General features: G+C 51.8%; 1 protein-coding gene across 1 annotated transcript; it reads left to right on the top strand.

Moving 5' to 3' along the window:
- The first annotated feature begins 30,053 nt into the window (after positions 1 to 30,053).
- Positions 30,054 to 65,108, top strand: TMPRSS13 (transmembrane serine protease 13). Its single transcript, XM_075547830.1, has 13 exons — positions 30,054 to 30,080; positions 38,643 to 38,952; positions 40,127 to 40,231; positions 46,454 to 46,576; positions 47,514 to 47,643; positions 49,586 to 49,678; positions 50,625 to 50,668; positions 52,052 to 52,214; positions 53,581 to 53,753; positions 62,001 to 62,099; positions 63,762 to 63,904; positions 64,034 to 64,186; positions 65,082 to 65,108. The coding sequence occupies exons 1-13, from the start codon at positions 30,054 to 30,056 to the stop codon at positions 65,106 to 65,108; spliced, it is 1,590 nt and encodes a 529-aa protein (XP_075403945.1).
- Positions 65,109 to 70,668: the final 5,560 nt, after the last annotated feature.

Below are 70,668 nucleotides of genomic sequence, written 5' to 3'. Positions count from 1 at the left end.
TGTGTTTTTAATAAGTGTCTGGAGTGACTCTTGTGAATGCAGCCTCAATGAGTCCACCCTGAGGAGGAAGGACGTCTGGTCAGAGAGGCTGGCCCCGTGGAAGGGGTTGCAATCCAGGGTAGACATTGCTCTGCCCATTGTTTAGGTCACTGAAGCCACAGGGACTGTCCAGGGAGATGGATAAAGGATGCAGGCCTGTCACATGGGGCGGGCTCACATCTCTGACAGAGCGAGCTGCTCTGTGCCGTGATGTGAGCAAATCAATGCTCATTGTAATTCCATTTGGCAAGATTCCATGTGTAATTACCAATGGCCTTGCCATGAAGTGACAGCTCAGGAAATTAAGGCTGGATTTGAAAAGTAAGTCTATTCCCTTGCTTTGCCTCTGTGTGTCTAAGCAAGTTCTGAGACTTCCTCCTGCCCTCTGCGTCATGCTCTGGGGCCAGGGGCCACAAAGGCAGGACAGTGGAGTGGGGTGGGAGGAAGGGGGAATTGGAAAAAGCACTTTAAAACGTACCCACACGAGACCTCCTGTTTTACCAAAACACCTCTGAATAAAAATCTTACCTGTGGTTGTGTGGGGTGGAAAAGACTCGTATGTTATTTGAGCGATCTGCTCACCCTCACTCAATATTTCTGTATTTTTCGATTTAAAAAATACAATTAATAAGACAGATACCTAACATTTACTGAAGCAGCAGCTGAGAGATCAAATGATGCATTGTATTGGGTCCATAGACTGCACAGGACCTCTTTGATGTCTTGAAAAGCCAGGCTGTTCCTTTGAGGACAAAAGTGAGCCTGGCCCACATCATGCATGATATTGTCATTTGCCCCAAGCACCTGGGAAAGTTGGACACCGAGTAAGGAAGACCAAGGAAGAATGGATGCCTTTGAACAATGGTGCTATGGAAAAATATTGACCATCAAAAGAACTACACTAACAACCACCAAACCAACAACTTCAAAGAGGTATGGCCAGAAAGCTCCTTAGAGGCAAGGATGGACATGCTGTCAGGAAAGACTGGTCCCTGGAGAAGCTCATCATGCTTGCTCAAGTAGAAGGGAAGCTAAACCAAGGAAGGTCCTTGGTGGGCCAGACTGGCACAGCAGCTGAGTTGTGAGGTGGGCGCAGGACCGGGCAGTGCATGGGGTCACTGTGAGTCAGAAAAGACTCGAGGACATGGTACTATCTGTGACCTAACATGTCAAACATGATTCTAAGCACTGTACATGTATTCACTCAAAACCTCCTTGTAGAGATTAATGAACTGTGCACAGCAATGTGAAATAATTAGCCCAAGATGAATAAGACTCAGGCTGGGCAGTTGACCTGAGAGACCAGGCAACTAGTCTCCATACCGTTGCCTCCATAGAGCAGGTTCCAACTGGTAGCCCCTGTACGTACAACAGAATGAAACGGCTCAGTCCTTGAGCATCCTCACGATTGTTGCTAGGTTTGCGTCTTGTGTCTCGGCCACTGTGTCCCCGTGTCTTCCTCCCTTTTTGCTGACCCTCTAGCCAATGTGATGTCTGAGGAGGTAGGCATGGCTGCCATCTGCCCAGATGAAGACATCGAGGGACTAAGTAATTTGCCAGAGTCATACAGGTAAGTCATGAGGGAAGGACTGACGTCCAGACCTGCTGACTCCACCTCACCACACTGCTTCCCTCTCTGTCAGAGCAAGCCTATAGGACACGGTTGAACTGCCCCTGTGGGTTTCCACGACTGTACCTGGTTACAGGAGTAGAGAGTTCTGTCTGTCTCCCACGGAGCGGATGGTGGTCTCAAACTGCAGACCTTGTAGGTCGCAGCCCTATGTGCAGCCACCTCCTAGAGCCTCCGATACTCAAGCTCAAAACGCCATCGGGATTCCCTGTCTCATAAACGTGTGATTAGGTTTTGCTACAGTTGTTCATGGTCATCGCATTTGTCTCCAATGCGTGGTGGTTGGGGAAAGCATTCCCTTTGAAACTTATTCATGTGTGTCATATATAGAGCATGGTTTAGGGCAAGGGATTGGAATCAAACCTGAGTTCAAATCCAATTTCTGCCATTTATCAGTCACATGGTCGTCATCAGGCTATTGAACCTCCTTTAGCTTCAGTTTAAGGGCTGAGATAGTTATGGTTTATTGTGCCAACCTGGCCAATAAATACATATGAGATTAACGGAAGGGTGGAGAGATAAATGGCTGGGTGAGCCTCACCTTTCTAGTTCTCGGGTCTCTTGCTTTCTGATGGTTCGACCAGGGTGCAACTGCCTTAGCCAGTCCCCTACTTCAGCTGGCAAGGCTCACTTCCTGCGAGACATCCCTGAGGAGAATAGCATGGACCTGCCCCGATGAAGCCTTGGGTGCTGGAGCAGCCATGTGGAGACTCCTGTCTGTGCTGAGATGCTTACACGCTTACTGATTTGGCTTTCCTCCTGCGGTCAGCGTCATGGCGTGTTTTGTGAGATGGTGGAGGACTTTGTGGATTGGTGTCGGACATATGGGCTAATGTTGGACTTATGGGCTTGGGCAGCACTGGGTTGGGATGCTTTCTTAATGCACACTTACCCTTTACATAAAACTCTCTCTTATACATATGAGTTTCTGTGGATTTACTTCCCTAGTTTACTCAGATGAACACATGGGTCTTTGGTGGCATAGTAAATTGCACACTGAGCTGCTACCACAAGGTCGGCAGTTTGAGCCCACCAGTTGCCCCACAAAAGAAAGATGAGGCCGCCCCTTCCCAGAATGATGTCAAGTCTCAGAAATGCAAAGGGGCAGTTCTGCCCTGCCCTGTAGGGCCACTCTGCGTTGGCATTGACTCGGTGGCAGTGATAGACCTGGTTTCCTCATCTATAAAGAGGGAATTGGAGCAATGATGACACAGGATACTGAAAGTTCTGTCAGGTGCTTCTGGGGGCTCAATGAAATTCGGGGACTATAAGCTACACATTGACCAAGACCTACCTATCCCTGGAGGTGTGGTCAAGATGGGCTTGAGGTCTGAGTCCCAGAGCTGCAATGGCCTGAAGCCCTCCTAGGGGGAATTTCAAGGGGAGGGAGCACGTGAGCTTGCAGGCGCCTTTGTCCGTAGACTTCTGTTTTCAAACATGTGACCATCTTAATTTTTCCTGTAATTTCTATCAGAAGCAAGGTTTAAAAATACCTGCCCCTTCCCCTAAAACGGTCAAGTGTATGGCAAAGGTCACTGACAATGTAGGTCTGAGAGGAAGGGTCTTACCCGGCTGCTGTCACACAGCTCAGCATTTAGAGTGAGAATCTCTTGTCCATGCTTCTCCCTGGGGCAAAGAGTCATCTCCTGAGCTCCTTTCTCTTCTGCTTTCCTCTTCCTCTGCCCCTCTGACTCCTCCTCTGCCCCTCTGAATCCTCCTCTGCCCCTCTGAATCCTCCTCTGCCCCTCTGATTCCTCCTCTGCCCCTCTGAATCCTCCTCTGCCCCTCTGAATCCTCCTCTGCCCCTCTGACTCCTCCTCTGCCCCTCTGAATCCTCCTCTGCCCCTCTGATTCCTCCTCTGCCCCTCTGAATCCTCCTCTGCCCCTCTGATTCCTCCTCTGCCCCTCTGACTCCTCCTCTGCCCCTCTGACTCCTCCTCTGCCCCTCTGAATCCTCCTCTGCCCCTCTGACTCCTCCTCTGCCCCTCTGACTCCTCCTCTGCCCCTCTGAATCCTCCTCTGCCCTCAGACTCGTCTGCTGCCCCCTCTGACTCCTCCTCTGCCCCTCTGACTCCTCCTCTGCCCCCTCTGACTCCTCCTCTGCCCTCTCTGACTCCTCCTCTGCCCCTCTGACTCCTCCTCTGCCCCCTCTGATTCCTCCTCTACCCCCTCTGACTCCTCCTCTGCCCCTCTGACTCCTCCTCTACCCCCTCTGACTCCTCCTCTACCCCCTCTGACTCCTCCTCTGCCCCTCTGACTCCTCCTTTGCCCCCTCTGACTCCTCCTCTGCCCCTCTGACTCCTCCTCTGCCCCTCTGACTCCTCCTCTGCCCTCTCTGACTCCTCCTCTGCCCCTCTGAATCCTCCTCTGCCCCTCTGAATCCTCCTCTGCCCCTCTGATTCCTCCTCTGCCCCTCTGACTCCTCCTCTGCCCCTCTGACTCCTCCTCTGCCCCCTCTGACTCCTCCTCTGCCCCTCTGATTCCTCCTCTGCCCCTTCTGACTCCTCCTCTGCCTCATCTGACTCCTCCTCTGCCCCTCTGACTCCTCTTCTGCCCCCTCTGACTCTTCCTCTGCCCCTCTGACTCCTCCTCTGCTCCGGTGATTCCTGCTCTGCGCCCTCTGACTCCTCCTCTGCCCTCAGACTCGTCTGCTGCCCCATCTGACTCCTCCTCTGCCCCCTCTGACTCCTCCTCTGCCCTCAGACTCGTCTGCTGCACCCTCTGACTCCTCCTCTGCCCCTCTGACTCCTCCTCTGCCCCCTATGCCTCCTCCTCTGCCCCCTCTGACTCCTCCTCTGCCCCCTCTGATTCCTCCTCTACCCCCTCTGACTCCTCCTCTGCCCCTCTGACTCCTCCTCTGCCCCTCTGACTCCTCCTCTGCCCCCTCTGACTCCTCCTCTTCTCCTCTGACTCCTCCTCTGCCCCTCTGACTCCTCTTCTGCCCCTTCTGACTCTTCCTCTGCCCCACTGACTCCTCCTCTGCGCCCTCTGACTCCTCCTCTGCCCTCAGACTCTTCTGCTGCCCCCTCTGACTCCTCCTCTGCCCCTCTGACTCCTCCTCTGCCCCTCTGACTCCTCCTCTGCCCTCTCTGACTCCTCCTCTGCCCCTCTGACTCCTCCTCTGCCCCCTCTGATTCCTCCTCTACCCCCTCTGACTCCTCCTCTGCCCCTCTGACTCCTCCTCTGCCCCTCTGACTCCTCCTCTGCCCCCTGTGACTCCTCCTCTGCCCCCTCTTACTCCTCCTCTGCCCCTCTGACTCCTCCTCTACCCCCTCTGACTCCTCCTCTGCCCCTCTGACTCCTCCTTTGCCCCCTCTGACTCCTCCTCTGCCCCTCTGACTCATCCTCTGCCCCTCTGACTCCTCCTCTGCCCTCTCTGACTCCTCCTCTGCCCTCAGACTCGTCTGCTGCCCCCTCTGACTCCTCCTCTGCCCCCTCTGACTCCTCCTCTGCCCCTCTGATTACTCCTCTGCCCCTCTGACTCCTCCTCTGCCCCCTCTGACTCCTCCTCTGCCCTCAGACTCGTCTGCTGCCCCCTCTGACTCCTCCTCTGCCCCTCTGACTCCTCCTCTGCCCCCTATGCCTCCTCCTCTGCCCCCTCTGACTCCTCCTCTGCCCCCTCTGATTCCTCCTCTACCCCCTCTGACTCCTCCTCTGCCCCTCTGACTCCTCCTCTGCCCCTCTGACTCCTCCTCTGCCCCCTCTGACTCCTCCTCTTCTCCTCTGACTCCTCATCTGCTCCTCTGACTCCTCCTCTGCCCCTCTGACTCCTCTTCTGCCCCTTCTGACTCTTCCTCTGCCCCACTGACTCCTCCTCTGCGCCCTCTGACTCCTCCTCTGCCCTCAGACTCGTCTGCTGCCCCCTCTGACTCCTCCTCTGCCCCTCTGACTCCTCCTCTGCCCCTCTGACTCCTCCTCTGCCCTCTCTGACTCCTCCTCTGCCCCTCTGACTCCTCCTCTGCCCCCTCTGATTCCTCCTCTACCCCCTCTGACTCCTCCTCTGCCCCTCTGACTCCTCCTCTGCCCCTCTGACTCCTCCTCTGCCCCCTGTGACTCCTCCTCTGCCCCCTCTTACTCCTCCTCTGCCCCTCTGACTCCTCCTCTACCCCCTCTGACTCCTCCTCTGCCCCTCTGACTCCTCCTCTGCCCCTCTGAATCCTCCTCTGCCCCTCTGAATCCTCCTCTGCCCCTCTGATTCCTCCTCTGCCCCTCTGACTCCTCCTCTGCCCCTCTGACTCCTCCTCTGCCCCCTCTGACTCCTCCTCTGCCCCCTCTGATTCCTCCTCTACCCCCTCTGACTCCTCCTCTGCCCCCTGTGACTCCTCCTCTGCCCCCTCTTACTCCTCCTCTGCCCCTCTGACTCCTCCTCTACCCCCTCTGACTCCTCCTCTGCCCCTCTGACTCCTCCTTTGCCCCCTCTGACTCCTCCTCTGCCCCTCTGACTCCTCCTCTGCCCCTCTGACTCCTCCTCTGCCCTCTCTGACTCCTCCTCTGCCCCTCTGAATCCTCCTCTGCCCCTCTGAATCCTCCTCTGCCCCTCTGATTCCTCCTCTGCCCCTCTGACTCCTCCTCTGCCCCTCTGACTCCTCCTCTGCCCCCTCTGACTCCTCCTCTGCCCCTCTGATTCCTCCTCTGCCCCTTCTGACTCCTCCTCTGCCTCATCTGACTCCTCCTCTGCCCCTCTGACTCCTCTTCTGCTCCCTCTGACTCTTCCTCTGCCCCTCTGACTCCTCCTCTGCTCCGGTGATTCCTGCTCTGCGCCCTCTGACTCCTCCTCTGCCCTCAGACTCGTCTGCTGCCCCCTCTGACTCCTCCTCTGCCCCCTCTGACTCCTCCTCTGCCCCTCTGATTCCTCCTCTGCCCCTCTGACTCCTCCTCTGCCCCCTCTGACTCCTCCTCTGCCCCTCTGACTCCTCCTCTGCCCCCTGTGACTCCTCCTCTGCCCCTCTGACTCCTCATCTGCCCCTCTAACTCCTCCTCTGCCCCCTCTGACTCCTCCTCTGCCCCTCTGATTCCTCCTCTGCCCCTCTGACTCCTCCTCTGCCCCCTCTGACTCCTCCTCTGCCCCTCTGACTCCTCCTCTGCCCCCTGTGACTCCTCCTCTGCCCCTCTGACTCCTCATCTGCCCCTCTGACTCCTCCTCTGCCCCTCTGAATCCTCCTCTGCCCCCTGTGACTCCTCCTCTGCCCCCTCTGACTCCTCCTCTGCCCCTCTGACTCCTCCTCTGCCCCTCTGAATCATCCTCTGCTCCGGTGATTCCTGCTCTGCCCCTTCTGACTCCTCTGCCTCATCTGACTCCTCCTCTACCCCTCTGACTCCTCCTCTGCCCCCTCTGACTCCACCTCTCCCTCATCTGACTCCTCTTCTGACCCTCTGACTCCTCCTCTGCCCCCTGACTCCTCCTCTGCCCCCTCTGACTCCTCCTCTGCCCCTCTGATCCTCTTCTGCCCTCTATGGCTCCTCCTTTCCATCTGCTTTTTGCTCAGGTGTCACCTTCTGACTTTAGTCAGTTCTCTCCGGCCATGTTTTATAGAGATTTCTCCTGCTTCTCCACCAGTCACCCCTGCCACTTGACTACTGGTTATTTTTTCTTTAACTCATGTTTAACTGAGATCACATTAGTGGATTGCTTTTCTTATATTTACTGTCCATCACCCCCCCTACACACACACACACACACACACACACACACACACACACACACACACGCACACACGAAAGTGAGTAGGTTTCTTATTTACCGGCAAGTTCTTCTGCTCTTTGTGGATGTAACTCCTCATGTGAGTCTTCCATAGGACTCCAGACCTTCATCAAAGTGGGAGACATGCACAGCTGTTGAGTGACTGGTGGCTGAGAGGGTGTATGTTGTCCAGCGGGGTCCGTGCGACAGAGAAGGGCTGGCATGAATTATATCCACATCCTGCATCAACGAGCGAGACTCGAGGAGAAGAGAGAATAATGATCTTGAGGTAACACTGGGAGCCCATCTGCCTCCAGAATCCTCAGGAGCTTGGGGAGGGACCCTGGCTCCCCCAAACGAGCTGGAAAGCACATGATGACCCCAGACAGTGGGCTTATTGAGGCCATCTGAGACACTGATCTTGAAGCCATTTTCACGGCCAGGGTCACATGAGGACATCCAGGCATAGCCTGGGGCAGTTTGGAAGGCAGTTGCTACCACTCTTGGTGGGAGTGGAACTTTTGAGTCCTGGTGTTTCTTAAGGCCCAGCCTGGAGGAGCATGACAGGAGGCCCGGTGGTGGTAACGGTTAGATCCTCGTGGCCGGCCATTAGAAAGCACCAGCAGCTCCGAGGGAGAAAGACTGGGCTTTCTACTTCTCTAAACCGGGACAGTCACAGCCCACAGAGGGGTGCTGCGAGTCAGCACTGACTCCAGGCCATGACTTTGCTTTGGTCCTTGGAGGGATATGGATGGGCTGGGCATCCTGGAGGGAGGTAGAGGGAGCGCTAGCAGTAGGTAGAGTGCTCTTCCCAGAGTGGTCACCAGATGGTGCCCTAACCCAAGGCCTGGAGGGAGAGCCAATGCATTGGGGGGGGAGAGGGGGAGGGGCGCTGGCCCCCAGGAAATGACTCACCAGGAGTGACTGCCCCAGTGGGGTAATGCTGTGATGACTTTGCCATCTCTGGGGTGTTCGCAATACAATGGCTCTTTCTTCTTGAATCCTTCCTTCATTCACCAACATTCTGATGAGAATGCTCTTCCCGGGTCTGGAGGGAGGAGAGCCCAAGACTGTGTCAGAAGATGGAGAGCCAGGGATGAGGATGGCGCAGTGGGGGAGCCCCTAGCCCAGCCCACCATGGCACCTCACACTCTCCCTCTTCTAAGGTGAGCAATCGTTATCAGCCGGGCTACCCCCCTGCCATGGACTACAAACGCTCCTCTCATGGGTTCCTCCCCACGGCCCCTGCCCCGAAGTAGATATCGCATCGACCCCACTAGCTGAATCGTGCTTTAGATCCGAAATGGCATCTTATTGTCCCACCATCTGCAACCCAGTCCCTGAAGCAGCGGGGAGCTCTGAAAGTGCCCATGCGGACGATGAACCCCACGCACCCTCTGCAGTGCAGTGAGGCCTCAGAGGTGTGGGCCAAGCCCTGCGCAGTGCCTCGGAGAATCACACGGAGGTCAAAGGTTGCTGAGTCGGGGGTCGGAGGACTGGACCTAACGTGAGCGTAGTCCGCAGCCCTGCCTCCAGAATGAGAGATGTCTCAGGGAGCAGTGGCAGCAAAAGGCTTCGCAGCAAAGTTGCACTGTCTCCACCCTCACGAGCATGCCTGGACCTCACCTCCAGAGATCGAGTTTGGGGTGAAGCGCCGTGATGCTAATGTGAGGCCAACCTAGAAAGCACTGCTCTTGAGAATCTGGAGCTCTTCCTGGGGTTATGATTCTCGTCTTTGGTGAGTTTGTTACATAAGCAACGCCACTGAGTTCCCTACAGTGATTTACATCAAAGCTCCCGGGGCTGGCCTCTGCTGTCATGCTGTTCTGACTGAGAACAACTGTGTCCATTTTCCCAATCTCTCCCTCCGTTTCTCTTGTGCAGTTCTGTTGGTCTTACCGGGCTCCCTGTCCTGCATCCACCAGCTGCGCCCAAGAGGCTTGGCTTGATCGTTGATATCCTTCCTTCTGTCCTGCCTTGCTGTTGGCCTGTCCTCCTCCCGCATCCCTGCTTTCTCTCCAGAAGAGCTAAGAGAGATCTTCTGGTCCACACGGCCGGGCCCTCTGCCTTGGCAGCCCCTGAGTCCCTTCCTTGCCTGCTTCTTAGGGTGGGTGGCTTTCAGAGTGAGCTCCTGTCAAGTGTGTCCTGATCAGAACACAGCCCAGGGACCATGAGGCTGCCCGGAGCTCTGAAGTTCATTGCTATCTGGGGGTCGGAGGCTGGCCCCAACCAGCCTGTCTGTTGTGCGCACGAACTTTGGGTGCTGGTCTTGTTCTCAAACGTCTCAGAAATGATGAGTCAGGGCCTGGCTATCTGGAACTCATCCCTCGGGCAGTCAGATGCCACACGCCAAGGGACTGCGGAGCTCCCTCAGCCAAAGTTTCCAGCCTGGTGCCTGGCCTCCTCCACATGGTCATTCCAGTGTTCCTCCTCCGCTCAGACGCACAACCAAAGGACGGAAGCAGCTCCGGACCCTCTGTGTCCACTGCGAACAGTCTCGCTCCAAATGGGCTTCATTATTCGTTTAGAAAACGACAATAACAAACCCAAACCAACCCACTACCACGAAGCCCATTCCAACTCACCCTGGCCCTAGAACAAGGTTTCAGGGTCTTTATAGTTGCAGACAGCTTTGTTTGTTTTCCTCGCAGGCTTGGGCCTTTGCCCTTGTGGTTCGGTGCCCAGTGCTTACCTGACAGTGCCACCAGGGCTCCTTAGAAAATGACAGGGACTTCCGCATTGGTCTCCCTGCTCCCGGATTCATTCTTACGAGTGATCTGCTGAAAACGTAAACCAGATCACACCATCCATGTAATTCACCAAATCGATATCCAGAACCCAGGTGTCGGTTCTGACTCCCAGTGGCCCCGTGTACCACAGAGTGGAACAGCGCCCTGTCCTCAGTCACTCTCACACGGCTATGTTGAAACCCGTCACCGCAGCCATCTGGACAATCCACCCTGTCCACGTCGTCTTCATCCGCACACTCGGGGGGGGGGCGGGATAAACAAATACAACACCCATATGGTCATCCTCAGATTTGCAATACAGAAAGGAGTTGGCGTCATTTAACTTCCATTCATGATTTTAAATCCCTTGGTAAACTAAAGACAGAAGGGACTTTTCTCAGCTGCATAAGGAGCATCTACAGTAACATCTAATTTAATGATGAAAGACTCAGTAGTTTTCCCTGAAGTTTAGGAACAAGACAAAGACATCTGCTTTCACCATCCCCAGCATTGTATTGGAAGCCCAGTCAGAACAATGATGTAAATAAAAGGCATACATATTGGAAAAATCACAAGCAAAACTGTTTTTATTCACAAACATTATGACTGTCTATATTAAAAAACAAATAAACAAACAGGCAATCTACCCTCCCCCCAAAATAATAAGTGAGTTTAGCCAGGCCACAGCATATAAAACCAATCAGGAGATTTTAAAAGAATCAATGTATTTTTCTATACTAGGAATGAATAGTTCTCGCTCTCTGCCATCAGATTGATTCTGGCTTCAGCAGCCCTAGCGGGCAGGATAGAACGTTCTCGTGAGGTTTCCAAGAACTTAATTTATGTTTACGGGAGCAGACAGTTTTCTCGTTCTCCCACAGGGGTGCTCGTGGGTTTGAACTGCTGACCTGTGGTTAGAAGCTCAATGTGTAGCCCACTCTGCCACCAGGGCTCCTTTTAATGAGCAATTAGAGATAGGAAAAAAAGCGAAGTGCCATTTACAACAGCTTCAACAAACATGAAATTCTTCTGGATAAATTTAGCAAAGGATGTGCAAGGCCTACCCACTGAAAATGACAGGATATTGCTAAGAGCTATCAAAGAAGCCCTAAAGAGAGAGAGAGAGAGAAAACGAGAGAGATATGAATCTGAAAATTTGATATTGTTAAGGTGTCTTTTCTCTCCAAGTTGATGTATAGAGTCAGTGAAATATTTATTAAGACCCCAGTTGGCTATTTTGTAGACATTGACAAGCTAATACTGAAATCTGTTATGTGACAATGCAGACACTGGAAGAGGTTTACACGCCCTGATTTGAAGCCTCACAGAAAACTACGACAGTCATGACGGCATGATTGGGGGCCCATACAGATGGAGGGCAGGGCACAGAGAACCCAGACAGAGACCCACAGGGGATGGCGAGTCAGAACGCCTTCGTTGTAGGACTCCAGCACATACACACACAGGCTTATTCCACACAAAACTGCTTACATGCGTCTCCGGGGTCCTTGGACGCCTGCAGACACCGTCTCTCGGTCCTACACGCATCTTAGTCTGGTTCAGGTGCCTTCAGAAAGAGGCCCATCAGAACAGGGACTTCTGGGGGGCTCTGAGGAGCCAGTGAGGCTCCCAACAGAGAAGTCAGCCAAGAAGGTTTGAAGATTGTTGGGACGTCCAAGGGTCATCTTCTTGGTAGATTTCTCAGAAGACAAGCATGAGGGTTTACCAGGAAGAAGTTTTAAGAAAATTGGACTCTATTGCTGAGATAAAGGCCAGCAGAGTTACACTGAGGCTTTTAAAATTTTTCCCCATTGTGGCAATGCCCCGGCTCCTTCTTCGAGGGCAGCAAGGGCGGTCCTAGAAGCATTTCTTTCGGAAGCTTTCCCGCACCCATCCATCAGCACGGATCTGACCCCTTCAGACCACTTTGTGTTTCTCAAGCTCAGCATTTCTAAGGAACATAAATGGAGTCTTGAAGACGCCGAGCTGCCATGTCGAAGCTGTGGAAGTTAGCAAACAGAGCTCGCTGTGGGAGGTGCAGACATGGCGAGCCTCGGCTCAGAGAGTGAGGACTTGAGTGGAGACCTGCTAGCAACAGCGTTGCATTTTGATATCTTCATTTAATAAAAGGTCTATGATTTCGTAACAATACCCTTTGGCGTGCCCTTATCAGTTGATGTTGACAAAGGTGCCACGATAGTTGCGTGGGGGCAAAGGTAGTAGCTTTAACTAGCCATGCTGGGGGATTCAATATGGACAGTGTGAAACAATGACATTTTACCTTCACCTCACACCATGTATGAACAGACTTGAAACGGACCCTGGATCTAAAATGTAAGAGCTACAGTTGTAAGATCTGGAAGAAGACGAGCAACTTGCACTGGCTTAAGGAAATATTTTTTAAAGGCAGATCAGAAAGGAAAAAAAAAAAAACCCACAAACAACGCAAGGAAAAAGGAACAAATTATATTTCCTAAAAATTAAAATCCTGCTCTTGAAAAGATACCATTCTAAAATGAAAGACAAGCCACAAGTTGGGAGAAGATATTCCCTAACGCATATCCGAAATATGTAGAATGCAATTGGAAGAGGTAAGGAGCTCTTACAATAAGAGAGATGATTTATTTTTTAAAGGATATTAGGTTTGAAAAAATACTTCTCCAAGGAAGATGAAAGACTGTCCAATTAGCACATTGAAAGATAGCCGTCATGTGCGGCTGTCTGGGAGCTGCGAATCCACTCTATCGAAATGCCAGCACAACCCTCTGGCGCTGCTCACACGGAAGAAGACTGATGGGACCGACAGTTAGCGAGAAGGCAGAGCCACTGAAATGCCCAAACGCTGCTGCTGGGGTGCAAACCCACATGAGCACCCGGACAAGTGTGCTCGTTCCATGTGAAGCTAGAGCAGAGACATAAACGCAGAAACTCACGCCCAAAGTGAAGGGCGGGAGACACCAAGCACTACCTATGGGTGCCCATTTCTATGATAGTCTGCCAAAGGAACCAGAAAGAAACCAGTGACTAGCGAGGACCTGGGATGGGGAGAGGGGGTGGAGAGATCCAGTTGATGGGAAAAGGCAGGAGGGGACATTTTCGAGAAATGGATCTTGATCAAGATGGTCGTCACACCATTGTAAAGACTTGTCAGATTTCATCGACATGCATGCTTTGAAAGGTTATTGTTTGCAACTTTTACTTCCATCTGATTTTTTTATTTAATAAATCTTTTGATTGGGGCTCATACAACTCTTATCACAATCCACACATACATCAGTTGAGTAAAGCACCCTTATACATTCGTTGCCCTCATCATTCTCAAAATTCGCCTTCCACTTGGGTTCCTGGAATCAGCTCGGTTTCCTTTTTTCCTTCCCCCTCCCTCTCTGTTCTCCCCTCCCCCCTGAACCCTTAATAGCTTATAAATTATTATTTTATCTTATCTTACTCCCCTCACCCACCTTCCCATTGCCCATTCCCCAGAGAGGAGGTTACACATAGATCCCTGAGATTGGTTCTCCCTTTCTACACCCCTTCCCTCTCGGTGATGTCACTCTCACCGCTGGTCCTGAGGGGTTTATCCGTCCTAGATTCCCTGTGTTTCCAGATCCCTACTGCACCGCTGTGCATCCTTTGGTCTAACCAGGTCCGTAAGGCAGAATTGGGATCATGAAAATTGAGGGGGAGGAAGCATTCAAGAACTAGAGGAAGGTTTTGAGTTTCATTGTTGCTACACTGAACCCTGAGTGACTCATCTCCTCCCCACTACCCCTCTGCAAGTGATGTCCAGCTGTATACAGATGGGCACTGGGTCCCCATCACACACTCCCCTCATTCACGGTGATGAGATTCTCACTACCACCCGCCTTTGTTGTTTGAAACCTGGTCCCCTCGGCCCTTCATGATCACACATGTTGGTGTGCTGCTTCCCTGTGGACTTTGTTGCTTCTGGACTAGATGGCCACTTGTTTACTTTCAAGCCTTTAAGTCCCCGGACGCTATATCTCTCAATAGCCGGGCACCATCAGCCTTCTTTACCACACTTGTTTATGCACACCTTCGTCTTCAGCGTTTATGTGGGGAAGGTGATCACACAATGATGGTTTTTGTTCCTTGGTGTCTGCTACCTGGTGCGTTCAACACCTTGTATTCATTTAGGCTGTGTGCTTCTTCTCTGTGGCCTTTGTTGCTCCGAGCTAGATGGCCGCTTGTTTGCCTTCAAGCCTTTAAGACCCCAGATGCTATATCTTTTTGATAGCCAGGCTCCATCAGCTTTCTTCACCACGTTTGCTTATAAACACGTCTGTCTTCAGTGATCATGTGGGGAAGGTGGGTATCATGGAATGACCGTTTAGCTGAGCAAGGTGCTATTGTATTGAGGGAGTGTGCGCGAGGAGGCCCAATGTCCACCTGCTACCCTACTACTGAACCTATAAATATATATACATAGGTCTATTTTCCCCATATTCATAACTATATTTACATATGTATATGTTTGTATTTAGGCTTCTCTGTATGCCCTTTGCTTCCTACTCCTTTCCTCTATTTCCTTATGCCTACCTCCCGTCCCTGATTTTTTAATCCGTGAAGGAAGCTTCACAAAAAACACTTGCTGTATGATTTCATTGATATACAATGTCCGAGATGAAAACCCTATGCTGACAAAATGTCGGTTCCTGGTTGTCTGTGGCCGGAGGCCTGCCGTGAGTTAGAGGAGACTCCACAGCAGGGGGTTGGGTTGGGCTCTGGAGCAGCGGTTCTCAACCTGGGGGTCCAGCGACCCCTTTCATGGGGGTCACCCGATACATAGTAGTAGCAAAACGACAGTGACAAAGTAGCAATGAAAATAATTTTAAGGCTGGGGGGTCACCACACATGAGGAACTGTATTAAAGGGTGGTGGCATGAGGAAGGTTGAGAACCGCTGCTCTGGAGGGAGGAGGGAAATTGAGGGGACGTGGGGAGTATCTCTCCATGGACTTGGGGTTTCCTTGGGGGGTGATGTTAACACTGTGACACGGTGATGATGGCTCACCACCTGTCCATAGAGCGGTGCATTTTAAATGGGTAGATTGTAGGGTGTGCAAATCGTGTTTAAATAGAGCAGGTAAAAATGTGGAGTGAGTGAAAGATCCTTCCCTTCTGGTTCCTGGTTCGTAGGGGATATAAGTCGATCAGGATATGTCCTGAGAGTTGGCCGCTGGGCCTGTATGTCTTGACTAGAGCCGCTACTCCATTCTGTAAATGCTCACGTATGGCAGGAAGCCCGGGGCCATGTGAGCTCATACATCACCCCTCTCTGGGACTCCAGCCCCCTGGGTTTTAGAGGGGGAGGGGTCTTTCTTAGAGGGTCAGACAAAATGTAGACCTAGCAGGGGCTCTTGACCATTTTCTTCCAGGTCTCCAAAGTTCTAGCAAGGCATTTTCTTAGTCAGCTGAGCCTCTGTAACTCCACCCGGGGTAATTACACCTCCTTAGCCCCTCTGTCTGTGTCATCTGCCTGTGTGGGTAATTAAGCTGAACTTGGAGCTGATGACTTGCCCGAATGAATTTCGTCACACCAGGCCTGGCCCCCATGCAGGGTGGCAGACGTCAGACTGGGAGAACTGGCTCTTCTGGGCGCAGGGGTGGGTGGAAAGCCAGGGCACCCGGTGCCGAGAGGAGAGAGGTAGCTCGGCTCGGCTGGGCACCCTGATCTTCCTCATCTCAAAGCGCAAACCCCGAGGAGGCAGGGCCTTAGTGGTTCCAGCTTGGACTGAGGTGGGCTGGCAGGCTAGCCCTGTGGGTCGCTTTGAGGGACAGCTTGTGGTCCAGTATCCACCAGGGCCCAGCACAGGACGTGGGTCTTTAGGCTCTAGGTGAGGGCTCTGTCGCAGGGGGCGAGGACCCCGCTGGCATCAGAAATTGAAGTGAGTGGTTGTTGAGAGAAGATCTCTAAGGTTTCTTCCGGAGTCTCTTGGTGGACCGTGCAAATGGCTCGTGCTAACCATCTGCTAGCCAAAGGGTCCTTCAGTCAGAAAGAGTTCTCCCAAACCTGGCATTGAAAACCCTCGGGAGCCCGGTTCTACTCTGGCACGCACCAGGTTGCCATGAGTCACTGGCAGAAGTGTGGCTGGTGGTAGAGATTCCGTCTCTTGCTCATGACCTGTGAGCAATCGGAAACCTCCATCGACACTCACTCTGTGCTGTGGGCTCACACGTACCGTTTCATCTCAGGCTCCCCTAACCCCCCGAGGTGGATCTTATTCTCACTCTAGACTTACAGATGGGGAAGCTGAGGCTCAGAAAGGCCGAGCCAACGCTCGGCCCAGTATCACAGACCTCCCCGGCGGTAGAGCCTGTATTCAAACCCAGGCCTGCCTGACTCAGAGGTCAAGCTCTTACCCAACCAGGTAGCTGCTGCTTCCAAATTTTCTCAGGCCATCTCTCTGGAGACTTTGAAGAACATGCCCATGCCAGAAGAATGATCACGTGAGCGTAGAAACATGATTCATCCAATTGACCGTGTTTTGTAAGAGGACACAAGTTTTCTATGTGATAGAGAGAACAGTGGGAGCAATTTATTTATGAAGCAACACCTGCTTGGCACATAGCAGAGATTCAATAAAGGTTTGCTGACTGACTACCTGATTGCTTAGATCTGAGTTAGACATTGTGAGGGGATGCAAAAGAACCATAACAATGAGTGAGTGTTTATTGAGTAAAATATAGGTCCATTTTGGTAGGGAAACCAGAATTCCTTGCATTTTTTAAACGTGGGGGTTAATACAGATGAAAGAGTGCCATCTGATTTGATTTAAATACATCTACTAATCCAACTTGACCTTGGCCAGTTTTCAGCCTCTGTTTTAGACTTTCTAAACATGCTCAAAGGAGTGTGGTGGAAAGAGTTAGCAGGCTCAGCTGCTAATCAAAGGTTGCCCATTCAAGTCTCCCCAAAGATACCTCAGCAGAAAGCCCTGGCAATCTACTTCTGAGAAATCAGCCACTGAGAACGCCATCGAGCACACACAGCTCCGTTCTGATACCCGGGGGGCTGGACGCGACTTTACAGAGCGTGGCTTTAATATGTCGAAAAGGCTACTGGAGGGAAAAAGAGGAGTAAGAGAAAAGCCGTAAAATAACACACAACACCATCGACTGAGTGTGGATCCGGGCGCTTAGCAGTTAGGCTCTGGGCTACTTACTTCAAGGTCACCAGTTAGAAGCCACCAGACACTCTGCGGGAGAAAGATGGGGCTTTCTACTCCTGTAAAAAGTTACAGTCTCGGAAACCCACAGGGGCAGTTCTACTTTGTCCTGTAGGGTCCCGGTGAGTCAGCATCAACTCAAAGGCAGCGAGTTTGGTTGATTGCATTCAATCCCTACCACCCTCTGGAATACGTATTCTGCTCCTTGAGTTACAGACAAAACCCCCGAGATTCAGATCGCATTACTTGTGGAAAATGGAATCAGAATCTAACCCCGGGGATTTTTCATTTGTTCTGCCACAGTCAAGTGGCAAGTCTACACACCTCACCGCAAAGCTCCGTGAGCTCTCTGGAGGACAGAAGGACCAAGAGCATTTCTCTTCTGAACTGGACACTGAACTGGGCTGCTGGACACAGGACCACGCTGTAGTAACAGAAGGTGTAGAAGTCAAAAGATTTGGCTGCAACGCACGCTAGTTGTGCGGTCTGGGGCAAAATACTTCTTCTTCGTCTTGAGCGTCTCTTGCCCCATCTTCCTTAGGGCGGGGCAAAAACAGAATCTTTCATAGGCTTGGCATGGCAAGTGAGACACAGCACATGCAGAGATTTCAATAAACAGCAGCGTCTGTCTTTCTGATGGCTAAGGGCCCCAGTGAAGAGATCAAGGGTAAAGGGGATTGAAGTTCTTTATTGTCCTCTATGAGCACAGGTACACTGTTGCACTGTCCCTGCTTTATTTTAGTGCCTGGGCAGTCCCTGGAACGCAATAGGCACATAGTAAATATTTACGTGTGGGATATATTAAAATATTTTAAAAAGGCGGGATTGTGGGATTATGAGTGAATGAGCTTTGATTTGGCAAAAGAAAGGGAATCTCTCTCTTCCAAATGACCCATGCTCTAGCCTCATCGAGAGATGCCCTGGGAGCCACTCTTGACTCCAGAAAGGGTGCAGGAAGTATTACAGTTTGGGGTGCCACCTACTGGTGGGTGGCCCAAAGGACAGACCCAACCCAGAAGGTCCGTGGACTCCCACTGTTGCCGTGAGGATTGGACATCCACTGGACACCTAGTCCTCCTCTTGCAGCCTCCTTCTGAGCGTCTGTGGTTAAGGGGACTTCTGGGGCTGCAGCTCCAGCAGGCCCACGTCGAGACACCAAGGCCCCTCCGAAAATGAAGGCGAAGAAGAGAGACCAAGGAAATGTACAAACCTCGATGGCTGAATGGAACCCGGCCATGTTACGAGAGGGTACCCCGGGGAGCTCAAGGGTAAAGTGGAGACAAGAGTAGGAAGCCCTGTTTGGATAACGTTTTAAACTTAGCGCAATAATGTCCAATGACCTTCAAGTGCTTCAAGTCCTCACAGTATCAACAGCCACCTCATGCGATCATTCAGCCTCAAGGGGCAGGCAGAGCAGACGTTACTTTGCTGGATCATAGCTGAGAGAACCAATACAAAGTGATTGGCCCAGACCCTACTTGTGGGAAGTAGCCAAGCCAGGGCTGGGCCTGGGTCATGACACATAGCCAGTAAGACGTGCCACCGGTTGGAAATAGAAGCAGGCTCAAAGCCGTCGTACGCATCTGCATGGATTTCCTCTTGGTCATCGCCGTGAAGGGCCTCTGAGGTTTCTGGAATGTGCCAGTACATTCTGACGTGCACAGCCTGGGAGCCCCTTGCCCTACAGCCCAGCCCCGCCACTCCACTGGCCCTGTGACTTTGAGGAAGTTGTGAAGGCTCTCGGGGCTCCCAGGAGATTGCCACCTCTCTCTAGTCCTCTGGAGAACTGGAGTAGGAAGGCAAGCAGCTCAGAGATGACCTCATCTTAAAAGAGACCAAGCGACTGGTTCCATCCCGACCGCCGAGACCCCTGAGACCATGGGCCTCCGTTACCTTGTGGGGTTGTCTTAGGGGCCAGATGAGATGAATGAAGAGAACGTGCTTTGCTAATATGATATTCAAGGGTCCCTTGGTCCCCCTGCTGGAGACAGTCTCCTAGTCCAATTTGCCGGCGAGTCTGACTGTGTGCATAGAACCAAACCTCTAGGTAGAGCCGTCTGAGTCAGGTTGAGTCACGCCAAAAGACGCTGATTGCGCAGGTGCCTCCAGAGAGCACGAGCAGCATGTCAAGCGTTAAGAAATGACCTCGTCGTCATCAAAGAGGCCAAGCATACTGGTTGAGCTCCCCAGACTATCGGCCTCAGTCACCGCCAGGTCTGGAAATGGACTCAGCTGGGTGGCTCAATTGGCAGGTCGGTAAGGGGGACAGTCGTGCTGGTGAGTGCGCATCACAGACTAAGTGACCATGTGGAATCAGAGGGGCAGCATTTCTCTAAGGACAAAAGTCAGAGGGTTAGGAAAGGAGGAGGCAGGGGAGCAGGGCACACCGGGAGGAGGTGGGCTAAGAGATGGTGCGTGGAGGTGATTGCAGTGGAGAGGGCCGACTCTGTAACCCTCACCCAACGCACAATCATTTGTTACAAAAATGAACCTAACTAAGTTATCCACATGCACAGGTAAAAACCCAAACCCCTTCAGATTCATTTGTTCAAGTGTTTTGAGCACTGGAAAAGTGGGAAAGCCCCTGTTGGCTTTCCGAACTCTGAATAACCTATGTCACATAGATGCTGAGTTAGCTGCATGCGCCAATATCTAAGTTTCTCATTGTTGCCGGGAGGAGGCTCAGAGTTTCAAGCCTCTCCACTCCCCAGTTCTTATCCTGGTTGCAAGAAAGACTTCAGGTGAGGGGAAACATTTGGAGAAGAGTCAGAGAAAAGGTTTGAACAGAAAAGGTACGTTTATTGAAGAGGGATACTTTGGAAAAGAAATCCAAAGAGCTCTTAGCTAGTCTAAAAGGGCTGACCAAAAGCGTACCTTATATTTTGCTAGAAGCCCTAGGGGCTAGGCAGTGGGCTGCGATCCACGGGGTCGGCAGTTCGAAACCACCAGCAGCTCCTTGAGAGAAAGACTGGGCTCTCTGCTCCTATAAACAGTTACAGTCTCAGAAACCCACAGGGGGTCACTATGTGTTAGCATTGGCTCAGGGCAGCGAGAGTGAATATATTCTTTTTTTATATATCATTTTATTAGGGGCTCATACAACTCTTATCACAGTCCATACATATACTTCAATTGTGTAAAGCACATTTGTACATTCATTGCCCTCATCATTCTCAAAACATTTGCTCTCCACCTAAGCCCCTGGCATCAGCTCCTCATTTCCTTCCCTCCCCGTTCCCCCTTCTCACTTGAATCCTTGATAATTTAGAAATTATTATTTTTTCATATCTTGCCCTGTCCGATGTCTCCCTTCACCCACTTTTCTGTCGTCCGTCCCCCACGGAGGAGGTTACATGTAATCGGTTCCCCCTTTCAAACCCACGCTCCCTCGCCCTCCCAGTATTGCCACTCACACCACTGGTCCTGAGAGGACCTCCCACCACAGGTTGGCTTTCTGGCAGGTCTTCTGCTATTGGCTGGTTCTCTATGGTCTACCCTCCCCCTTCCAGGTGTGCGCATTTGGGCATACAGCCCCTCGGACTTCGTGCACGCTGTGTTCTTATCTGAGACCCAGTTGATTCAATCATTGTGGGGGTTGTGTGACCATCCCCTCTTTCTTCCCCCGCCCCCCGTCTCATTATCTCCAATGTCTCTTCCGGGGATAAGGCAATGTGCTGCACTCTGCTTCTCACCTTCCTTTGTGCTGAAGCGTGCGCTTAAGGTTCCTGCCGGTTCCCTTCCGCCACCACCTCTTCTCCCTTTGCTGGAAGAGCGGCTGACCTTGTGGAGACCAGATTGTAAAGTCTCCCTGACTTTGTTCAGGGGCTTGTACATTTTCACTTTGGAAAGCAGGGGGGAAATGAAAACACATAATATCGCCTTTCCACTGGGCAATGTAAGTGGCTGTGCTTCGGTGACAGTTGACAAAACACAACACGATTAATCTGGGGACCTGCAGCAGCGTCACCCTCAGTGGCTTCACACTTCTCTGCTCTGGTAAAAACACATCTGAAGCAGCTGAGGAAATGAACCTAGCAAGAGAAGTCTAGCGAGATATTTGTTTCAAAATACTCCGCGTTAGAAAGAACACAGAGGAAGCTTCTAACAAAAAAGGACGCGTTTTTAATAATCAAAATATACCAGTAGCCAAGCAATATATGGACGTCAAAGAAAAATCTACATGGAGAATTACCCATTAGAGCTGCTGTGTAGGAACGTGGAGGAGAAGGCAGAACACTTAGGTTTACTCGGACAAACAATTCATTTCACGCTGTGGAAGCTGTTGCCACTGGGCAATGTATTTCTCTTCACCGTTGCTTCGTTGTCAACAAATGGGGAGAGTGATGATGATGATGATAAAATTGCCATTGAGTGAATTCTGACTCATAGCAACCCCACAGGGCAGAGTGGCGCTTCTAAAGCAGACTGTCACATCGGGAGGGCTGCTGGGTTGACCAGTTAGCTGCTGACCTCCCTGACCCCACCCCTCCTCAAGGCACACGGACCCCATTAGAGTCGGACTAACTCAAGCAACTGTGCTCTGAGGACAAGAGGGAATAATCGACCTCCCACTGTCTGGCAAGTCTGAGCTTTTGTTTCTTGCTGTTCTTTTCCACATATGTAGATGTGTATTAAGGAGCTCTGGCGACATAATGGTTACGTGTTGAGCCGTGATCCTTATGGTCAGCAGATCGAAACCACCAGCAGCTCCTTGGGAGAAAGCCTGGGCTTTCTGCTCTTGTAAACAGTTAGAGCCTTGGGGACCCACAAAGGGTCGCTATGAGTCAGCCTTGACTTGAAGGCAGTGAATTGGTGTGTGTGTGTGTGTGTGTGTGTGTGTGTGTGTGTGTGTGTGTATGTGTGTGTGTGTATACACACATATTCATATCATCTCTGTGTACGTTTTATCTATTGCACATTGCTGCGGTGTGTGCTTTCTCTCTGGGTTGTGATCCCCCTCCTATACCTGTTTTTCTGGGCAACCTTCGGGGTGCGGGGGACATTCTCTTCTTTCCCTTTCTCTGGCTGTCTCCCCAGCTCAGGGTCCCTTCGCCAGGGACTCCCTGCCTCTGATCACCTTTATCGCCGCTCTTCTCCTGTGCCAAAGCTCTCCAAGAGACTTTCATTCGCTCCAGCATTAACAGGGTCCTCGCTTCGTAGAGATGGGAAAGATGAGCCCCAGGGGGCAACTGGGAAGACGCTGCAAGGCTGCAGGCGCAGCAAGAGCCCACTCCCAAATCCTGCCCAGGGCTTTCTTTCTCCACCAAACCACCAACCCAGGACCCTTCTCCTGGGGTTTGGGATTCAAAGCCCCTATTTAAATACTCCCCATACTGGTTTGAAACACCCTTTGTTGTGGAAACCGACTTTTGAAAATGATAAGCAGACCATCATGGCTAATATTTACTGGTGGGATTCTGTACCGGGTCCTGTGCTAAATGAACACTTTATTGATTGGGCATACAAGGGTCAGCAAAAGAGTCACAGAATCCTTTATTAGGATGGCTGAACTGTAAAGCTACCCTTCTCAGTATGGTTTGCTTATGTCTAGACACTAACGGAGGCAGTGCCCCCACCTCTCCGGCCCTTCCCTGGGAGATTCTACTCTCTTCGAGTAATACCACATCAAAATGGCAGCCTGGGCATCCTTGAGGGATGTTCGTTGGCTTTCTTTGCAATTTCCTTTGAATCTGGGGAAAGAAAGAAGTCTGAAGGGGCAAGATCTGGGCTGGAGTGGGGGTCAGGTAGGACGGCCCTTGCTTGCTACCCTCGAAGAATGAGCAGGGAACTTGCGATGGGAAAATCTGTTCTCGTGCAATTTTCCTGGCTTTTTCCTCCCTAAAGCAGTTTTTGCGTTCCTGAAAATTTCTTCCTAAGAAGCTCTCATTATTGGACTGTGTCTTTTAAAAATAAGAGACAGATCAAAATGATCCCTTCCCTAAAGCGTTCCCCAAACCCCAAAACAGTTCCCATGACCTTCTGAGCTGACCTCTTTGCTTTGAATTTAAGTCGCCCAGCAGTTCCTCCTTGGGAGTCACTGATTTCTTTCAAAAACAAACGAAGTTCAAACTCACTGCCATTGAGTCAATTCTGACTCAGTAGTGACCCTATAGGACAGGGTAGAACTACCCCTGTGAGGGCCCCACATTGTAACTCTTTATGGGAGTAGAAAGCGGCCTTTCTCCTGAGTGCCTGGATTCGAACTGCAGACCTTGCCAGTTAGCAGCACAATGCATAAGCCCACTCCACCACTGGGGCTTCTCTTTGGTTTCTTTGGACCTATTATATGAAGACCCCTTCACGAGACTAAGACAAGCGGATCACTGAGTTAAGTTGTCTGCAAAGTTGTCTGCAGCCGACCACTGACTGCAGAGATAAGGTTAAACGTGTTTTGCTTGGGAAAACACATGCACGTGGGAACTGGAACTCTTAGGAGCAATACTTGCTTACCTGGTAACCGTTTCATTTTTTGTGGAAAAACTAATAGTAGTCAAATGGGCGGCTCCCGCCACCAACTGGTTGGTTTTATCTGAAGAGTCAGCAGGAGTCCAAGTAAGCCTGGCTGTGGGAACGTCCTGGTTCGGACCCCCACTCTCTGCAAGGATGTCCTGTCCATGGGCCTTGTTTTGGAGAAATCCCTGGGCGGAGGGCACTTGAAACCAGCTCATCTGCGAAGCAGATGAAGGAACTGGGTGCACTTAGGAGGGAAACAGGCAAATTCCAAGGGTCAAATGTGTGCTGGGGAAGTGAGGCTGCTGCGGAGGGGAACTAGGAACTGCAGAGAAACGCCCGCGGTGAGTCACGAGTCAGCTGCAGCGCTCAGCCCTTCTGTGGAAGCAGAGGCAGCCCAGCGGTCAGAGCGGACGCAGCTGGGATGGCATTCTTGATTCCATGAAGCCGTTGAGGAACGGGCTGGGCAGGAGTGGCAGAGGGGTTTGCCCAGAAAGGTTCTTCTGCGCTGACCTGGAGGCTTCTGGAAGGCAGGGCCGGCCTTTGCCCCTGCCCACTCTCTGAAGGTCGCTAAGGTGAGCGGAGAGCAGCCGTGTGCTGGTGGGGCAGCGATGGTGGACTAATCAAGGCCTCGTTGATGCCGTCGGGAGAACCAGGGCAGCTGTGGGGAGGAAAGCAGTATCTTTCCTCTTCTCTACTACCTGCACATTGAGCAAAAGGCGGAGGCCACAAACCCCATGACCACTGGAGATACTCCTGCGCTCAGGATTCCACGCTCCCTGCTGTGGGTCCGCGGGGCCTTTGGCCAGCTCCACCTCCCCACTCATGTCTGTTCCCGGCTTTCTCTCGAGGGTCTCTTCCGACTCAGACTCATAGTTCTGCACCACAGACAACACACTGCCCAGCCATGCGCCAGCCTCACAATCATCCTTTTAGGAGCGAGCTGCTAGGGGCAGGGCTGCCCTGTCCATGGCGAAGGCCCCCCTACAGGAGGTTGGAAGAGAATCAGGCGAGCCGCAGCCAGCCATAAAGACTGACTAACGGGCGTCCCAAACGAGGTCCAGGTGGGCTTAATTCAGCCAATGGGGTCAACCAATACCTTAGACCACGCCTCCCAGCCAGGGGCCTCAAATGAAATACCTTGACCCTGAGACTGCCCTGGCCTCCTTTTAGTCTTCTTCATCCTCTGGCTCCTGCCCTGTGCCTGCTCAGCCCTGTAGCCGTCTCTGGCCCCAGGCTACCACGTGTGGGTGCGCAGTCACAGGAGGGTTGCCCGATATCCGTCAATGTAAAACCCGAACAGCTTCCGTCCTTTTAAAAAACCCTCTTGGATCGCAAACCAGGCTTCGGCCTGAATTCTTTCTCGTGCAGAGCCAAAAACCGAGGTATTTCCCACCGGAGAAGTCTAACAAGCCCATTGCTGCAGCCACCGCGTCAATGCTTCCTGTCAAGGACCTTCCTCTTTTACACTGCCCTCCACTGTTCAGATCAGGACGTCCTTCCGCAGTCTGGCTGTACTTCCAGGACAGATTTGTGTGTCCTTTTGGCTGCCCATGGTGCTTTCTGTATTCTCCAACAGCACCATGACTCAAACGCAGCCATTCTTCGTTGGTCTTTCTTATCCAGCATCTGATTTTCACGGGCCCAGGAGGCGACTGAAGGTGCCTTGGCTTGGGCCAGGTCCACCTTAGTCTTCGAGCCCCTCTTCATTGCTCAGCTCAGGGGCCTAACGTTGGTGGCCATAGGGAGCCTCAGAGTGGCCCCATCAACAGTGCTCCTTGTAAGTCCTGCTTGGAGCTGGCTGAGAGCCCAGGCAGAGACCAGAGACCCTCTTTCAACTTGTGGAATATTTTCTCTTGGCTTGGAGGAAAAAAGTCCTTGAGATGTCCATAGGATCAGGTACCAGGCATCAAAGACCCAGAACAAAAAATCCTATCATGGTGAATGAAGGAGGAGTGTGGAGTGGAGACCCAAAGCCCATCTGTAGGCAACTGGACATCCCCTTACAGAAGGGTCTCGGGGAGGAGACAAGGCAGTCAGGGTGCAGTGTGGTACTGACAAAACATACAACTTTCCTCTAGTTCTTTAATGCTTCCTCCCCCCACTATCATGACCCCAATTCTGCCTTCCAAATCTGGCCTAACCAGAGCATGTACACTGGTACAGATAAAGAGCTGAAAACACAGGGAATCCAGGACAGATAAATTCCTCAGGAACAAGATTGAGAGTAGCCATACCAGGAGGATAAGGGAAGGTGGGGGGAGAAAGGGAGAAACAGACCACATGATTGACATATAAGCCCCCCTCCCCCCAGGGGGGTGAACAATAGAAAAGTGAGTGAAGGGAGACTGTGGATGATGTAAGATATGAAAATAATTTATAAATTATCAAGGGTTCATGCGGGAGGGAAGGAAAAAATGAGGAGCTGATACCAAGGACTCAAGTAGTAAGAAAATATTTCAAAAATGATGATGGCAACATATGTGTAAATGTGCTTGACACACAGATGGATGGATTATGATCAGAGCTATAAGAGCCCCCAATACAATGATTTTTTTAAAAAGGAAAGTTGTGTGCAAAAGAGGCTCTGGAATGACCAGAAATAGAATCCGGAAGTGAGAACAAGGGAAGGAATTGAAAACCTAGAAACACTGCAACCGAAGGAGGACCAGAAGATAATAAGATAACAGATGTAGATAACAGATCACAAGGTAAAAGACCTGAGTCATAGAAAGAAGAAACAGGAAATCAACTCAGGGAACTTGAAGACAGTTCCTCTGCTACAATGGACAAGAGAAACCGGCAACACAACAAGCAAAGGGTTGGAAGAACTCTCTAAAGGGCATTCTGTGCAGAAACAACCTACGTCTGAACGAACAAACAAAATCTACAGAAAATGTCACTTATCTTGATTACTGGGATTTCTTTGCACTTGCTTGTTTGTTAGTAAAGATAGTGTGGGCTGCAGAATGTCTGCAGAGAAACGGACTGGAAAGATAATGGGCTTTTCCCACAAAATGCTGTAGTCCCTCTGTGTGAACACATGTCTCCTTCACCACACGAGTTCTGTTGTTCACAAATAAAGGGAACAGATTGTGGGCAATTTTGCACCTTTGTAACTTGTGTGCCCTTGATGAGTACCTCACTGACCTGACTGTCAGGCCAGCCCTGTGGGAAAAGCAGCCAGCATGACCGGTCACTTAGTCCCGAGAACGCAGATAGCAGCTAGAAATGTGGAGAACCTCAGCCCCGAGTGACCCAGAGCAGCCTGGGGAGACACTAGACTGGGAGTGGGGTCGGCAGGGCCTGCTCAGAGAAGAGCTGGGCCAGGGGTCCAAGAGAAGAGCTCAGGCTCCTGGGGTTCTCTTCTAGTTGCACATGCTCTGAAGGGTGAGCTTGGTGTCTTCTCTCTGCCTTGCCTGGCCTCCAAGTGTGTGGTCCAAGTCCAGAGCCCACCTGCTGTGCTCTGAGTGATGGAGAGTCAGAGGGACGGAGGGTGAGCACAGAGGAAGAAGCAGAGGCTGACGTCTCAAGGCATCTGAGGGAGGAAGCTCAGAGCAACGCTCAGGGCATCTGAGGAAGACACTCAGAGCAACGCTCAGGGCATCTGAGGAAGAAGTTGGCAAGGCAGTCGGGTGTAACTGCTGTAGGGGGATCTAGGAAACAGTGCTGATGGAAGGCGGGGAGCAGACTAGGCAGACTGGGGGCGGAGAGGCAGGAAAGGGAAGGGCCAGGCTGGGGCTAGGCGTACAAATCAAGGGCAGGCCCGTGGCACCTAACACTGGCTCCGCTGGGGGAAGAGTCCAGGTCTTGTGCTACCCCAGTTTTTCCCCTTCTGGAAAAGGGAAAACTGCTATAAGCACAGAATGTCCTGCCTCAGTGTGTCCCTTGACCCTCGGCCCAAACCCATACACTGTGGGCCTCCCCCACCCCCTCTCCAAGCAGCTCCCAGTGCCGACTGAGCTGAACTGATGGCCTGCAGGGATTCCACATAGGGCAGACGGCATGGTCAGTAAGGGCTGGGCATAGGCCAACCTTTGTCTGAGGAAGAACAAGGAAAAGATGTTTGGTCGGAGCTCTCACAGCGCAGGATTAAAGCAGTCCATTGGCAATTGAAAGCCAGTGGCTTGAACCCACCTCCCGCTCGCTCGGTGGAGAAAGACACAGCCGCCGTGGGGGAGGTGGTGGTGGTGGAGATGAGTCAAGTCAGAATCAAGACAACAGTGATGGGGTTGTTTCGTCTGGTTTCGTTTTGTTCTTTTCTTCAGGGCCTACCCAGGGCCAGACACCTTCTCTGGTAAACCATATCATTACCATTTTCCCAGGTGGCAACGCTGAGGATCTCAAAGGTCATGCAGCTGGTCTTTCACCAGAGCAGGGTTTCCCACACCCCTGCCTGACCCTAAAACCAAACCCAACCTCGGGCTCGGTCCAGAAGCCAATGGGGATTCTCTAAGGAGGGTCTCTAAGATCTCCCTGGTGGAGGGCCTTACGTCTGGACTTCAGATGCCAAAGTCCTGTAACCTTCTGGTTTTGTGGTAGCCAAGGTGAGCAGGAGGCAGGCCGTGGCCACAGCTGCAGCTACGCAGAACTGGGTGCCTGTAGAGAGCGTCTCGCCGATGAGCTGGTCAGGGGACAGCCATGGGTGTGGCATCTGAAGGCACTCAAGATGAGAGAGCCTCAGGGTCCCTGCCTGTCCCTCCAGAAGTCTCTCCTCTCTCCTTCACTCCCAGGATTAGATTCCCTCGGGCCACCCTAAACCGGAGGGAACCGTGTCTGCTCCCAGCCAGCATGTTCCGCTTGCTCCTGTGTACCTAGGGAGAATGGTGGCCACGTCCTTGAAGTCCTCCTTCCAACCTCCGCCCCCTTGCCCCCCCAAGAGACTTCCCTAACCGCCTCATCTCAACATCTTCCGCCTCTGGATTCCTTCCGCTTTTGTCTCTCTCTCTCTCTAGATCTCCTCTCCTTCCAATAAGCTATTTATTCTTTGGTTTACTCACCCTCCACCCACCTCCCACCCCCGAGTGCCAGAGGGCAGGGATCTTTGTCTATTTGGTTCCCTCCGTCCCCAGCACCGACAACCTTGCCAGACGTGTCACAGGCGTTCACAGATAGTTGTTGGGTGACTCTGAGTAAAGGCTGGGTGAATGGGGTTGGTGTCAGGGATGCCTGCATGCACACAGCGCGTGTGCTCGCTGGTCATGCTGTTTCCTGGGACTGGGGCAGATCCCTTAGCCTCTCTGGCCATGAGGAGGCTGGGTGACTAGGTGACTGTCCTTCCAGCTCTGACACTTCTGCCGGGCTATGTCCATGACCTTAAGACCCTCAAAGGCTCAGAGGCTCAGAAAAGTCTGCAAAATTCACCCTAAGCTCCTTTTGCCATTCCTGGGGGAAGCTAAGCTGGGATTGGAGGTGGTCAGTTCCCAATTATTTTGTGGTAAACACATGCGTAATGAGAAGCATTTGCCATCTTAACGTTCTTCACATTAATCGTGCTGATCATGCTGTCTTCCCCCCACCCCCTACTGCTATTCTGTTTCTAGATCTTTCTACCACCCTTAATCGAAGCACTCCACAGCAGCTCCTCCTCAATTCCATTTGATTTCTGATGAGCAGAACGGGGCGGAGGCCTGGGCCAGTGAGTCAGCTCAGAAGTCCTAGAAACGGTCTCTAGTCAAATATTTGTATGTTTCCTTTTAATTGACGTTCACGAGTTGTTTCACAGCATTTGATTGCTTTCAATAGAAGCAAGCCATTGGGAGCGTAATTATAGGCCATTGGATTTTCGTTTCTCTGTTAGGTGGCGAGAGAAGAAAACTTTGTCCGAGCATGGGCCTCCATGTGGGGTTTGGACATGTCCTTGCAGATGACAGAATGGCCTGGCCTGGGTGGGGCTCTGGTCCCTGGTCTTGGATGTCCCCGAGAAGGATGTGGTCCTACCTCAGAGGCCTTCGGAGCACCTGCTTCAGGGGCTCAGGTTGGCAGAGCTGACACCATCCTCCCAGGGCCTCAGCCCTTCTGCAAGGGGGGTTCCGAACCCCTAGACCTCTGGTGTCCCCACAGCAGCCTCTGTGGGAGCACTTTCAGGAGCAAAGGTAGCTTCCTTCACACTCCTGGTATTCAGTCCCGGGTGGAGGGACAGGTCTGGCGAGTTCTGCCGTGTTGTTTATACTTGGGATTACCTCACACATCCCACCAGTTTCCCCGCCCCACTGGGTAGGGGCTGGCCCTCGGCCCTCCAGCCTCCTCTTCTCCACATGTTCTGGACTCCGGGGGCCGACATGGGTCACCCTGTGGACACCAGCTGAAGCTGGCCAGCGCATCCCTCTGGAGACCATGGAGAGGGACGTGGAAGGCCACCCGGTGAGTCCAGCCACTGGCCTGGGGCCAGCCAGATCCTCCCAGCGCTGGGGAAGCAGGCTTGGCTCAGGGAGACAGGTGGGGCACAGCTCCGGGGAGTCTCGGGCTCCAGGCGAAGTGGACTCTGCTTTTTCTAGTTTGAAGTGAATTGGGGTCAAGATCATGGTTCCTAGAAGGAGCCTCTCAGAAAAGCTGGTAGGATTTGGGGTCTGGCCCGTCAGCACTCCAGGACGGCGGCTGACTTCTGGGTTCTGGCTCACTCGATGACCTGTGAGTCTTCTGGGCAGGAGTCTTTATCGTTCCATAGACTCTGCTGATCAACAGAGAATCGTGGAGTGTTCACATTCTAGATGGCTTCAAGGGCAGCCTAACTAACCCTTCATTAAACAACTAAACCACCCCAGAAAAGGGGAAAGAGTGGCTTTCTATGAGCATTTAATTATTTAAGAGGTTTTTCAAATTCCCGCAGTCATTTTTCATCAGGCTTAGTAATTTTCATGCGTGGGAAATGCGTCCTTGCGTCTCGTCACGATGCCCTCTCCTATGAATCCGGCTCTCGGGCCAGGGGGCAGGGGAGAGGGTAGAGAGCAGCCAGACTGTCCTCCGTAGAAGGCCCCTCATACAGAGCGAACACGAAGGGTTCTGAAGATGTTGTTCCACTGGGTCTCGGCTTCCTTTTCTTTGGAGAAATCTTTCTTGTACTATAAAATTCCCCCCGGGTCTTGTGCTCTGCTCCTCTGCAAATTCTTTTGCTCTTTGTTGACATGGTGAAAGCTGGGCTCTCGGGGTCACCTTGGGCCAGTCCGGACCTACCATTGGCAGGTGGCCTATCCTGCCCCGCAGCTGTGTTTCTCCAGCCTCGACCACCCCCTCTTCCCATTGCTTCAGCCTCCGTGGGCCTTTCCCTCCTACCTTCTCCTTTGCTCTGGAGCTGACCAGCAAGGTGGGAAGGTTGAAACCACCCCGCTGTTCCTTGGGAGAAAGCTGAGACTTCCTACTCCTGTAAGGAATTTCCATCGTGGAAACCCACAGGGGACGTTCTGCCCTGTCCTATAGGGCTCGCTAGGGTCAGAATTGATTCGATTGGGGGGAGTACCCTTTGCTCTGGTCCCTAACTCATCAAGGCTCTTGCATTTGGCTCTCACCTCTAGCATTCATTGGAGTTTCTGGGGAGTAGGAAGGGAGAAAGGAGTTTAGTGTGAGGCCCACACCCGGTCCTGGAGATGAAACATGCTCCTAGGCAGCTTGCTGGGGACCTTAATCCAGTGGTCCCAAAGGGTAAGAATGCTGTAAATTAGATAGATAGAGATAGATAGATAGATAGATAGATAGATAGATAGATAGATAGATAGATAGATAGATAGATAGATAGATAGATATAAATAGATAGATGATAGATAGATGATAGATAAGTGATAGATGATACATAGGTAACAGATAGCTAGATAAGATAGATAGATGTATAATCACAGTGTTTGATTAAGTAGTATCAATATCACCATCCAAAGTCTAGTTCCGGCTCCTCTAAACATTTGGACAAATGCCTTCTGAAGATAAAGTTTCAGCAAAGTGCTTCCAGGTGGCCCCTTCTTGCTTCCCTGGCTGTCTCTGAAATGACACAGAGTAGGATGACACATTGGATGTACCGGAAAAGATCGTGCATTTTTAAAGGATTCACATGTTGCAGGCTTGAAGAAGTGCATTATCCATTCAAGACAGCTGGACGTAGGCTCAAAGAAAAACCAGCCACCCTTTGTGGGGTGGCCTTCCTTCACTGGAGCAGGTTCCAATCAGCCCAAGGCCATGGAAGGAATGGCTAGCAAGTTTAGGGGCTGGCTCAAGAGGAGACATTTCCTCAGAGGTTCCCAAGATGGCCAAGGAGTGAGCCCAGGACATTGTGTCTTCTTCCCCATCCCCAGGGTGCAGAAGAGGACACCGCAGGATCCTTGGCACCTGCCCTTTACCAAGGTCACCTTTAGGCATGCCGCCATCACCCAAGACCTGTGGGTTTGATGTCACTGGGACTGGTACACCCCACCCTGTCTTCCCTGAGCTCCAATGGATGGGAGTTTTTGTGGGGTTGTACGCTGGGGTGCTGGGTGGGAAGGTCAACTGATGTAACAAGAGCCACTTAGCTTAAGTGTCTTGTTTTGGCAAAACAGCATCCTCTTGGTGTGGCCACATGGGGGTGGACTGTGCGTGGCCAGGTGGGCAGGATGCAGGTGAGGAAGGCTTCTGGGAAGTCCCCATGGAATACTAGGGACTTTCTCAACCTAGCAGAGACCTCATCAGCATCAGAAAGAGGCCAGCTCCTCGGACAGGAGCACGACAGCCACAGCTGTCCAAGGAGCCCCCATTCGGTGCCAGGCCCAGTGTCATCACCTCATATTGAGCAGGGGTGGATGGGGGAGGGGGCATAGACAGGGGGAGAAACCGAGGCAGCAAATTCACAGGAAAGTAAATGTTACTTGCTGGACCACAGGGGATACTCAGTGCCTTTTCCAACAGAATGAATGAACAAGGAGAGGCCCCAAGGACCCACCCTCAGGCTGTGAAGAAGTTGCTGCCATGCCTGCTGGCCACTCTCAGGTGCCTTTTAAAATCGGGTCTTCTTCACAGCCCCAGCTGGGCCTCTGAAAGAGCCCCTGCTCAGGCTGCTGCTTGTGGCCAGAGAGTGGTCACTTTGCAGAGCCCAGGACCCACTCATGTGTGGCAGCAGCCAGATAACCACTGAGCTGGCAGCAAGCCATGAGGAGTGTAACATCACGCAGCACAGGGAGGGGGAGCCCCTGGATGGGCCCCCAGGAGACCAAGGAGAGGCTAAGGGCAGGGCATCCCCTGGCAGAGTCTGCCACAGGAAGCCATCGAAGTGCCCCATTCACACTGGGGTGGAGGATCTGCCCTGCACAGGGTGGTCCAGAGAACCCTGGGGGAGGCTCGAGGGGCTTTGGGGCTTACTCCGTTCTGCTGTGAGAAGTACTTAAGGAACTCGGGGAGTCGCTCAAATGTCTTGGGCCTCCACCTCCTTGTCTATGGAATGGGAGCAGTCGCCTTTATTAACCCCAGCTGGGAAGGACTTGGAAAGAACTCCAGAGCCAAGGACTGCTCCTCTCTGCTCTCTGTCTGCTCCATTCCTCCATGCCCTTCCGCCACCCCTGCTCTGCCCACCTCCAGCCCCAGTTCATCTGCAGGGGGCTGAACACGCTTCCAATAGAGGCTCCAAGGCATTTTCTAGGCGCAGCCGAGTGGCAGCAGTGACATGTGGGCTGATATGGTGAGGGCCCACAACTTTGTCACCTTGGGTGTGGTGGTGGGTGGACAGGCAGGGCCAGGAAAGAATGGTTGGCAAGACCAGGCCAGGGAAATGCCCCAGTGTCACCCAAGGTCCCCAGGCTCTGCCCTGCCACCTGTCCTGGGCAGGCAGAGGAGCCTGGGCAGGCAGGCTGTGGTGAGACCTGACCCAGGTGTTGGCTGTCTGAGTTCAACTCCTGGGTCTTCCACTAACAGTAATTGGGAGGCCTGCACTCTGATCCTGGCCCCGCCCCTTGGGCAAGCCTCAACTGCTTAAGGCATCTGCTTTGAGGGTGTGGTAAGACCTTCAGCTGGGCAGCTGAAGTCTCAGCAGTTGCTCTCCAAGAATTGAGGAAAGGAAATGAGTTAGTGCTGTAGCAGGTTAGACATCAGGAAGAACTTCCAGCAGGCTGAGACACCCACCTGGGATACCGGCAAAGAATGGTCCTGGAATCTTGTGTTTTGGCGGTCCCTGAAAATGAGAACTCTCCTTCGCCTTCTGGGATGGTTTTGGTGGGAGCAGGGTCAGGAGGAAGGAGTCCATCGTCTCTCTCAGGATAGTGCCTTCTGCTGGGCTTATGGTGGCCCTTCCCTCTTGATTCCCTGCTGGGCCTTGAAGAACCTCACGTGGGCAGTTCTCATTCAGGTCTCAGGGTCCCAGGACTCTCTGAGTCTGTGGTCCAGCCACTCTGCATCTGCCTCACCTGTTCACACTACCAGGCACTACCAGGCACCTGCTGTCTATAAAGACCTTTGCTGGAGGAGGCTCCATAGGCTTGAGGTCTCCAGGCCTCTTCTGGTCACTTCCTTGTCCACGTCCATGCCCAGCTTCCCTGCTCCCCATGCAGCCTGCCTTCCAGACACTGGGAAGACATTACATTCAGCTCCAGAGACTCGGAGTCAGCATGTTCAAGGGTTTGGCTGGGGACAATTTGTCCCTCCTCCTGGGTCCCTGGGCACTGAGCCAGGCCACGGCCACACTGGCCACACACCTCCAGATACAGAAAAGAGGGGCCCAGGAGAGACCCCAGAGATTACCCCTAGGAACCCTGTCCCCATTTCCTGCCACCTGAGGCAGGGGTGGACAGATGGAGGTTGACCTGATGGCCAGGCAATCCCTGGGGGGTGGTGAGGATGAACTCAGACACTTTACACCCCTGCACCTTGCCCACCTCCAGTTCTCTCCGCTCCAATTCCCAACCACTGCTGTGCTGCTCCACCCTGGGAGCAACAACCCTACCCCCACTCTGCCCCCACCAGGTCTGCCCCCTCATTTCCCTCTGGACCTCTGCTTGCTGACGGCACCTCTCAGATCCCTTCAGCCCAGCTCCTGGGTTCCTGCCCATCACTGTGGGGAAGTAAGGGGGGGCTGCAGGGACCCCCAGCCTGAGACAGCCTGCGTTCTTGAGCTGCGTCAGAGGCCCTGTAAGACCACCAGTGGCTGGTGTGGCTTACAGGAGCCCTGGTGATGTAGTGGGTGCCAACCACAAGGTCAGCAGTTCAAAACCAGCAGCCTCTCTGAGGGAGAAAGAGGAGGCTTTCTATGCTAAGCATTAGCATCTGGGAGATTCACAGGCGTGCGTCTACCCTGTCCTCCAGGGTCGCAGTGAGTCGGCATCAACTGGACGGCAGTGCACTTGGTTTGGGAGTTTATGTAGTTCGGACCTACTGCTTAGTCCCTCGAGGCCCAGTTTCCTCGAGCGTGATAATTGCTGCATAGTTTCCTGGTGGGAAGAATCAAGCTGACTGGTGGAAGCGCTGAGAGAAGTTACTGTGGGCATGGCAACACGTTGGCTCCCCGCAGGCCTGGTACAATCCGAGCTCTGCCGCTTACTTGTTACGTAATTGTGGTCATGTTACTTAGCCACTCTGTTTGGTTATCTGACACGACAACAGAAATATCACAAGTGGTGGAAGGGTTTTACGAACCAGAAATTTGCTCTATAATCTAGGGGCGAGAGGTTCCAATTCAGGGCACAGTTCAATCCATAATCCAACTCTAGCTCTGTTCAGTATCTCTACCTAAGGCTAGTTATACTGCCGTGCGTGGAATCAAAAACTCCTCACTGCCCCCAGGTCCCTTCTAACTCGTGTGACCCTGCAGAACAGGGTACAACTGAGATGGAGCAGACAGCCTCATCTTTCCCCCGCAGAGTGACTGGAGGTTTCAAACAGCCAGCCTCATGGTTAGCAACCCGATGTATCACCACTATGCCACCAAGGCTCCTGAGATTAACTCACGTCCCCTTAAAATATGTGTCGACTTGACTGGGCCATGATGCTTAGTGGTTCGGCAGTTACCTACTGAAGAAGATATGTGGTTAGATAAAGCTGCTCATTCCCTGTGGCGGGATCTCTTAGGGGATCTGATGTGAGTTGGTAGGGGATCTGGGAGTGATGCAACATCTTTACTCCGGTCAGACCTGATCCCTTGAAAAGGCAGCTTCTTGTTAAGGAGTGTGGCTTCCATGCCGACTCACAGACCCTGGAGGACAGACAGGGTGGGTTTCCATGGCTGCAACTCTTTACAGGAGTAGAAAGTCCATCTTTCTCCCTCGGCGGGGGGTGGGGGGTGGGGTGAGGGGTGGGGAGGGGTGTCCTCTGGTGGTTTACGTGAGCTTTTCTCTTACAAGTGGTTAAAGCAAAGGGAAGGGGATGGAGCTAGAGAGACCTACGCCCACCAAGCAAACAGAGCAGAGAGCATAGCACGTCTGGAACTCGGGGTCCCTGCTAGACCAAGGGGAAGATTGATGCTGACACATGGGGATCTCCAGAGGGCTTCGGGCTCCTAGCTGTTGAAAGGCGATAAGGACCACCCACCCCCCTGGAGTTAGCACCCTGAATTGGGGGTGGGGTGGGGGTGTCTCCTAATCTGGAAGAACACATTTCGGTTTGCTGAAGCCATTCCCTGTGGCGTCCTGTTCCAGCTGCCCTATGTAACTAAGGCAGTCCCCATCGGGAGAGAGCTGCTAAGGCTGTGGAGCCAGAATGAAGGAATAACAGTGCCTGCTATTCACTGCGTTCGAGTTGGCTCCTGACTCATGAGAACCCCATACAGCGTGGGCCACAATGCTTCCCAGTCCGCATCATTCCATGGCTGGTTGTGGATCAGACTGCCGCGATCCACGGGGTTTTCAATGGCGGGTTTGGGGGAAGGAGATCACCGGGAGCAGCCCCACTGAAAGCTGTTCAGCAGCACACTAGCCTCCACGGAAGACTGGGGGCGGGCTTCTGCAGCTGGGACTTGAACCTCGATCTCTGAATGGAAGCTGAGGAGTCTATTAATGACTCACACTGCCATCAGGGAGAGTGCATGCTGTTGTTGTTGTTGGTGGTGCTGTTGAGTTGATTCTGATTCGTACAACAGAACAAAACACTGCCCAGCCCTGCGTGATCCTCATAATGGTTGTCGCGGGTGGCCCCATGGTTACAGCCACGGTGTCAATTCATTTCCTTGAAGTTTCTTCCACTTTTCCGCTAACCACGAACTTGCCAAGCGTGAAGTCCCTTTTCCAGGGATTGATCCTTCCCTATCACCTGTTCAAAGTAAATGAGATCATGTCTCACCATTGTCCCCTCGAAGGAGCTTTCTGACCATCCTTCTTGCAAGACAGACGTGGTTTTCTTGTGGCCGTTGGTGGTTTGTGCAATACGCTCTGCCAGCCCCGCGGTTCAAAGCCTCCCTCATTCACTGTCCTTCTTCTAGAAGCGCCGCGACTTGGGCCAGGCGGCGCTTAGTCCTCCAGGTGACATCTCTGCTCCTTAACACTAGAGCGGTCTCATCAGCAGATTTTTTAAATTATCATTTTACTAGGGGCTCCTACAACTCTTATCACAATCCATCTATCCATCCATCCATTTATTGTATCAAGCCCATTTGTACACTTGCTGCCATCAACATTTTCAAAACATTTTCTATGACCCACGATCTGTAACCTCCTGCCTCCTCAGAGAGTCTGCAAAGTCCAGACTGGAGCACGGGCATGGGAGCTTTCTGGATTCTAGCTCAGAGAACTCCCTAAAGTATTGACCCTCTCTGCCTCTGTTTCCCCTTGTCCAAAGCGGAGACAATGGCCATAGCGTTTCCACCTCTCAGGGTTCCTGTAAGGATTAGAGCATAGGTCCTGGAGAGTCATAAAGTGCTAATAATTCATTCTAAACTTGCACTTCACTTTACCTAAAGCCAGGAGAGGGTCAAGATGTTGTCCAAGGGAGGGGGACAGCTTGTTTTCTTCCATTGTATCTTGCTACTATAGCTTCTCTTGTGAGTGAGTGAGTGAGTGAGTGAGTGAGTGAGTGAGTGAGTGAGTGAGTGAGTAGTCAGTGAGTACGTGAATGAGTGAGTGAATGAGTGAATGAGGAGTGAGTGAATGAATGAGAGGAGTCGGTGAGTGAGGAGTGAGTGAATGAATGAGGAGTGAATGAATGAGTAAGGAGTGAGTAGTGAGTGAGTGAGTGAGTGAGTGAGTGAGTGAGTGGGGAGGAGAAAGAAGGAAGGGGGAGGAAGAGCCCAATGAGGAGAGAATGTCTTGTTACTAAAAACAGTGAGATACAAAGAAGGCAAATGAGGTTATTTTTTTCTTTCTTTAAAAAAAAATCCTCCCACATCTGTTGCTATCTAGAGTGAAAACAATTTTGTGTCTTTCAGAGACACTGGTTCAAGCCCAGTCTCAGAGCTCGATAATCCATGTCCACCCAACACAGCATGGAAAGGGTCTCCTTTGGTAGGTTTCCTGTCTTCAGAGCTGTGTAACCACAGCGCAGTGTGTCTGAGGGCACCTTTTCGGCTGGTTCATGGTCACGGTTAAACTCCAGAGTCCCTGCAGGACAGCGCAGAACTGCCGTGTGCTCCCCAGACTGCCTCTCCACGGGGAAGGAAGACCCAGCTTCCTCCTGGGAGCGGCTGGTGATTTCCAAGTGCCGACCTTTCAGTTAGCAGCCCAGTATACCATACATAACTCATGGACAGAGCAATGTTTTTGATCTACCCTCTAACCTGAATGCATGAGAGCGAGGCTACGGTGTGACCGTGAGATCTGTAGTCAGAGCAGGTTCCCCAGCCCCTCTGTGAGCCCCGTGAGTGAGACAGGGGGCCTGGGGGTGGGGGTGGGGTAGCAGCTTCTCTCGACTTACCTCCTCCCTTCTTGTCCTCACGGTGCTGCTCACCCTCTAGCTGCTCCCCCCCCCCCCATTGATCTGCCAGCTCAGTAGGGCCCACAGAAGGGCTGGGTTGGCAGCCAGGAGCCTGAGAGGTGTCCTTCACTCTACTTTCAGAATGCGTCCCCTGCAAGGACGTCTCCTGCCCGGGCGTCTTCTGCCCGGGCATCTCCAGCCCGGGCATCTCCAGCTCGGGCATCCCCAGCCCGGACATCCCCAGCACGGACGGCCTCAGCCAGGACATCTTCAACCAGGACATCACCTTCCAGGTCATCGTCCAGCAGGTCATCATCTGCCAGGTCAGCATCCACGACAGCCTCTCCAACCAGAGTGTATCTGGTTAGAGCAACACCAGTGGGGGCAGTGCCCATCCGGGCACCTCCTGCCAGATCATCACCGTCCACCAGAGCCGCTGAAGAAAGCTCAGGTAAGAGGGTAGAGTGCGAGGGGAGGGCGAGGGGAACAGGGAGCAGCCCATGTGGGTACAGAGGAAGCACCAGAATTGGCATAGTAGGTGCCTCGTCCCATTTGGAGCGTGAGGGAACCCATGGGTGGGCAGTCAGCAGCCTGGGAAGACGGATGCCAGAAGGAAGGGGCCGTTGATTGAAAGCCCAAGATGGTAGGAGAGAGGTTCCAGGCTCAGATAAAGGGCAAAGCTGTGGCCACCTCAGAGGCTGTCCTCCAGGTTGGATTTCAAGGGCAAAGGCTCTGGGTTAGAGTCCTAAGTCTTTTCCTGGGCTCCCTGGGTCCCGGGGCCACGCCACTTTCAGCAGCTCTATCTGTGGGTGGAGGAGGAATGAGAGAGACTTTGACCAGTTCCGTGTGTATTTAGCTACTGGGCAGTGGAGATGCCAAATGCGTCCCCAGGCCTGGTCTGCCCATAATGGAGCAATAGCTCTGTCCATCCTAACTCTGCCCTCCTCCCATCCCAGGTCTCAGAAGATTCCCGTCCCCACGTTTCAATAGGCTTAGGGTCGAGAGCTCACAGGCTTGGAGATGCAGCCCAGGGATAGGGCTCCCCTTCACAGCCAGGCTGGGACGAGTGTTCACTCCACGGTGGGTTTGGAGCCAGACACACCTGCATCTGAGGGTCTACTCTGCCATTCACTGCCTAGTGACTTCAGACAAGTAATTTAACTTCGTCAACCACAGTTGCCCCATCTAGAACATGGGCATCTTCATCCCCAGCTCCAAGGTGGCTGGGAGCATCGAGAGGAGAGCGTCTGGGAGGGCCTGGCTGACACAGAGTAGCACCTCAATAAAAGGGAGTCGCTGGTGGCAGGGGGTCCTGGCTGCCACAGACCTCTTCCCCCAAGGTTGGCCCTTGGAATGCCCACAGCGGTAGCGGCGAAGGAAAGTCCTAGTGATTTGGGGAGCAGCTTCCACTCTGTACTGGCACAGGGTCGCCTTGAGTCCAAATCAACTTGATGGGTTTGGGGTTTTGTTTTTTTCCGTGGGAAGCAGGTGGCTGGTGGTGCCATCATCTGGGGTGGAGCAGTCCTCCCGGGACCCTCGTGGGCCAGCCTCGTCTGCTTCTCTTGCCTTCTCCGTGCCAGGCTCTGTGCACCGGCCTCAACTCCCCCTGTGTGTCCCTCTGCTAGGTCTCAGCTTACCCAAGTTTACCTGGGAGGAGGGCCAGAAGCGGCTGCCACTCATTGGGTGCATCCTCCTGCTCATCGCCCTCGTGGTGTCCCTCATCCTGCTCTGTGAGTGTGATGGAGGGGACATGGTGGAGCCCAGGTACCGCCTGGCTGGAGTTGGGTGTGGGGGTGGGGGGGTGGCTTCCACAGGGAGATGGATGGTAGGTAGAGCTCACCAAGCTGTCCTGCTTACAGAGAGCTATTCTTGCAAATACCCTTAGACCAGAGTTAAGAGTATGGAGTGTCAGACCCCTAAGAATTGTCTTCCATCTGGGCAAAGTCTGTGAGCTAGTTATGTAACCCTGCTGAGTGCAGTTTTGCATCTCTAAATGGAAAGGGGTTTGTCCATCCATTCATTTGTTTGTTCATTCCATTTTCCATCTACGCCAGATCTCTTACTGACTTTCCTTGTTGATGACGAACAAATTAGGTGCCATGCATGCCTGGGACAAAAACCCATTCTAAAAAGGATTTTTTTTTAAACTCAAACATTAGGAATACAGAAAGGAAAAACAAATCTCTCAGGAACGCTTAGTCCGTGTGCTAAAGTAGTCAGACATGTCCCAAGGGCACATCCCAGGGCTGACTGTCCGGCAGGCCACAATGATCCAGCCTGGCAGAGAAACTCAGCAGAAAATGGGAGGGGGACAGACCCCACACCATGCCTGTTCTTGGGAGATTGCATTTTCCTGGGGACAGAGCTGGAAACAATGAAGGCCACCTGTATCTGAGGGTGACTGTCGGGAAGAGGTCAAAACAGCATCAACCTGGCGCATGGGGACTTCAACTGACAGCTGTCGGGCCAGCCGAGGATGGAGGAGATGGGAGAGCAGTTCCCACCTGGTCTGGGCATCAGGTGGGATGTATAGGTGGGCCTGGGGGAGAGGGGAGGGGCCCACTGACAGAGAAGGACACATGTCCTTGGGGATCATGAGTTGAGTCAGGCTGGACCCCATTGTACAGAACATTACATGCCAGGCTGAGGGACGAGGCGTCTCATCAGGAGGCAGCACGGAGTGGTGAAGGACAGGGTAGACAGACATTGAAGCACGTGGCTCTCAGGGCTGGTGGAGGGCGAGGACTCTGTGCTGGTGAAGAATGTGGCTTCCACATGAGACAGACCAGCCACAGCATCCTGGCTCGGCTCCCTCCTCGTTAGATGTGTCTCCGGCAAGTGCATCCCCTTCCCAAACCTCAGGTTTCCTACCTGTCTCAAAAGGTTCCAGGGAAGTCACTGTCACCTGGCATTCATAGGAACCTTTTGCTTGAACTTGCTGCCTGCCCTCCCCTCTCCATTTCAGTGCCCCGAGCTGCAGAGGACTGAACAGAAGGAAGGTAGGATAGGCCCAGGGCAGGGAGAGGGGCACCCCCGTAGAGCGATGGGAAGGAAAGTGGGGAGAACAGATACGGAAGAGGCCCATCTCTAGTGGAATTTATGGTAGACTGTGACATTTACAGTTGTGATTTGTGGTTTTAGTTGCTTTCAAGTTGACCCTACATGCATGGGGACTCCATGCACCATGACCTTAGGATCAGTCTGGGTCAGAGCACGGTGATCCATAGTTTTCTGTGGCTGTTGCCAGGCCTTTCTTGCTAGCCCATCTTAGTCTGGAAGCTCTGCAGAAGCCTGTTCCTGCCACAGCAGCACACAAGCCTCCGCTGACAGGCAGGTGGCGGTGCCTTGGCCAGGAGGCCACCCTGGCTCTGCTGCAGGCAATGCAAGAATGCTACCACCTGACCGTGAGGAATGAGAGCGGTACAAAATCACCTGCAGAGGGCTGTGCTTGTTCCATAGATGTCAGGCCTTCAGCATGATTTTCCAAAGACCCTGCCAGTTCTGTGAGGTGGGCCTTTAGCTTCCCAGAGCCAGGGCAGTGGTTTGATTGTGCAGGCCACAGAGCAGGTACGTGATGGCTCAGGACTGGAGCCGTTCGTCCTGTGCTGTTCCTGAACATGAAATTTTGCCCGCCTTCTGAGAGGGCGCTGCCAATTCATCCCCTGAGGTTCGGTGCCATGCGCTTGCTGAGGGAAGGAGGGGAAAACGTACTCATTTGTTGCCAGTGAGTCAATCCCAACTCCTAGCGACGCTATAGGATTATAGATCTACCCTTGTGGATTTCCGAGGCCACAAATCTTGATGGGAACAGAATGCAGAGCGGCTGGTGGATTTGAACTGCTGACATTGTGGTTTGCAGTCCAACCAGCAACGTGCTACACCACCAGAGCACCTCCAGGGAAGAAAGGAAGGGGAAAATTCAAGATATCGGGAGGGCTTAGAATCTGATTGATAAAGACTCAGGACCCCCTAACACTGACCCACTGAACATCTTATCCGTGGGCTGACTGTGCTTACAAGACTCGCTTAAAAGAATATGCTTAAATAATCAATACTTTTTGTAGGGCTTTTTGTTTTGGCGGTGATGTTTTCAAAATTAACATTTTTTAAATGGGGTTTTTGTGCCAAGTATTACCACATCGATTCCTCACAGCAAGGTGAGGTTATGCTGAGATCCAGAGACAGACGTCTTCGTCGTTGTTGTTGAGTGCTTTGGCGGCAGCTGAGACTCATCAGTGACCTTGTGTACGACAGAACGAAGCACTGCGCCTTCTTGCACCATCCTTGTGGTCTTTGCTAGCTTGGAGTCCATTGCTGCAGACACGGGGTCCATGCAGCTCATTGACGATCTTCCTTTGTCTTTGTCGCGGCCCCTCTTCTTGCCCAAGCATGATGTCCTTCTCGAAGGACTGGTCTCTCCTGCCAACCTGTCCCGAGCGCATGAGACAAAGCGTCACTCCCCTTGCTTCTAAGGAGCACACTGGATGTCCTTCCTCAAGGCGGATTCTTCTCGGACCTCATCAGTGAAATGCGCCAATTCTTCTTGGGTCTTTGTCTCCGTTGTCTAGGACTGCTATAGCAGAAATACAACCTCTGGACACCTGGAATGAGCAGGTGCTTGTTCTCTCACAGGCCAGGACACTAGTAGGCAAAACGCAGGGTACCAGCTCTAGGCGAAGACTATCGGTTCTTGTCAAGAAGGATCTTCATGGGTCTTGGCATCAATCTTACCCCGGGCCCAAGAGGCTCTGCAGGGAGGGACCCCGGTTCCAAAGCTCAGACCCTCAGCTCCTGGGTCTTCTCACTTGATGTGAGAATTTTTTTTGTTCTGGAACTCTAATTCTTCCCAAGGCTGGCCGTAGTTTGTCACGATCCACACAGTTGAATGCCTTTGTGTAGTCAATAAAACACGCGGAAATATCTTTCTAGTATGTTATGCTTCCAGTCAAGATCCATCCGTAAAGATATCCCTAATCATTCTGAGTCCTTTTCTAAATCTACCTCGAATTTCTGGCAATTTTCTGTTGACAAATTGCTACAATCCTATCTGAATGATATCCGGCAAAATTTTCCTTGCATGTGATAGTAATTATATTGCTCAATCATTTTCATATTCTATTGAATCACCTTTCTTTCAAATGGGCCCAAATAGGAGTCTCTTCCAGTTGGTTGACCAGGTACCTGTCTTCCAAAATTCTCGCATAGACAAGTGAACATTTCTAGTGCTGCATCATGTGTTTCGTTGAGACTTTTCCATGAGTGCTCTGTCAATTCCAGAACCTTCTTTTTTTTTCTTCCCACTGAAGCTTCAGTACAGCTTAAGTTGCATCCTCAATGCTATTGGTTCTTGATCACCTGCTGCTTCCTGGGATGGTTGAGCATCAACCAATGATTTTTGGTACAGTGACTCTCTGTATTCTTCCAACCTTCTTTTCATGCTTTCTGCAACAACAGAGAGCTATTTGCTCATAGAAGCATTCGGTATTCAAGCTCCAGGCTTTGCATTTTCTTCAGTTCTTTTAACCTAAAAAATATTGAGCATGCTCTTTCCTTTGTGCTTTAAAACTCCAGCTGGAACACTTTGCCGTGCTTTCTCAGGACACCCTTTCAAATCTTCCGTCCGACTGTTTTCATCTCATCACTTAAACCATTTGTGTTAGCGTCTCTATATTCAAAAACAAGTTTCAGAACCACTTCGGACACCCACTTGGGTCTGTTCGTCCTTTCCTGTCTCTTTAATGCTCGTCGGTTTCCTCATGTCTGATGTCCTTGATGTCGTCCCACATCTTGTCTGGTCATCAGTCATTCATGATCAATATGCCAAATTTATTCTTGAAATGGCTTCTAAATTCAGGTGGGATGTACTCAGAGTTGCACTTTGACGCTCACAGATTGGTTTTAATGGTCTTCACCGTCCACTTGAACTTGCATATGAGAAATGAATGGTGTGCTCCACAGTAGCCCCCGGCCTTCTTCTGACCGATGATATTGAGCTTTTCCATGGTCATTTCCCACCAGTGTATATATCCCATCCACACATATAACCCATTTCTTTTCAATGAAAAAACTACTGACGTCAAGTTGATTTCAATTCAGGATTCACAGCAGCCTTATAAACCAGAGTAGGAACCCTGCTCCACAGGGTTCCCAAGGCTGTACATCTTCATAAAAGTGAACTCCCTTATCTTTCTCCCTCAACAAAACTCGGGGTTCAAACCATCAACCTTGAAGTTGCAGTACAATGCTTAACCCAATGTCCCACCAGTTTATGGTGTTGAAAAGGTATTTTCAATTAATAGGGTTTGTTTGTTCTGTTTTCAATTTACATTCCAAACACCAGTCATTATCAAAGCAACTTGACTGCATGTTTTATCAATTTCAGAATCAGAAGTTGGTCAAAATCATCAATTTCTTCATCTTTGTCATACATTTGAATAATAGTCATATTATTCAATGTATGGATAGCCTGTTACTGATAGCGCTGTACTTCAGGATCTATCTTAAGACTTTTTAAATTTGACAAACAATGAATGAGACACTGTCACTCCTAGCATAGTTGACCATATGATCACCTGAATCAAAAGGTCTGACACCAGTCCATTCGAGCTCACTAATGCTATGATATCTATTGCTACTAGTTTTCCATTTCATTTTTGACAACTTTGAATTTTCCTAGATTCATACTTCATATGTTTCACACTGCAACTATGAATGCATGTTTTCAACTATCTCTCCTCATTTTGAGTCATGCCACACCAGCAAATGAAAGTCCCCTAAGTCCATCCAAGTCCCTCTGGTCGACTCTGTTAGAGGAGACAGCTCTTTCACAGTCGTCTTTTGAGGTCCTATTAACCTGAGGGGCTCCTGGTCCAGCACTCTCTCATACAACGGCTCACCGCAACTCACAAGGCTGTCACCGGTCCTTCTTCATAGTCTGTCTTAGTCTTAGAGTTCTGCTAAAACCTCACCGATGCATGACCTGGTTGGTTTCTGAAACACTGGTGGTATAACTTCCAGCATCGCAGCAACAAGCAATCCACCATTGTGAATCACTGACAGATGAGCTGGAGGTGGTGGGCAACTAGGGATCTCAAACCTTAACCTACCTTGGGTGACTGAGCACGGTGAGGCCTGGAGGAGGGACGGAGGAGGAGTTGTGGGAGCCAAAGAGTCAGCTGAAGACAAGAGGTAGAGTGAGGATTTAGACCAGGGGTTGGTTGGTTAGGCAGAGGTTATGCTTGGCCATACAAGGGGAAGTTTTACCAGGCAGTAGAGGTGACAGAGATCCGATGAAAATAAAGTGACACAAAGTGGATGTGTACATGTGATTTGCAAAGCTGTTTTCTTTCTGACATACCTAGGAAATCAACCACCGAGGGTTCATCGTTGAATGGAAGATATTTTAAGGCACAAAGACAAGTAATTGAGCAAGTACTGAGCACCGGCAGCATGTCTTGGTTAGGGGAGAGAGAGAAAGGAAGGCATTGGAAGCTTTGAAGCAAAAAGGATGGTGCCCTTCCAGACAATGGGATAGGTGACGGGTGCGTGAAGGTAGCAATCTTCTCTATTGGGACTCTGTGGAGCACCCAGTGGAAGGATCACAGAGAGATGCTGAGAGGGGGACACGAGAGGACAGACACTGTTTCTCTGGTTACCACCCAAGCTACCGCCCAGGGCAAGGAAGCACCCAGAGTAGTACCCAACTCCAGACACGTCTCCCTCTTTCCCGCTGGCTGGCTGGCTGCTCAAGTCTGCCTGGTGCTGGCCTGCTTGCAGGAGCTTTCTGGGGAATTCCTGAGCAGCCTTTCTCTCCATACAGATGGGGAACGAGCACCCCAGAGTCCAAGAGGGATTGCAGGTCGGTGTCTCAGAACCCCTTGGGTCTCGGGCTACATAGCATCTTGTTTCTTCTCTAAGACTGTCGTGACCACAGCTGGCTTCTTTTTTTCCAGTCTACTTCTGGCGGGGCTCCGTAGGGATCAAGTACAAGGAGCCGGTGGAGAGCTGTCCCATGCACGCTGTCCGCTGTGACGGGGTGGTGGACTGCAAGCTCAAGAGCGACGAGCTAGGCTGCGGTAAGGAGGCCCAGTGACGTGTGCAGGCGTCCTCTGAGGGCTGCAAACTGGTGGAAAGTGTCCATCGGCTCAAATACAAGGCAGTGCACAGGGAGCTTAAAGGACCAGCTCCCGGTGACAACAGACCTGGGTCCGAGTGCTGTGTGACTTGGGAAAGTCACTTACCTTCTGGGTCTCTGTTGTTCAGTTGGTCAGGTGGTTTGGACAAGCACAAGAGTTCTCCACTAAAAGTGGACGGTCTCAATATCAGACTGGCCAACGAAGAACAGCTTGGCCAGAAGAAGATGTAGGATGTGGAGGTGCAGGGATGGGGCTGTGCCTCATCTTTACTAGCTACGGGATAACCGCTGACTTCTTGTCCCTATAGTTTCCAACACAAAGGTCAGTTTGCAAACTGCTGGCCTAGATGACCATCACAATGCTGCCCGAGGCCTCTCTGTGTTCTCGTCACCTGTGATTTCTATGTGTGCTTGATCATGTATCCCTGTGGTGGTGTGCCCATCCGTGTGTGTACATCGTTTGGGCCCATTTGACCTACATGGACTGTGTGCTCACATGTGAGTAGCACATGATTGAGACCCCCTGTGTCTAAGCCTGTGAGCACACAGTCGGACCACGCAGACTGTGTCCTCCCTGGTCACTTTCTCATTGGATCAGGTCTCCGTCCTCTCGTGGTGCTGGCCCCTGGCAGTACTTCCTCTTCTCCTAACAATTAGTCCTGGGTCCCAGCAGATGGCACGCTTCCACCCTGCCCCAGCTCCTGCCTCAGTTCTACTCCTCCTGCGGCTCCTGGGTTTCTAAGCCCGGGCTGCCCATCACTCCCTGGAACCTGCCTCTGGACAGGACTTCGCAGAGTCTTAATCAGCTCATTCCCCGGAAGCATGGGGCTTCCTGGGTGCTGAGACCTGCCCTGCTCTGCTCTGCTCTTGCCCTGCAGTGAGGTTTGACTGGGACAAGTCGATGCTCAAAGTCTACTCCGCAACCTCCCACAAGTGGCTGCCTGTCTGCAGCGACAGCTGGAATAGCTCCTACTCAGAGAAGACCTGCCAGCAGCTGGGCTTTGAGAGGTAAGCCTGACTCCCCGCCCGGCTTCACGGGGACATTGGGCTCTTTGCTGGAACCTGTTCAAAGAGCCCTTGAGAACCAGGCCCAAGGCACGAGTTCCGGATGCCCTTGAGCTATTCAAAGGGACAATGGTGCCGGGAATTTACGGTTATAGTAAACTATTTCCATGAAGCCGGAGTGGTGATTTGTAGCGAAGGGGCTGAAATAACATCAGACTCCTATACAATCCTTTGCCTTCCAGCACCCTGCATCCAACGGCCACGGAGGCTGCGTGAGGTGGGCAGACCAATGAGCAGGTCTGGTCACATTTTGGAATAGAGGCTCAGATGATAGGAAGATCTTTAGTAGGCTTGGCTTCGGGTTGTTGGCCTTGTGGCTTGAGTTAGGATGACTTAGGCAGGGGATGTGATGAGGTAGGCGTGGCCAGGAAGTGTCCTAAGATTTTGGGGTCTTTGGATCAAGGATTCACAAGGGTGGGAGAGGGAGTGGGGAAAGAGCTGATACCAAGGGCTCAAGTAGAAAGAACATGCTTTGCAACGGATGATGGCAACGGATATGCACGTGTGCTTGATACAGTTGAGTTATGGATTGTTATAACAGCTGAAAGAACTCCCAATAAAATGATTAATTACAAAAGAAGCCAGAGTGGGTGTGAGGGAAAGGGGCTTGCTGAGCAATGTCCTTTCCATTGAAGGGGTAGCTATTTTACAGGCCACACATCCCTCTACAGTGTCCCTCGTGGTGTATGCATTTGGGGTTCACCTGTGTGCGTGAGGTTGTGGGCAGAAGGGGTTAGAATATCATACTGAGCTCTCTACAGAGGAAACGCCTGGAGAAGTACGGCTGGGGAGCTAGAACCTAGAACCATCTCTCCTCAACCTTAGGGTTTTGGTCTGAATAAGGAGGGCGAGGAGGGTCTGATGGGAAGACCACAGACATTTCCCCCATATCCTTTATCAATGACTGTGACCTCACACAAGTCTGCTCCCTTGGACTTCAGTAGGTGGTGTCATTTGTTCGGAGAACAATCATTAAACTTTCATTATATTTCAGTAATCATAGGGTACCCAGACACAAAGGCACATGACAGGCTGGTCGCCCTTGAAAAGTTCCTAGTGTCGTGTGAGTGAGGGATGCTTAGGCTAGTGTGATGTGTCACTATAAGAATACGTTCAAAGGGCTCCTCGTTGCCCTTGGGAAAGACAGCAGAGCCTGGAGGAAAGGGTACCCCGAGCAGAGGAACACGGGAGAGAGCATGGTCTCGTGCTAGGGTACTTCACGGTCTTGAAATGGACATAAGTTCCCAGCAGATGGTGGTCCATATATCATCCACATGAGAATCTCCCCGGAAGTTTATAACAACACGGATCCACTGATTCACAGTCTCTGGGATTTGAGAGGGGAGCTACTGAGCACAGGCTCACAGGTGAGGTCAGAGACCCAGTAGATCCACCCAGTCTAAAGATGATCAAGCTTTACTAGACAACCCAGGAAGCGGAGGGTCTTTAACATGCATGGTCTCATTCAGGAGGGCTGGGTGATGCTGCTGCCGTTTCTCCACAGTCCACACTTAGACCAGACAGGGGATAGATGGGCCCTTCTCACATGTGAGTGTACCTCAGAGCAGAGACGCACGGAGAGCCTATTAAAGCCGAAGGCTGGGCCCCACCGTGAGTCTCTGATTCAGAAGGTCTTAGTGAAACCCAAGAATTTGCTGCTACCTCTGGTCAGGGACTTTGAGAACTACTGGGTGGGTTGATCCACGGGGGTAGTGGGGTCAGTGGTGGACTATGTGGGACCTTAACTTCTTCATTTGGGGAGGTGGCCAACATCAGACCACTCAGCCTGGCCCCATCAGCAGGGGCAGTGGGCACTCTAACCAGGGCCTGGGGCAGACTCTGTGCAAGGTGACCACTCGTTCTTTTTCCCTGTCTTCCCCTGCAGTGCCTACCGGACGACTGACGTGGCCCATAGAGACGTTGCTAGCAGCTTCTCCATCTCTGGATACAACTCCACCATCCAGGAAAGCCTCTACAGGTGTGGTGAGGGCAGGCCAGGCTGACTGTTCTGGGGGGTCCCTTTCTGAGCAGGGGCGCGGGGGGGATTACAGCATCTGGAAATCCCTCTCTCTCCTGTGACCCAGCTGGGACGCAGCCTCCAGGAGCCTATCATACATGTCCAAGGACAGCTCAGAAAGAGTCTTCATGTACCCCATCGCTTCCTGATACACAAGTTTTGGTTTTAGCTTTAGTGCAGAGAGAATCTCAGGATCAGAGATGTCCTCAAATTTCCCTGGTGTCCAGGGACCACTAGGAAACCTACAGGTCCTAGAGCTGTGTAGTCAGCCAGATGCTTGGACTGAAAACTGCCGCTGGGAGCGGACTCAGGGTGGGGTGGGGGTAGCATCACTGATGTTGGGGAGGGAACATGGGCTCAGCAGCAGGGGAGGGCTAGGTGCAAGTGGTCAGTGACAGACACAACCTTCTTTTCTTCATCCTCTGTGACCTTTGGTCTGCAGGTCTCCCTGAAGGGCGAGGCAGAGGGGCGCTCATTCCGATGGCATTGTTGATCTGGGGGCGGGGGCGCGGGAGATGCTAAGAGCAGAAAGAGAAGGGGATGCCTCCTGGAGGCCTGCTTTGTGCTGGGTGAGGTTGCCCACCCTGCTGCTGGAGGCACAGTGAGGAGCTGGGTCAGCTGGGCTCGTGGAGTCATGGGTCAGAGGTCAAGAAGCTGGTCCCTATGTGCCATCTGCCGCAAGAAAACTGGGGAGGGAGCAGAGGCTGAGCCCTCGGTCCGCCCCATGTCCGGAGAAAGCCTGTGGAGGACTAGTCCATGGTGAGGAAGAGGAGCAGAGTCGGCACCTTCTTGTCCCAGAGCGGTGTCCTTGGAAATGGGGCAGGAACTGAGCAGGAGTCCCCCAGGAATGGTTTCCAGGAGGAGATGGCGCATATGTCTCCCATCCCACCTTTGTGTCTCCCCGCAGGTCCGACTGCCCTTCCCAGCACTATGTGTCCCTCCAGTGTGCCCGTAAGAAGATGCTCTGCTTCTGGGTCTGTGTAGGGTGGGCCTCAGGTGGGGAGGGATGGTGCCCTTCTGGGGGAAATGGTTGACCAGGCAGGTTCATGCCAGGAAGAGGGGCTTGTCTTCAAGGACTTCTCCAGGGCTGGACGCTCCTAGGAGGCACTGAGGCCATTTCTGGGCAGTGTTGCCTCTTGTCCACTGAACCTGGAGCCACGGCCTCTCCCAGTCCAAGGAAGCCGTCGGAGCCTCGTGGATTGCGGGCAGGGGGCAGAGGACTGGGAGAGCAGGTTCCTGGCCAGCCTAGAACTCATGTGTCAATAGAGTTAGACCAAGATTGAGATCTGGAGCCAACCTTTAGTGCCCACAGTCTACATGCAAAAGGCACTGTGCCCATCCCTTGACAAACAGTGAAGTCCTCCACTAACCCTATGAGGCAGATGCCACCCCCAAACCCCAAACTGCAAAGCCAGTCCAGCCTGACTCATGAGGACGCTCGGGGCAGAGCAGAATCCACACAGAGGCCTCTACAAAAGCAGCCCGCCTCAGCTTCCTCCCACCCGGCAGCCGGCGGTCCGAACAACCCATCTTTTGATTAGCAGCCACGGTACTGCCAGGGCCCCCCAGGGGGCATGGCTTCCCACTGATAGGTGCAGACTGAAATGTCTCCCTGGCTTTGGGGGCACCACCGCTAGTAGGTGATGAGCGGGTATCTGACCTCGGGTCTTTTTATCTGTTCCCCGAGGATTGTGTTGTCAGGAATGACTGTGGGATGGAGTGCCCACTCCCTCAGACCTCTGCCACTTGCTCACCTTCTCTCCTCAAAGATAGGAAGGCACGAGCCTGAACACACTCCAAGGGCTGCTGTCCTCGTTCATGCCTGTGTAGGAGGGCTCGGTCCAGAACGATTAGAAATGTTCTCTTGGGATGACACATTCCCACCGGCTCTAACGCACCCACCAGGGAACCCTGAGGGCACACACCCGTCCTCTGTGTCATGGGAAGTGTATTTACTCCGCTGTTTGAATCACAAAGTGCCTTGGTAGCCATTCCTGTCATCATGCTTTGGATTGGCCCTCCTGAGCTCCCGTTGGCACCCAGACCTGGCATTCACGAGTGAAACCCGAATTCCTGGCACTGGGTCCAAAGAACTGGCATGCATCGGTTGCATTGATTTTAAAAGAAAAGTGGGTGGGACTTGGCAAGCTAAGCCACCAGGTGGCAGCTACACTTGGACAGCAAATAGCAGGACTCCCCTCAGATTGGGTGAGAACCATAGTCCCTGTGGGAAGTGACTTCGGCATGGGGTTGCCCAGACTCTCAGGGTCTGGGGAGCGTGGCTGAGGCTAGAGGAGCAGGGTGCAGGCTTTATTTCTTCTGCTTCCCCCACAGACTGTGGACTGAGAGCCATGACCGGGCGCATCGTGGGCGGGGCGCTGGCCTCAGAGAGCAGGTGGCCTTGGCAAGTCAGTCTGCACTATGGAACCACCCACATTTGTGGGGGCACACTGATTGACGCCCAGTGGGTGCTCACCGCCGCTCACTGCTTCTTTGTGTAAGTGCACGAGTGGGTGGGTGATTTGGTGCTGGCCTGGAGTCAGGAGTCCTGAGGAGGGGCTGAGAGCGGACTGAGTTCCCCGTGGAGGGGGACTTTGGGTGTGACGTTGATGCCCGCTGGCCAGGAGGCGTGGCTTGGCTTGACGATCACTCAAGGACGTGATTTGCAGTTGGAATGCAATGCTGGGCGCATGAAATGGGGACGGCGGTCGGTACTTGTTCTGAACCCACTGCCATTGGCAGTGACTTTAGGACAGGGTAGACCTGTCCCTGTGAGTTTCGAGCCTGCAGCTCTTCAAAGGAGTAGCATGCTGCCTCTTTCTGCCCTGGGGCGGCTACTGGTCTCGACCGACCAACCTGGGGGTGAGTAGACCAGCACACAAGCTCCATCCCCCGGGGAGTGGTGAGAAGGTGCGCGTGCTTAGTTGCTAATCAGAAGGTTGGTGGCTTGAGTGGACCCCTAAAAGCCTCAAAAGAAAGTCCTGCCAGTCGACTTCCCCCAAACCAGGAACTGGCAGCCCTCGGGAAGGCAGTTCTATTCTGATGCCCGTGGCGTCATCCTGAGTCAGAATCCACCCATCAGCCACTAGTATCGGTGGGGGGGCGGGGGCGGGTGAGACAGGAGCAGAAGGACCTGGAACCTGGCCCGGAGGAGATTCTGTTGCTGCTTCCCACACTGGAACTTTCCAGAAAGAAGCCCAAGCCACCAGGGCCTCATCCCAGGAAGTGAGAGTATAGTACAGTGCCCTTAGCATCTGACAGTGACAAGCCAGCCACATCTCTGGTGGCTGCAGCCAGGCAGGGCCCTGACTCCCCCAGGGACACCCTGTCCCACCTGAGTCTCTGTCTCTGAATGCGGACACACCTGCTGGTAGCTGAGCGTTCCCCTTCTCTGCTCCCAGGGAGGGCCCGAGGAGACTTAGAAGGTACTGGTTCTCATCACTCCTCACTCCGGGCGGTCAGTGGATGTCAGAGGAGCACTGTGCTCCAGAGGGGTTTTGTTCAGTGGCTGGTTTTTTGGAAGGAGATAGCCAGGCCTTTCTTCCAAGGAACCTCTGTGTGGTCTCACACCTCCCACTTTGTGGTCAGCAGCTGAGCCACCCAGGGATGCAGAAGAGGTGGTGGTATGTTGCAAAGAGTGCTTACTCACCCCTCTATCATGATAAAGGCAGAGCAGCCAGTTCAGAAATTTGCAGGGAGGAGGTGGGTGAGCAATCATTTTGGACCCTTGGGCCATGACAGAAGGCTCCCTCTAGAGGTCATTTCATCCACCTCCCTGCCTCCTGAGCTGGGTGTGTAGCAGATGCTGCCCGTGTACTCTACCGGGTCGGTGACTGGACCCTGCTGTCCCGTGGTGCTTGCAGGACCCGGGAGAAGATGCTGGATGGCTGGAAGGTGTACGCGGGCACCAGCAATCTGCACCAGCTACCCGAGGCAGCCTCCATCTCGCAGATCATCATCAATGGGAACTACACGGACGAGCAGGATGACTACGACATCGCCCTCATGCGGCTCTCCAGGCCCCTGACCCTCTCCGGTGAGTGGACTGCACCGGGCCCGCCCCAGCCGGCACCTGCCCCAGCCCTTATACTTGGCGGCAGCATCTCTCCTCTCTCTCTCTCTCTCTCTCTCTTTCTCTCTCTCTCTCTCTCTCTCTCTCTCTCTCTCTCTCTCTCTCATCTATCTATCTATCTATCTATCTATCTATCTATCTATCTATCTATCTATCTATCTATCTATCTGGAGTGAATGAGGTGAAGGTTTAGGAGCAGATCATGGGTTTTACATCCAACAGTTCTTACGCCATATTGTGTTTCAGCTCCTCTCTGGTGCCCTCTTAAGGTATCATTACCTGTCCTTGTGCTTCCTGCTTCCAATCCTCATCTTTCCTCACTCCCTGCAGTTTGTCCTGTCGCCCTTGGATCTTAAGTGGTTGATTATTCTAACACAGGGGGTAAATTCACTTCCAGATCTGACTAGGAGGACCATCATCTTGTGTGTGTGTGTGTGTGCGCGCGTGCGCGCACACTGGGGTGGGGTGCAATGGAGTTCCACCAGTCTCTATCCAACCACTAAACCTGAACTCTTTATTTTAAATCATTTTATCGGGAGCTCATACAACTCTTATCGCAATCCATACATGCATTTATTTTGTCAAGCACATTTGTACATTCGTTGCCCTCATCATTCTCAAAACATTTGCTTTCACTTGGGCCCTTGGTATCAGCTCCTCATTTTCCCCTCCCTCCCTGCTGTCCCCTCCCTCATGAACCCTTGATAATTTATAAATTATTATTATTTTGTCATACCTTACACGGTCTGACGTCTCCCTTCATCCACTTTTCTGTTGTCCATCCCAGAGGGGGGAGGTTATATGTATATCTTTGTAATAGGTTCCCCCTTTCCACCCCACTCGCCCTCCACCCCACCGGTATCCCCACTGCCTGAACTCTTTTATGCATTTGAATTTGCGCTACAGTTTTCTCCTACTCTATCCAGGACCTTCTAATGTGACGTTTTTCAGAGCAGTTGGTCGTGGTAACTGGGCACTATCTAGTTCTTCTGGTTTCAGGACTGTGGAGGATAATGGGGGTGTGGTCTGTTCGTTGATCTCAATGTTTCCACAATCTTTGATGAGTTTCAGCACTCCTCTTTCCTCCAGACAGGGAGAGACCAATAGTTTCATCTTAGATGGCTCCTCTCTAGCTTTTAGGACCCTCCTTGCTCCTCACTACAACAGTCTTTGTGAACGGCCTTATGCCAATTGAACTCCGTGTCCCCCTACACCGCGGTTCTCAACCTGTGGGTCTCGACCCCTTTGGGGGTCGAATGGCCTTTTCACAGGGGTCACCACATTCATAACAGTAGTAAAGTGACAGTGATGAAGTAGCAACGAAAATAATTTTACGGTTGGGGGTCACCACAACATGAGGAACTGTATTAAAGGGTCAAGGCCTTAGGAAGGTTGAGAACCACTGCCTCAGACTATGATCCTGGTCCCCACACCCAGTGGTTCATCCCTTCAAGATGTCTGGTTATGCCTAAGGAGCTTGCATGACGTTTCCCCCTTTATGCCCCACCAAAGGTAACATACACATGTAAAAATATCTCCTGCCAAACCTGTGTGTACACTGTCCCCCTCTCCCACGTGTTCAGCCTGTGTGTCTCTACAAGCATCTACCCGTGGATCCCCTCAGGATAACAGTATTGGTCTCTTTTGCCTCTGACTCTCGCATATTTCCCAGACCTTTCTCTGCCTTCATTTTTACTGTTATTATTATTATTATTGTTTTGGACGACCTGGCTTGGTGTTCCAGAGCCGCAGAATGGCAGGAATACTCTGACACAAAGTTCTGCGATCATTTCAGCTAACACCACTATTTTACAACTGGCACAATCGAGGCCCAGAGCTTGAAAAATAAGGTTGCCCAGACGACAGACCACACACATTGCAAGCTGGTGGCAGAGCTGGGACTTGGATACTGACCTCAGTCATTCTAAATACAGATTGAATTGTTGTCTGGTATTTACCGAGCACCTGACAGGGGCCACACACAGTAGCAGGCATTTTACCTGTGAGGAAATGAGAGAATTGCCAAGGTAGCCCTGGAATTGGATGCAGGCCCCATTGGCATCCAAAAACTGTTCCTCCCATCTGGCTCTTTTGACTGGCAAATAGCTTACCTGTGTGGGGGTGGGGTGGAGAGAAGCTCACATTCAAACAGCTCATTGCCAGGGAGTGGTGGCTAAGGACCCAAGGAGGTTCTTTGAGGGCTGAGTGCTGCCCAAAGCCTGAGGATGTGGATCAGGGCGGGGGGGGGGGGGGGCGGGAAGGGCTGAGGATGTGAAAGGAGGCTCCCCTCGTTCATGAAGGCACTCACCGATTCGCTTCTCTAGTACTGGAGTCTGGTGACTACATGGAAGGCAGGGCACAGCCTGTGTAAAGACCGGCATGAATGGGAGAGGTCAGTGATGCTGGACTCAAGGAGCCAAGTGTGGGACACCTACTCAGTCTGAGCAGGCTGGGCAGGCTCTCCTGGGGCAGTGCAGGTAAAGTGGGCTTGAATGCCCCTCCCATAGCGTGCCAGTCCCGCCTCCGACCCTGGCAGTCCCCTGAGAAGTGAGCAGGCTGGCCTGAGACGGACCCCCTCGGACTTGGAATCCCTTCACTTATATGGTCAGCTCATGTCTCTGACTTTGGGTTCAGAAATCAGGGCAGACTTTCCTAAAAATCGCACAACAGGCAAAGCACCTCAAAGTGCGGCGCTCTCTGAGAAGACTTGTGAAAACTCACCGGTAAATGTATTCACCTATAAACAAAGGAAGAATGCAGTGGACTAATACAAGCGGTAGACGTCTTCAGGAATCTCTGGGTGTTGCAAATAGTTAAGCGCTCAACTACTAGCCGAAAGGTTGGCAGCTGAAACTCATCCAAAGCCACCTTGGCAGACAAGCCTGGCAATCTACTTCTGAAAGGCCTTGTCTTTGAAAACCCTGTGGAGGTGCTCTATTCTGCACACCTGGGAGTCACCATGAGTCAGTCAGAATGGATTACACAACGGCACACAGCGTAATCTCAGGACGCTACATCCCCAAGCAGAGAGGCTGCTGTGTGTCTGACTCATGCCGTGGTTTATTTTCAGTCGCCTCGAATGCTGTGAGTTAGGAAGTCTAAAGAAGAGCCAATGTCTCTGAATTATGGTGCAGTTGAAGACTGCTGAAAGTCCATGGAGTGCTGAGGGAATTCGCCCATCTGTCTCAGCAGAAGTACAGCCAGAATGCTCCTTAGGGGCAAGGGTGGTGAGACTGTTATCGGGAGAGACTAGATCCTGGACAACGGATGTCGTGCTTGGTAGAGTAGAGGGGCACGGAGAAGGCAGAGGGTCCTCGACAAGATGGACGGACACAGCAGCTGCAACCTGGGTTCAAACATAAGAACAATTGGGAAGATGGCGCAGAACGGAGCAGGGTTCATTCTGTTGCGCGTCAAGTCACCATGGGTGGGAGCCGACTTGACTGCCCCTGACAACAATACAACCCCACAGCACCACCCCAAAGATCACCACTGATTTGGCAGTTTATTGAACTGTGGTGGCCTGTATGTTCCTGTGAGGCTGGAAGCCATGGGATCGGTGCTCCGAATACCAACAGGTAGGCAGCTTTCAGTGGCACTTCTAGGCTGTGAAGAAGAAACAGACCACACACTTCCCAAAAAATGGGCTACTGAAATCCTTAGAAAAAGCTGTGGGATATTGTCTGACATCGTGCCAGATGAGGAGCCCCACGAGCTAGAAGGTGCTAGAAGCACAACTGTAGAAGAGCTGCCTCCTCCAGGAGAGCTGACCTTTGTGGTGTAACTGGAGCAAAGTTGTCTGGTCCTTCATTTACTGATGTGGTATGACTCATAAGATGAGAAGGAACATGTCCAGACATCTATTAATAGCTGAAATGTGGAACATGCAAAATATGAATCAGGGAAAATTGGAAGTTGTCAAAAATTAAATGGCATGCATAAAGATTGATATTCTAGGCATTAGTGAACTGAGATGGATTGGGGTTGGCCATGCTGACCTGGGAATGACAAAGAGGACTGTCATTGCAATAACTGTTCAAACAGAACACTTCAAATATACCTTGAAGTACAACAGTTGGTGAAAGGATAATGCCTACAGACCCACAAAGAGATGTGTTGATATGACCATGCCTTCAATGTATGCACTAGCCACTAATGCCACAGATAAAGAAATTGAAGAGTTTTACTAACTTTTGCTGTCTTAAATCGACCACACATGGACTCAAGACGCATTGGAAATTGCTAGTGATTGGAAGGTGAAAGTTGGAAACACGTGAGAAGGATCCACAGTTGGAAATATGCCTTGGTGATAGAAGCAACATCGCCATTTGCATGGCAGAATTCCAAGACCAATGACTTACTCATTTTAAGTACTATTTTTTTTCTGAAAACATCAATGGTGACTATTTACCTTGATCTATCTGGATAGAACCCATTCACAATAATCAAATCAACAACATCTGTGGCAAGAGACAATGGGGAAGCTCAATATCATCAGTCAGAACAAGGCCAGGAGCCAACTGCGGTACAGACTGTCAATGGCTCCTACACAAGTTCAAGTTGAAGGAAATGAAAGCAAATGAGCAAGAGCCAAGTCTATCCCACCTGAATTTAGAGAACATCTCAAGAACAGATTTGACAAATTGTACACTAAGGACCAAAGACCAGATGAGTTGTGGGATGACGGATATCAAGGACCTCATACATGGGGCGGAGGGGTGGGGGGTGGAGAGAAAGGTCCTTCAAAAAGATAGAGAAGACCAAAGTGGATGGACAAGAGACCCTGGAACACGCTGTAGAACATGGCATGGCTACAGTGAAAGGAGGAAGCAGGAAAGGAACAGGGCGGGAGATTTCAAAGGGAGCCTCCAGGACACAAAGCAAAGCACCACCACGAAGGGGCAAAGACCAGAGTTCAAAACCCGAAAAGGAAGAATGTGCTTGGCATTTCTCAAGCTGAAAGAACTGAAGGGAAAATTCAAGTCTCGAATTGTAGTATTGAAGGATTCAGTGGGGGAAAATATTGACTCGTGCGGGAAGCAACAAATGAAGATCAACGGAATACACAGAACCAAGAAGAATCGGTCCGTGTTCAGCCACTAAAACAAAGAAATGAATGAGTGAAGACACATTCATTGCCATTGAGTGGATCCTGACTCAGCCATCGGAGACTCTCAGTCTTTTCGGGAGCAGACAGCCTCTCCCTGTAGAGTGGCTGGTGGTTTCAGACTGCTGACCTTGTGGTTAGCAGGTCAGTATGTAGCCTGCTGGACCACCAGAGGCCATTGGCCATTTTAAGAAGTAGCATGTGAGCAAAAACTGATGGTACTGAGGGAGGAAACCCAAGCCACCCTGAAGGCATTAGGAAACTTCAAGGCTCCAAGAATTGTTAGTGTATTTGAAATCTTCCCCAAAGCATAATTCAAAAACATCCTTCCATTTTCCTCTGGTCTTATTAATTGTCCAACTTTTACAAGCACATACTCCATTGAAAACACCATGACTTGGACCAAACGCACCTTAGTCTTCAAAGTGCCATCTTTGCATGTTAAAGATCTCTGCTGCCGTGGGTGCTGCCGCCATTTGCTGGGGCATTTCAAATGCTATTTGGTCGATACCAGGAGCCTTGTTTTTCACTAAGGTTTTCAGTGCAGCTGCACATTTCCTTTCTCCCTCCAATCCCACTTGCTCTTGATCATTGGCTACCTCCGGAAACTGTTGCACGTTGATCCATACTTCGTGGTATGACTCCCAACCTCTTTGGATATTTCTTGCATTGTCTGATTATTTTGCCCGTGCAAGGTTCCGATAGGTGCTGCTGGGTCAGGCCTGACCCATAGCCACCCTGTGTACAACAGAACAAAACACTGCCCGGTCCTGTGCCACCTTACAAAGATCAACTGTACTCTGAGGAGACAGCGTTTCCCGGTAGTGTTTAAGTGACCCTCCAACCTGAGGGACTCCTACTTTGTCCCTCTGCCAGACAGTGTTCTGAGGCTGTTCATAAGGCTTTCCCTCAGCTACGCATCACCGTTTCTTCCTTCTAGTCTTTCTTAGTCTGGAAGCTCTGCTATTCATGGTCGGTGGCCCTGCTGGTATTTACCAGTTTGCAGCACCACCCAAACCAGCCCGGATTCGGCACACTGACAGATGGATGTCAGCCTTAGAATCCATCAACACTGCTGCTGGTGGTTTGAGTTTTTCCTGTAGTTCTTTCAGCTTGAGATGGACTGAGCAGGTTTTTCTTTTCAGTCTTCTAGCTCCAGGCCTTGCACTTTGCCTCCCAGGGCTGCCCATCGATGTCTTCTGTCAGCTCGGTTCTTTCACGTCTTCATTTCTTCCTTTCCATTCAGCCATCTGAGGGACTCGAGCAAATTCCAGAGACTCTTGTGCCACCTATTTGATTTTTCCTTTCTCCCCTTACCTTTTTAGTGACCTCTCGCTTTGTTCACGTAGGATGTTCTTGACTTCTGTGTCTTGGCTCTTGCGTGCTTGTTTTTACTTTAGTCAGGTTCGACGTTCACAGGGGCTTGATGCCTTTTGAAATACCACGGCTTGAGTCAGGCACATCTTTGCCTTTAGAGCACGTTACAGAGGCATTGGCAGCAGATCTGCCCCGTGTAATAACCCGGCTGGATTTCTTGATGCTGCAGCCGTGGGGTTTTGATGGTGAGTCCAAGTAAAAGGAGATTCTTGACAGCAACTGCAATTTTTCCCATTTATAATGATATATTTAATGGTCTGGGTGTGAGGATTTTTGTTATGCTACCTAAGAGGGAATTACAAAGTGATACTGTGTTAGTCCGGGTAGACTAGAGAATCGAAGTTTATAGACACTCATGTGTGTATAAGAAAGAGCTTTATATACAAGAACAGTTGAATACTGAGAAAACATCCCAGTCCAGTACAGATCAGGTCCATAAGTCCGATATTAGCCCATATGTCCAATACCAATCTATCAAGTCCTCTTCAGACTCACAAAACACATGCAATGCCGCCAATGCAGGAAGAGCAGGCCAGTGGGTCCAAAGTCTTGTGGATCCAGTGGCAGTAGAAGCATCCCAGCCCTGGCAGGGGTCTCCGTGTGGCTCCTCCAGCTCCCAGGGCACGGGGTCTATCAGCAGAGTGCCATCAGCCATGTCACTAGAGCGTCTCTCAGTGAGTCAGCATAGAGAGAAAGTGTCTCCCACCTCCAAGGAGGAAATACAGGAATACCCAGAAGCCTCAGAGGAAGGCCACGCCCACACAAAGGCCTCATTGGCTATACAATGATTGACAGACTAGACTTCACCCCTTCATTTGTAATCCTCTCAAAGTGACAACAGATTATATAACTACCACAGATCCATAACCAAGCAAGCTCATGCCATCAAAAAGATTCTGACTCATAGCAACCCTGAACATAACTAACTCACTGATCTCGAATGGAAACCTACTCAGAGGCCCTATGGGGCAAGGTAGAACGCCCTTTGGGGTTTCCAAGCCCCCAGCTCTCTTCCTCAGAGTGCCTGGTACTTTTGGTCTGCTGGTCGCACTGTTAGCAGCCCTACTACAGTGCCAGGGCCCCTGCCTATGTCACAGTACCGCTTCAATATATCTGAGAGCAAGTTAGCAGCTGTCTATGGGCCCATGCCTCTAAGAATGTGATCTTCCTCTTTGGATAGATTGTCTTTTTTATTATTATTTTATTCGGGGCTCATACAACTCTTATCACAATCCATCCATCCTGGATAGATTGTCTTATCCTGAGATAAATAACAATTTACAGGGATAGCCAAGGGCCTGGTCAACCAGCAGATGCCCTCCCTCGACGAGGGTGGACACGTCACGGAGACACCGTGGGCATAACACGTGGGACTTTCTCTGATAGGAAGGTGTGCTAGAGGTTCAGCTAGGACAGCTGCTCTTGGGGAGGCTTAACCCTTCACCCCCAGGATCAGCTTGACCAGGGGAGCTTCTGAGACACAGGCACCTGCCCACATGGTATCAACTAAAATGCAAATGGCTTGGGTCCTCTGGGAGCACTCTTGAGGCGGGAAGGGATGAGATGATGAAGTGACAGTACTTCTTGCCTGCTCGGTTCCAGGTTCCTGGGGGATTCCGAAGCACTCTGGGAGCAAGGACCACATCGCTTTTCCTGCCTTTCCACCTGCCCACCCACCCACTCACCCCGTAGCTTTCTTTCACTGATGCCTCAAGGTCTCGTTGCAGCTCACATCCACCCTGCCTGCCTCCCCATGCATGGACAGACCTTCAGCCTCAACGAGACCTGCTGGATCACAGGTTTCGGCAAGACCAGGGAGACCGACGGTGAGCGAGCGCATGCAGGTGTATGTGCACGTGTGTGTGCATATCTGTGTGCATGTATGGAGTGGGGTGGGTATTGGGGCATGCAGATGAGGGTCTTGGGATATAAGTTCATGTCATAGATAGGTCTATCCACGTACTTACCTATTTGGCAAGGCAGTTGGTGTGACCTTGGGCCCCGGGCAAGACCTCCAGGAAAACACATGCAGTTGAACCACTTGGATATCTCGCTCTTTGCTGGGAACATGATGACTGCCATGGGGCACCCCAAGCTGCTCAGGAAAGGGGGTTGGGAGGGACTTCACACAGGACCTGGGGGAGGTGGGAGTCAGAAGGGTAGGTCTCGTTTCTGGGGTAGGTGCTGCCTGGAAGCAGAGGTGGTTGTGACGGGGCATCTTCATGAAGAGGGAAAGAACAGATAGACGAGGCGACAGCTGGAATTGATCAAAGAGGAGCAGTCCCTTATAGTGGCCGAGAGACAGGGGCCCGTGGATCTTTCTGTGGTTGGCTCGGTGCTTTGGGGTTTTGTCTGTGCTTACACAGAATTCAGCTCCTTCTTGTGTTGGTGTCGATTTTGTTGTTCCTTTCTTGCCTCACTTCATCATGGTCACAGAGTCCTTGTCATATGTCTGTGTTTGGGGAGGTCAACCCATTGTTACCAATCAGGTAAACGAGGCGCTATCAACGCACCCACGCTTACAGTGGGATGAAACCAATAGAGCACGCTTACAAAAAATAATATGTGGGGGAGAGGGCAGTTTCACGGTTAGCAAGAAATGCGTAATATTTGTTATCTTCACCTGAGCACACAGAAACCAAACTCACTGCCATCTATTCTAATTCTGAGTGACCCTGTAGGGCAGGGTAGCACTGGTCCTGTGGGTTTCCATGGCTATAACTGCTTACAGGTGCAGACAGCCCCGTCTCTCTCTCGAGACGCAGTTGGTGGTTTCCAACGGCTGACCTCGCAGTCAGTCAGTAGCCCAACACGTAACTACTATGCCATGCTAGGACTTGCTTGGCACGAAAGTTTGGTCTTTCTGATCAGCAGGGGTCACCGTGGCCTGGCTGCTGCCTGGTAGCGTCAGGCCTGCTCTGGGAGTTGGAGCTGGTTTTCTCAGGCTCAGAGCGACGGGGTGCACCTTAGGAGGAGCACTGGCTCTGATCCTGGCTCCACAGCTGAGTGCGATCTGATTATGGGCAAGTCACTGGCACAGCCGTGCGTTTTCTCCTCTGTAAGTAGGTTAATCACAGCTGCCCTCATTAGGATGTGTAGTTACCCGAAAGACATCAATGGGTACATGGGATGCTGCTTTGAATATAGAAAAACATTGTGCAGAGTGTGTGTGTGTGTGTGTGTGTGTGTGTGTGTGTGTGTGTGTGTTGAAATTATGCAGTGTACACGGGGTTTTGAAAAAGGTGTAGAAAACTCCAGTAGCTTTCCAGTTCTTATGCAGCTATTCTAGGTGGAGTGAGTTTGTGTTTTGTGGGTGAAGGTGTGTGCTCTTGTGGCCTGAGGGACCCTCAGAGGACAGAGGGCACGTGGGCCAGAGACCAGGCACGGGCATGGCCCTGAGCCTGGGTCCTGTGCCGGTCGGTTAGGAGGCCACGGAGCCTCCTGGACGCTCACTGCATCCTTGCCTTCCTTCCCTCCTCTCCACGAAGACAAGACATCCCCTTTCCTCCGGGAGGTGCAGGTCAGCCTCATCGACTTCAATAAGTGCAACGACTACCTGGTCTATGACAGTTACCTCACACCACGGATGATGTGTGCGGGGGACCTTCGGGGGGGCCGAGACTCCTGCCAGGTATGCTGCTTCGCGATGGGGCCAGGTTCTCCTGGGACGCTGGGTTAGAGGGAGAATCTGGTGCCTTACCATTTCTTTCACAAGGACCCCCTCCCCGCCAGCACTTGATGCTCCCCTTCTCCTCTCCAGGGAGACAGTGGGGGGCCTCTCGTCTGTCAGCAGAACAACCGCTGGTACCTGACAGGAGTCACGAGCTGGGGCACAGGCTGTGGCCAGAGGAATAAGCCTGGTGTGTACACCAAAGTGACAGAGGTCCTCCCCTGGATCTACAGCAAAATGGAGGTGAGAGGCTGGGGGCGGGGCACCCTGCAGTGAGCTGCCTGGGAGCTCTCCAAGTTGGGGTGTCTGTATGAGGGCTATGGAGCAGGTCTCTCAGGGCCTTCGACAGAGGTACCCTCGCCTGCTCACTATCAGGGGGCTCAAAGGTGCAGACAGAAAGCCAGGCGCAGAGCCTCTTGTCGGTCACCACGGCCTGTGGCAACTTCCCTCTTTCCCTTCTTCAGATCAGAGTGGCAAAGGTTGTTGGGAAACAGTGGCTGGGGCCTCCTGGCCATCCCTGTGCCTCCTCTCCTCTCCCCTCCCCTTCTCTCCCCTCTCGTCCCCTCCCCTCTCTTCTCCTTGGTGATGGCCAAATTGAGAGTTCACGGTGGCCACTGAGGGTGGGGTGTGGTAGGAGGCCTCCCGTCCTTGGCATGAAACCGGTCTAGTGAGGCACCAGCACATAGTTGGGGCTCCATCCCCACTCCCTGCTGACCTAGTTCAGCCTGAACCTTCCTGGGCCCACTGCCTTTTAGCTATGAGGCAGCTAGGTCTAGCCAGCTCTTCCCTTCCCAGCAGGCTCGGGAGCAGAATGGCGGGGGTCGGGTGGCACAGCAGGAGAAAGCTCAGTGTGGTGGGTCTCTGAAAACTGGCCTCCATCGTTTCGCCCTTGGCTGGCCCTGAGCGTCACCCAGGCGTGTGGAATAGAAGGTGCCCCACAGATTCTCCTTAGCTGCCTTCTCTGGAAGATCAGCAGCCCTTTCTCCTGGGGGACTGCTAGGTGGACTTAGGCCTCTAGCGACACTTTAGCACCTCAGTGTGTTAGCCGGCCACTCCCACCAGGTGGCTTCAGTTTCTGCTGTTCCTCTCATACCTCCCATGCCAGCCCCAGCCCTGATCTCCCTCTTCTCTTCCTTAGCGGGAGGTGCGCTTCCGGAAATCCTAACCTCTGTCCTGCTGGGAAGACGCTGGCTGGAGCAACGGGGCCACTTGCAGCAGCATCTGGGATAAAGCTCACCAGACACCTCCCTAGAGGCACCTCTACTGTCGTGTGTGTGTGTGTGTGTGTGTGTGTGTGTGTTTGTGTGAGAGAGAGACTTCTTCAGAGACCAGGAGAGGTGCCAGCCCTTCTTGCAATCTCAGTCCAGTTTGGACCCTGTGGCTGTTCTAACAGGAAGGACAGTCGGAGTTGCGTGAAGATGGCGGAGCCCAGAGGAGAGTCCAGAAAGAGACATCAGGAATGGTTGCTTCTCCGGGACAGAGAAACCTGCAGCCCAGCGACCTCACTGCTGTCCGGTGCCCCATTGGCAGGTTTGGTTGGAGTGCCAGCTCCCCAGTGCCTGGACTGTCCTCAGCAGGAAGATATCCCCACGGGCGTTAAAGGCCTCCTACCTGCGCCGAGCGTCTGCTGGTGGCGTGGGTGCCAGGAGCTGGACTGCAGCTGTGGCTGGCCAGGCTGACGACGGCAAATAGGGCCAGCTGGACTCGTTCGATCACAAGCTATTGGAGCATATTTTATTTTTGTATTAAAAAAGGAAGTTGGTATATGTTTAAAGATTTTCCCCAAAAGTCCAGGAGAAGACTTAAGGGCAAGCATCAATCACCCCCAAGAATTCCAGGGGACTTTTAGGAGTTGGTCTGTGCTAGACAGAGTCTTGCAGGATGTCCCAGGACTAGGGCAGGAAGGCACTGGACCAATGACTGGAGCGTTTTAAAACTGGGCGTCTTCTAAGACTGTCTGGGGCCCCTGTGTAATACTCAGGGAAGTGGGTCCTCCTTGGGACTGGCAGGCAAGCCCTGCGCGAAGAGAGCCATGCACCGTGCACACTGCTGCTGCCCCCTTGGCTGGGACCAGGGGGTGAAGACATAGACGCTGCTCCCGCTTGGGCTCTAGGCACCTTGGGAAAATCCATCTGAATAAGGATCTCTCATACAGGGGCTATTTTGGCGCCAAGGACTTTGGGGTTTCTTCTCAACTTCCTCCATTTGACTATTTCTCCCTGGTTCCTGAAACATAGCTCTCACTGGCAGGGCCACTGCCGTGGGAAGAAGCTGTCTCTCACTGTCCCCAAGCCCTGAAGAGCCCTTCTGAAGGATCTGGGTTGGCCCTGCTCCTGGACGTCCTCAATGTGCTTGGCCTTCTCACCAGCTGGGACAGCTCTTCGCCTCCCATCCTGACCTTCCTTGGACCTTCCTGGACCCCTAGTCGTGAGATGACTCAGATAGGCAGGACCCCAAGGGGATCTGTCCCAGTGTGGCCACCAGGTACCCTGGTTACTGGGCAGAGTTTGAGGGGACTGGATCCTTGATTGGAGGAGGGGAGGCAGCATGCATGTGCACAGTAGACCCCGCAGTGTGGCAATAAAAAATGACGTGGCATGAAGAATCTGTCATTGTGTATTGTGCCGGCACCCAGGGTAAAACATCGATGTTGCTTATCCAGGTGCTCAGACATGCGCATTGTGAACCTTCACGTGCGGTGGGTTCGTTTCTCACATGATCAGTCATTTAGACATCTGCTCTCTGTCGGCCTCTGTCAGCCTGTCTACCTCCCATATCCCTGCCTGCTCTGTGCCCCGTGCGTCTGCTGGCCTGACATGGAGGTGGAGGTTTAAAGGGCGTGCTGCTGTCCTCAAGGAACCGCTGGTCCAGTGTCGAGACAGGCGAGTCCGCAGCCAGTTCTGACCCAGTGTGAAGGGAGGCCTGGCTGCGTGTGGACGCGACACTTAGAACACAATGGAAGCCACCAGGCTAAGGGAAGGCTGCAAGAAGAGGTGCGTGTGAAATGAGTCCTAAAGATGAGGTGGATATTCCCAAGGAAATCAAAGAGTGAGGGTGGTCTCCCCAGTGCCTGCCCTTTCCCCACCGGAGGAATCCACTGGTGTTGTCACCACCAGCTGCTCTGGCAGGAAGAGGAGGCGGTCTGCTCGCAGCCTCAGAAACCCAATGGAGCAGTGGCGCTCTCTTCCTGGAGTGTCTCCGTGAGTCGGAATCGAGTCAACGGCAGTGGGTTTGGTTTGCGGTTGTTCTCTTTCACATCCTCTGCCTCTGGCCGAGTGGTAAAGCCTTACGATGGCTGCTAGCCGCAAGGTCGGCAGTTTGAAACCACCGGCCACTCTGTAGGTGAAAGACAGGGCTTTCTACTCCCGTACAGTTATGGCCTCAGAAACTCACAGGGGAAATTCTAACCCGGCCCTATGGGGTCACTAGGAGTCAGCTTCGACTCAATGGCAGTGAGTTTGGGTTTTACTTATCTATTTGCTTTTGGTTGCCTCTGCTAATCGACAAGGACCACGTTTATGAGGAAGCCCCAGTGCTTACTCAGCTATTCCAGGGGGCCCCTTCCTCTTGCTCTCCTCTTTCCTTCTCTTACGTGCTTCCAGCGCAGAACTCTCCGGGTTTGTCCCCATATGGCTGGCCTCCGGACACCTCATGTTTGTTGGCTTTAAGTCTCCCATAACGTTGTGCCCGAGAAAGCTCTTCCTCCACCTCCCTTTGTGCTCCGTCTACACTAGAGGGGAGGCGGACAGGGCAGTGCCATGTTTTGTGGATTAGGAATTGGGGTAGCGCTTAGCTAGTATCATAAGGAAACCCCACCATTCCAGTGGCTTGACCCAGTAGTCCTTTGTTTCTCATTTACATAGCAATCCAATGGGGTGGGGGTGTCTTCTGGTGCATGGGAGAAGTTCTTCCATATGGGTTTTCAGGTTCTTTCTATCTTGTAACCCACCACCACCACCACCACCAATTCTGGGGGTTTATTAGGGAAGTTAGCACGTTACCACAAGTCAGGATCAGTAAACAGTAAGGACACAGTCATTGGTCTATAGTAACCCTCTCCTCAGCCAGCAGTCAAGGCTCTCTCTAGCTCTGGTCCTCAGTCTCTCGGCCATGTGGGCTCTTGGCCTCTGCCTCCACGGGCCAGGAAGACTGCCTGTGTTCTGCTGCTTCGTCTCCTTGTCTTGGCGCTGCTCCCTGCTCTGCCTCGTGGTTTCCTTGCCGTGGTCTCTGGTCTCAGCCTGGCTCTGTGGCCCTATCCCATGGGTTCCGCGCCACAGTCTCTGGTGCCTCTGGTCTCACCCTCCCCATTTTCACACAGAGATATTGGATGTGCTCCTCTTCCAATGACCCTGGGGTTTCTCTCTACCTCTGGGCTGGCTCTTACAGACAGAGGCATGGCTTTGAGGTGTGGCTTTTGTTTTTTATCAGATCATATCCCCAAGAAATCGAACGGTGTGACTTGGTTCACACTCTCTATTAAGGTCCACATCTAATCCCACCTCAATACTAACCATGAGCACAGCAGAGAATTCCCACTAAAATGAGATTCAGGCTAATCTAGAGTCTAAAATTCATAATACATCAAAGGGACATTCATAGACTACATTGTAGGATATTAAATAGTACTTACAAAGTTGTATGCAACTTACTTTTTTGGTAAATAAAATTCTGTTTCAGTTGCATTAAGATAATGCTCCATTTAAACTTTATGGTTAGAACCCCCGATTCTTCTTATAGACCCTCCTTTCTTGTCTTGTGGGAGTAAAATGGAAACTGAAGACAAGTAGTCGACAGAGAACTACAAACAGTACGAATAAAACAATCTAGGAGATGTGCAGCTGGTCTTTGAAGTAAGAAAACACGATTGGATAAAAATATAAGTACTGCACTTGAAAAAAGATTGATTGGTCTTGCTTTTATTATCTAATCACTAATGCTATTGGGAAGTGGAAAATAAGGCATCTGATACTGTTCGGCAGGTGGGGAGAAAGGTTTTTAAAGTTTGCAACCTAGAAGTGAACAAGGTACTTTGCTTCCTCTTGTTGTCTGATTGTTGTTCGCTGCAGTCAAAGGAATGCCTCCCCTAACATATCCCAAGGAGGTCTTGCCGTTCTCAGTCCTAAGGAACACCCTGGCTGTGTTTCTTCCCAGAAAGATTGTTCTTTTTCTTCTTTAATCATTTTAAGGGGGCTTCATACAACTCTTATCACCATCCATACATACATCAGTTGTGTAAAGCACATTTGTGCATTCATTGCCCTCATCATTCTCAAAACATTTGCTCCCCACTTAAGCCTCTGGCATCAGATTCTCATTTTCCTCTCCCTCCCCTTGCCTCCTCCCTCATGAAGCCTTGATAATTTATAAATCATTATTTTGTCATATCTTACACTGTCCGATGTCTCCCTTCACCCCCTTTTCTGTTGTCCGTCCCCCAGGGAGGAGGCTATATGTAGATCCCTGTAATCGGTTCCCCCCTTTTACCCTACCCTCCCTCCACCCTCTTGGTATTGCTACTCTCAGCACTGGTTCTGAAGGGATCATCTGCCCTGGATTCCCTGTGTTTCCAGTTCCTATCTGCACCAGTGTACATCCTCTGGTCTAGCCAGATTAGTAAGGTAGAATTGGTATCATGATAGTAGGTGGGGGGAGGGGGAGGAAACATTTAGGAACTAGAGGAAAGTTGTATGTTTCATCGTTGCTACACTGCACCCTGACTGGCCCGTCTCCTCCTCATGACCCTTCCATAAGGGGATGTCCAGTTGCCTACAGATGGGCTTTGGGTCCCCACTCCACACTCCCCCTCATTCACAATGATATGATTTTTTGTTCTGATGATGTCTGATACCTGACCCCTTCGACACCTCGTGGTCACACAGGCTGGTGTGCTTCTTCCATATGGGCTTTGTTGCTTCTGAGCTAGATGGCCGCTTGTTTACCTTCAAGCCTTTAAGACCCAAGACACAGACAGATTGTCTGTCTGACTATCCATGGTATATTCAATATTCCTTGCTAACAACGCATCCATTACTCTTCAGTCTTCCTTATTCATTATCCAGCTTTCACATGCTCATGAGCTGATTGCAAATACCGTGACTTGGGTCAGGTGCAGCTGAGTCCTCAAAGAGACACATTTGCCTCTGAACACTTCAGAGCGGTCTTTCACAACCCGGGCAATCTGCTGTTTGATTTTGCGGCCACTGCTTCAATGGGCATTGATTATAGATCCAAGTAAAATGAAATCAGTGACAGGTTCACTGTTCTCCACCATTTATCATGATGTTGCGTCTTGGTCCACTCGCGAGGGTCTTTGCTTTAGTTGTGCTGAAGTGTAACCCACACTAAAGGGTGTCGTGTTTGAGTTGTTTCAGCGAGTGCTTCAAGCCCTTCTCACTTTCAACAAGCGAAAGTGTGTCAGCTGCGTATCACAGACAAATGAGCCTTCCTTCAGACCCGATGCTGCATTTCTCCATGGAAGAACACTCCGTCAACAACATCAGAGCGCGTTAAGTGACAAGCCTGGAAGATGCTCTAGTTCTCCAGTCAAGGTTGCTCCTTGTCATGTACAACTTGGTGAATGACAAAAAGTTGACTGGAGGGAAACCATACCTTCCACGTTGATTTTAGGTAGCTGACCAACATGCCTTCTTTACTCATGGTCTTCAAAGGGTCTGAGGGGCACTGCTCACCAGAGACACACAGTTCGGCCTTCAGGTATCTTTTAA

Source organism: Tenrec ecaudatus, chromosome 4 (assembly GCF_050624435.1).
Source record: "Tenrec ecaudatus isolate mTenEca1 chromosome 4, mTenEca1.hap1, whole genome shotgun sequence".
NCBI classification, from domain to species: Eukaryota; Metazoa; Chordata; class Mammalia; order Afrosoricida; family Tenrecidae; genus Tenrec; species Tenrec ecaudatus.
Note: the sequence above shows the minus strand (reverse complement) of the source record. Positions and strands in the feature narration are given on the sequence as shown.

Excerpts from the sequence above, each read along its gene's own strand:
- TMPRSS13 (XM_075547830.1), top strand. The coding sequence starts at position 30,054 with ATGGAGAGGGACGTGGAAGGCCACCCG. Across the intron at positions 50,669-52,051 it reads TGTGTCCCTCCAGTGTGCCC|ACTGTGGACTGAGAGCCATG; the intron begins GTAAGAAGATGC and ends CTTCCCCCACAG. Across the intron at positions 62,100-63,761 it reads CAAGACCAGGGAGACCGACG|ACAAGACATCCCCTTTCCTC; the intron begins GTGAGCGAGCGC and ends CTCTCCACGAAG.